The sequence below is a fragment of the Populus trichocarpa genome, chromosome 18, assembly GCF_000002775.5.
Source record: "Populus trichocarpa isolate Nisqually-1 chromosome 18, P.trichocarpa_v4.1, whole genome shotgun sequence".
In the NCBI taxonomy this organism is placed as follows: domain Eukaryota; kingdom Viridiplantae; phylum Streptophyta; class Magnoliopsida; order Malpighiales; family Salicaceae; genus Populus; species Populus trichocarpa.
In genome coordinates this window covers 7,732,225-7,804,313 of record NC_037302.2, presented here as the reverse complement: position 1 = coordinate 7,804,313, position 72,089 = coordinate 7,732,225, and the positions used below count along the sequence as shown (strand labels likewise).

The window sequence follows — 72,089 nt, the reverse complement described above, 5'->3', positions numbered from 1 at the left end:
TCCAAATTATAAATAATTGAATCTCATCGATTACATTTGCAGAGCCAAGTTCAAACGTGGATTGGAATTCTTGAGGAAATTCTAAGTTTATTTTGAATTGAAATTTAAGATGATTGGTTGATTAAAATTGAAGTTGTAGAAGGAGCTAGTACCTGGACAATCTCTATACATGAAGAAATGTATTTATTAACTCTTTTTTAAGTGTAGGGGGGGGGGGGATTATATTAATTATCAATATATACTTGAAATTAATTAAGAGTTCATTACGTGCTATTAAATAAAATAGATCATACTTTGAAGAGTATCACATAAATTTAAATAAGCTGATCAGATTTTAAATGGTGATAAACTGAAAGAATTAATGATAAAATGTGTGTTCTGGGACTTGTGTAAGTGTTTAGCTCTTCTTTGACTGACACTGGCTGTTTTTCTTTTTGGTCACTCTTAATACAGGATTATTGTTGTGCTCAACTTGGAAACTATAATACCAGACTGTGAAATAATTGGAAATCCAAAAATGGTCTCTGATGCTCCTGCTCAGAAGGCATTGCCTAATACCGACTCAATGCAGTCATCAATGGTTGATTATAACAATCCGAGTTCTCAAAGTCATGGAAGTAATATGCACAGCATCAGGCCTGCTTTGAGCAGCCAAAATCATGGTGGAAATATGCAAAGTTTCCGGCCCACTTCAAGTACTCAAAATCAGGGCAGTAAAATGAGGAGTTTCCAGCCTGCTTTGGGTGCCCAAAATTATGGTAATGATGTGCAGAGTTTTCGACCGACAGTTCAACCTCCATACCAACCCCCTCCAAGTTACAGAAATCATGGTGCAGTTATGAAGAATGAGGCACCAGCACGGATAATTCCTATTAATGCTTTGAATCCTTACCAGGGACGCTGGGCTATCAAAGCCAGAATAACTGCTAAAGGGGATCTTCGCCGCTATAATAATGCTCGGGGGGATGGGAAGGTCTTTTCCTTTGATCTTCTTGATTCTGATGGAGGTGAAATACGAGTGACCTGCTTCAATGCTGTTGTTGACCGCTTCTACGATGTTGTTGAAGTTGGTAAGGTTTATCTGATTTCAAAGGGTAGCTTAAAACCTGCTCAGAAGAATTTCAACCACCTGAAGAATGACTGGGAGATATTTTTGGAGGCAACTTCAACTGTGGATCCTTGCCCTGAAGAAGATGGTTCTATACCACAACAGCAATTCTCCTTCAAACCCATTAGTGAAATTGAGATTGCTGAGAACAATTCCATATTTGATGTAATTGGTGTTGTGATATCCGTTAACCCTTCAGTTCCTATATTGAGAAAGAATGGTATGGAAACTCAAAGAAGAATTCTGAATCTGAAGGATGGTTCTGGTTGGACAGTTGAGCTAACCCTTTGGGGAGATTTCTGCAACAAGGAAGGTCAAAAGCTGCAAGAGATGGTTGATTCTGGGTTTTTTCCCATTTTAGCTGTCAAAGCTGGGAAGGTTAGTGACTTCAATGGAAAATCTCTGGGAACAATTTCTTCTACTCAGCTCTTGATAAATCCAGATATTCCCGAGGCTCATGCTGCGAAAGACTGGTTTGATCGAGGGGGCCGTGATGTTGCTTCCATGTCTATTTCCAAAGACATTGCGCAAGGAGGACCCAAAAACGAGGTTCGCAAAACTGTGTCCCAGGTCAAGCTTGAAGGTCTTGGAAGATCAGATAAGCCTGATTGGGCCACTGTGAGGGCAAGCGTAAGTTTTATCAAAACAGATACATTCTGTTACACAGCCTGCCCTTTGATGATTGGAGATAGACAGTGTAACAAGAAAGTGACAAGATCCGGAAACTCAAGATGGCAGTGCGATAGATGCAATCAAGAATTTGACGACTGTGATTATAGGTATCTTCTTCAAGTTCAGATTCAGGACCACACAGGATTGACTTGGGCAACAGCATTCCAGGAGTCTGGGGAGGAGATATTGGGTTACCCAGCAAAGGAATTGTACTTGTTGAAGTATGAATCCAATGATGATACCAGATTTGCAGACATAATCAGGAGCCGACTCTTTTACCAGTATATTTTCAAGCTCAAGATCAAAGAGGAAATGTATGGGGATGAACGAAGGGTGAAGATAACAATTTTTAAGGCTGACAAGGTAAGCTATTCTTCAGAGAGCAGATACATGCTTGATTTGATTTCAAAAGTTCGTACATATTGAATAATCTGAACCTAAAGCATCTGATTTTAGATCCTGTAGCTTAAGCTCTTCAGAGTTGATTTAGGCTTTATACCACTTGCTTATAGGAGATTCATTGTTAGTGATTTTATCAATACTGTCAACCAATACACGTTTATAGGCACCTTTCAGATTAAGCCATGTAGCCTGTATTCAACATACTTTGAATTCAGCTTGAGATTTATTTTTTTATCTTTTCTCTACCCACTCTCTCTCAATATCCTGCATCTGGCGCTGATTTATCTGGGGAGCGTTGGCCTCTGCCAAGGAATGGTTGATATGATTCCAAAGTTTTTGAAGCTTGTTAACATATTTTAAATGTGCAGTTGACACTTAATTTTGTCATGCAATTTTGTGCCTTTTATCCTTCTAGTGCTCAATGCATACTGCGGTAAAGGCTGTGATCTCTCTTCTGAAAAATGAGAGCTGATGAGCCATAAAAATGGAACTCTTTTATTTCTGTTAAATTGCCAAGTGAAAAAGATTTGTGTCCCTTGGTTGTGTTGCACCAAGACAGGAAAATTAATTTTTAGAATTCACTAGTTTTGGACCAAGTTACGTCTAAGGGCGAGTCACAGAAAACACACAAAAGACGCACATCTTCATTGAAACACAGATTTATGACATAAAGTTTGTAAAAAGAAGTCCAAGCAATCTCAGGATTATACATCTCTTAACTCCGCCTGACCGGGTCGAAATTGGAGACTCCTACCACTGCACCGGCAATGGCAGCAAGCACAACTCCACCAGCCACAATGCTGAGCAAGAAGTTATTGAGAGACGGAGAAACCCCAGGCCCAGCAGCTTCGGCTACCTCTGGGATCACCATGGAAACCGTGAGTGCACCTGCTGTCAATCCAGTGACTACCTTCTCCTTCAATGAAGCCTTGACTTGAAACCTACCATTGCATCTTGATGCCGCCGCAATAGCCTTAGATGGCCTCACTGGGAGTGGCTTGAAGAAAGCCTCGGAGGTTGGGGCCGCCTTTCGGCTCGCATGAGTTAATGGCATGGCCATTGAAACAGCTGAAGTTGAAGCCATTTCTTTCTTTAATCTTCGCGTCTGCTCTCTCTACTCAACAAGAAGCTTTCTTTTGGTGAATTCACCTTTTAAGACTGGGGGATGATGTTATTGTTATGGGGGCTTGTCTCACAAGGCGGAGGGAAGAGGTCCAATGAGAGGAGGAAATTTGAGATATCAGGTGGACTTGTCATCTTGATTCTCTTTCCTATGTGGCAGCTTCTCAGTTAGGAACCGGTGGATAAGGTTATCTGATTGGGCCGCCCAATCACCATCAAGTTTGAAATTTGGAAGGGCAATTATTTTAGGGACTGTTTGGTGAACGGTTAAATCATTATTTTGTTATTTTTTAAAATTTATTTTTACTTTAAATTAGTTTATTTTTATTTTTTTAAATCGTTTTAATAAGATGGTATTGAAAATAAATTTTTAAAAATAAAAAATATTATTTTAATATGTTTTTAATTAAAAAAAACATATAAAAAAACAGATATAAACATCTTCTAAATAAATATCAACTAGGTATTTAATAACTCTTTAAAAATCATGATTTTAAGAACTCAGTACACTTACAAAATCCGTTTGAAATTTGATATTTTTTTCAAAATTATAATTTTATATGCAAACAATGATTTTGAAACTGCAACCCCAAACAAAACTAAGTAAGGCATCGTGTGGATATCACTTATCAAGCAGCTATTGGATGGGCTTCTTCAGGTTTGTTTCTACTGTTTTCCAGTGGAAACACCTTTTTACGTCTTCGCATTAGGGCTTGAAATACCGATAGTAAGGTTTAAGACTTTTAAGGAGAGCCCATGGCAGTTTAATTATTTGTGCACTATGTTACTTCTAGTGCTACGATGGCAGCTTTTACCAAAATTTTTTACACAAAACAAATATATGTTTGCAATGGTAATCGAACTCGGTTTAATTGATTAAATTTTAAAAAATATATTAGATTAATATGAATTAATCTATTAAATTCATGGTTTAAATTATAAATTTTATTGGATTCAATAATATATTTTTAAAATATATATATAAAAAAATATGAAATCAACCAAACTTTAAATATAAAATTGAAAAAGAAAACTCAATTAAAAATTCAACAAAACCTACTGTTTAAAACTATAATTGAAAAAAAAAGGGATAGGTCTAACGCGGCTCGACGGTTCCATGTAATTCCTTTGGCAAAGGCCTTAACTAGTAACTATAGTTCTGAGTAACTCCTTGTCTCATTGATCCGAAGGCGGAAGTCCCACGTGTACTAAGCGCTCTCTCTCTCCGATCTTATTCCATCCCTATCAATCTCTCATTGAGAGTCCAACAGTCAGTCAAACTTATCAATCTAGTGCCTTTGCTTTCTTCCTATTGTTAGCCATCCTTCTCGAACCTAGATGGGCCAACATGCCTAGGCTTTTAAAAAAGCCTAGGCATGTAGGCTCGACGTGGGCCTAGGATTATAATGTTTTTTTTTCAATAATATTTTTTTTATTTGATTATATGATAAAAGAATTATGAAGATTAATTCAAAATCAATTCAAAATCGAAGGATGAAAGTGAATAAAATTAGAAAAAAAAAGTAAATATCTAAAGAGGTCAGGCTAGGTGTGCGGGCCTAAGTAGTCGGCGCGCTTAGGCTATATATTTTTTTGTTTTGTAAATGGGCAGAAGTTTTTTTTTCTCCCCTTATTTTTCTTTTTAAAAGTAATAGATAACAAGATGCTAGTTGTGACAGATGACACATTTTCTGTTAGGTGACAACCCAAATTACGACCATCACTATAATGGTAAAAAAATCAAGGAGAGGACTTTTTGGACTAAAAACCCATTTTTGAATTCATTTTCATCGAAAATCACCTCTAAAATACCATAAAAACCTTCATAAATCACAAGTTAACATTAGAACACTCTAGAACACTAAAAAAAAAAACAAAATCAATTGAGAAATATAAAAACAAAACCTGATATTCTTTTTCAGGTATGTCTATAAGAAAAATTTACCATTATTGAACTTCTCTTGTCAAATAAAATCTATTGAGATGTTAATGTGATGTTTTTTTTTTGTGTTTGTTTGGGTGAAAAAGGCTAGGACTTGGATTTTTTAGTCCAAAATATTAGGAACTAGTTTTCCAGCGACTTTGACAACTAACAAAAGATACGTCATTCACATAGTTTTTAACTTGTCGCAGTACTTAGCTAGTTATATAACACCTTGTTTGTTATCAAATCTTATGCTAAATTGAATTCAATTTATAATTACATTTGAATTAAATAACCTGGTTTAATTATTATGTTTGATATAAAATACTAAATCATGGAATTGAATTCAATTATAATGTTTGGAATACCTATAGAAATAGATTGAATTAACAAACTTCACTATTTTAGCTTTAATTTAGAAATTATTTTTGTTACATAATTGTTTTCGTTACAAGGACCCATATTTTTTTTTAAAAAATGATATAAAATATAAGCATTTTAAAGAAGATATAAATAGAACTATCTTATATTAATTTTTTATTAAATATTTGTTGAAAAAGATTTAAAAATATATATATTTGTTAAAAACTCTTTAAGAGATTTATGTAGCAAATAAAAGGGTCCCTTTGATTTATTTTTGAATTTTTTTATAAATTAGATTTCATTTGAAATTTAAATCATACTTTTACGAGAGTCTTTATACAAAAAAAAAATAAAAATCATTAAACTATCTAAATTGAATTGAATGATTAGAAATAGACTGTAATAGACAAGGACAGAAAATTAGAAATCTCTTTCTCGATTATTCGTTTTAGGACCTTACAACATTCTTATACCTTACTACAAGCCCTTTGTTCGAGTCGCCGCCACCACCTCCTATCGACAAAAGTCTAACTTGCCAAAGTTATGGCCTTGCAGTTGGTGGCACAGCTGCTACAGCGCTAGCTGTTTACAATCTTATAATCAATCATCAAGTGGTGCACACCACGTAGACGCAGCTCAGGGCAGAGACCAAATGTGTTTAGGCTTAATTTTGGGTTGCCGGTGGTGTCTTGAAAAAAAATTCAATGTTTAATTTAGTAAAATAAAATTTTATTTTATTTATTTAAAACAATTAATAGGGGTTAAATTTAAACCCAAGCAAATATTTAGCTTTTTTTTTCTTGTCAAATCAGAGACAAAATTTTCAGTTTTTTTTTTTAATTTGATAATTTCACATATTGTTGATGTAAGATTAGACTTGATGATTTTTTATTTGTTTAGCTTGATTTTGGGTTCTCATGGTGCCAAATTTTTTTTTCAAGATTTGGTTAATGCTCGATTTGCCAAAATAAAATACAATTTTATTGATTTAAAATATTTGAATCTTTAGATACTACTAAAATTGAAATTGAAACAAATATTTAGTTTTTTTTTTTTGTCAAACCAGAGATTGAAGTGGAGAAGTGGCTAGTGTGTGTATTACATGGGCCATCATGTTAAGAAAGCCACCGTATCGTGGTGGCGTGTATGGCTTCTTCCAGGATTCAACGATGGCCTTCTTTGGTGGTATTAGAATTTTCTTGACAAGGGTTTTCTTATGAGGTGGCGTGTGATGATGTTCATACTCCGGTTCGGCTCTAACCATCAATTATTCTTTTCTTTCTTCTCTCATCTTTTCTCTCTTATCTCCTCGGTATTCATGACTGACCTTTTTCAAAATAGTAAAGTGACTTATCAATTTTTTTTTACGTCAAGTTGAGTATCTATTATTTCGATTGCTATTTTTAACAACAATTATAATTTGATTTTATAAAATTGACACTCGGTAAACCAAGAAATTTTGTTTGGAGTCAAAGAAAAAAAAGATAAATATGCAACATAAAAGAAAGACACAATTAACTATTGATTGTAATGGTTACCCAGAAGTTTTTGTGGATAATATATATATATATATATATATATATATATATATATATATATATATCTTTCTTTTAACTTCATGTTAATTCTTGTCATGCATTGACATCTTTGCACTTCCATGGCACCAATCTTCATACATAAAATCTCTGGAAACACATGCATTTACAGTATGAATTAATCAGAAGAACTTTTTGTTTATTAAAATCTACAACTGTCACCAAACCAAAAGTAAACAACTCCTGGCAGAGTGTTTATACATTTTACAACATTACACGGCCCCAAGGCATTCTTGCTTTTAACATGTTAAGAAAGCCACCGTATTGTGGTGGCGCGTATGACTTCTTCCAAGATTCAATGATGACCTTCCTTAGTGGTGTTGAAATTGTCTTGATAGGGGGCTTCCTTATAAGGTGGCATGTGATGACTTCCACACTCCGGTGTGGCTCCGACGACTCATTATTCTTTTCTTTCTTCTCTCATCTTCTCTCTCTCCTCTCCTTAGTTTTGGTGAATGACCCTCTCCAAAATAGCAAAGTGGCATGTCAATTTGTTTTGGCATCAAGTTCGGTCTCTATTATTTCGATAGCTATTTTTAACAACAATTATAATTTGGTTTTGTAAAATTGATCCTACATTGATATCTTTGCACTTCCATGGCACCGATCTTCATGCACAAAATCTATGGCATTTACAATATGAATTCATCAGAAGAACTTTTTGTTTATTAAAATCTATAACTGTCACCAAACCAAAAGTAAACAACTTCTGGCAGAGTGTTCATACATATTACAACATTACACGGCCCCAAGGCACTCTCACTTTTAATATGTTAAGAAAGCCACCATATTGTGGTGGCGAATATGGCTTCTTCCAAGATTCAATGATGACCTTCCTTAGTGGTGTTGAAATTGTCTTGATAGGGGGCTTCCTTATGAGGTGGCGTGTGATGACTTCCACACTCTAGTGCGGCTCCGACGACCCATTATTCTTTTCTTTCTTTTCCCATCTTCTCTCTCTCCTCTCCTCAGTTTTGGTGAATGACCCTCTCCAAAATAGCAAAGTGGCATGTCAATTGTTTTTGACATCAAGTTTGGTCTCTATTATTTCAATAGCTATTTTTAACAACAATTATAATTTAGTTTTGTAAAATTGACTTTCAGTAAACCAAGAAACATTGTTTGAAATCATGAACTAACGAGACAATGAGAGGTTGAAGAAATATTAGGAAAAAAAAGATGAATATGCAACATAAGAGAAAGACACGATTAACTATTGATTGCAATGGTTACCTAATGTTTTTGTTTTTGTTTTTTTATCCTTTAATTTATTTTGTCACTTTATTTTTTTTAATTCAATCATTTTACATTGATTTGATTTGGGATTGAGCTTGGTGATTTGTTTCGGTTGGCTTTTGGCTTGAAATGGTGTTCTCGCGGTGTCAATAATAAGTTCTAACATTTAGTTAATGCTTGATTTGGTAAAATAAAATTCAATTTTATTGATTAAAAACAATTGATGCTTTTAGGACTGAATGTGAAACTATAACACATATTCACCCTCTTTTAATCACGCATGGACCATGATTTTATTTTATTTTAGTCCATGAAGTTTTTATGTTTTTTTATCATTGTTTCTTATGGTTTTTATGTTTTTTTAGAAATCATTTTGTTAATATTTCAATCCCTTAATTTGGATGAAAATAGGGAGGGTTGCCAGAGAAACAGGGAAGTAGAGAGGAGTTTAGTTGGTTGTCCACAATCAGGCCATCAATAAAGTTATTTTTTTGTGTCAATGAATTCGATTTAGCAAGAGGAGTTTCATTATAGTGTTTTTAACCCTCCATCTTGGCACTAAAAGGTAGATCGGGCCTCCAAAATGTTTTTTGAATTAGGTTAGTTTTTTTTTAGAATTAAGGATGATTTGAACTTATTATCGGGTTCATTGAGGTGTCTAAGGTTATATATCTTTTCAGTGAGATAAAGGATGAAAAACAGGTTTTCTTTGTCGAATAGGTTGAAACCTGACATTCTAGCCATCTAAGGTGGTTGGTAATTATAATAGAAGGCAATACATTGTCTGCCGCTACTCATGACACGCCATTTATCAAAGAACCAACTCAATCTAATAGATTAAGCTGTTAGGTTATATCTCAAGATATGATTTATATTATTTGCACCAAGCTTTTTTTTTAAGGGTCACACCAAAAGTGCTGGCTCTATTTATAAAGCCTTTGATAGTTTTTCTTTTTAATTTAAAATTCTTTAAAATTAAATGATTTAAAATATATTTATGATATTATTTCATTACATGTTCACTTTTTTTTTATGGGATTATGATATTTTTATAATATCATCAATCACTTTTTCTACACAAATCTTTCATGTTATTTTTTATTTATTTATTGTCTGTCCTTCACGTGCCTTCAAAAAAGAATTAAAAAAAATCCCTCTGACAATACTCATGTGGTGTGTTGTTCTTTTATATTTTTAATATATCTATGTTGAAATTATCAAAATGTTTTTTTATTAGAAAAATTGATGAATGTCTTTTTAACTCTTATTTCAAATTATCTTTGTTTTTTTTTTTATATATATCTATTCTTATTGCTTTTGGTATTTATTGGATTAAGATCCTGATCCAAAAACAATTTTTTTTGTTTGTGATAAATATTTTAACAAGGGAAGGAGGAATTATACCATAAATTTTTTTTCTGATTTAATTTAAATTATTATTTTTCTTAAAAAAACAATTTTATTGCTATATAGTTTAATAAAAAATTTTAAAAGCTTTCCATACCATGAGATAAAATATTTTAATAAATTTATCTTTCTTTCAACCTTATGTAATTTTTGGTTAGCGTTAAAGCTTTTTTAATATCTATAGGCACATATAGTTTCCAAATTAAACATATGCATAATCTTTTCAGCTTGGAATTAAAGTTTTTCTTGACCAATAAAACACATGTCGACAACACTTATCCAGTGAGTATGATTGCTTGGAAAACTAGGTTCCAATAGGCATAAGCTTGTGCTTCTACTGGGTTGTGCTAAGCGCTTGAGCTGGCTGGCAGGATGGCGTATCGGCTCAACTTGTATACACTTCATTTTTATTTTTATTGCTAGTTAACCAGTAAGTTCATAAACATGTATATATATACAAGAGCAGAAGAGGACTTGCGGTCAAAACTTAAAAAGGACTTGCCCACATAACATCAGAATATATCACTTCGCTGACTCTGCATTGATATCTTTGCACTTCCATGGCACCAATCTTCATACACAAAATCTCTGGCATTTACAATATGAATTCATCAGAAGAACTTTTTGTTTATTAAAATCTACAACTGTCACCAAACCAAAAGTAAACAACTCCTGGCAGAGTGTTCATGGATATTACATTACACGGCCCCAAGGCATTCTCGCTTTTTACAATAAAGCTAAAATCATTATTTTACATGAGTAATAGGAAAGAGATCACATTCTTCTCAGATTGTCGACCCTTGCCTGCATGTCACTGTCTATTCCGCTATCACATTCTTCTCAGATTGTCTAGCCTTGCCTGCAAGTCACTGTCTATTCCACCGTCTTCATTCCCTGTCGTTTCCACTTGTGCAACCTTACCTTTTGCAGCAGGGGCAGCAACAGCAGATGATGGTGCATTTACAAGCTGCAAGAACAATTGTTGTATATAGATTAATGATTAATTCAAACCTCAATCACTTAGCCAGCATGCATGCAAAAGTAAAAGTTGAAATGACAATATTACCTCCTGATTGACGTCAATTCCAATCTCATCAAGAACTTGGTTCACTAGGTCTTCAGTTTCTTCCTCTTCCTCATCCCCTTCCAAGGCATCATCAATGGCATCACCCATCACCTCAGTCACCATTTCCATCTTTTCATTCTGCCTCTCAAATTCTTGCATAATTTTCTGTAATGATGGCAAGTTCATCTGCCTATTCATCTGGCCCATCGCTTTCGTTACACCTTTCATCGCCTCTCCCATTGCTTGCGTCGATTTCAGTGTCTGAAATTTATTCAAAACATCCATATCTTAATATCATCAAGCCATATGACCAACTTTGATGCATTTACTTTTTTTATGAAACGAAAGGGTTCAATAAAATTGTAAAATCAACAACACTGAAAACCCTAGACACACATGAGGGAAAGAAAAAGAACACCTCAAAATTTGAACTTCAATCAGAATCAAAATTTACATGTCTCCCCATCTTAAATATTTTGGAATCTCAAAACCAATCAAAATGAACTGAAATGCAATGCAGCATGGAAAAAAATGAATATTTTTGATAGAAAAGTCTTGCCTATATATAAAACTCTGGCAACATTTGATGTCATTTTATAACTAGGATTCTTGGCAATTTATTTTGTTAAAATCCTATCTCCTATTCTGATTAGCCTCTTCAGAGTTTTACCATGCTTATATATAAGCAGATGTAATCTATGACTTCAGGAACTCAGGAAGCCTGTCTGATGAAATGAGATATCAAGTTCTGAATTTTTTTTTCTTCTCCTGTTATTCAAAAGGTACTTCATTCTGGATTAAAAAATGCAGCGGCATAGCCTAGAGGCTTCTGTGTATTCAAGCCATTCTTTGTTCTGTCAGTCTCCTTGTTCTACATGAAAATAGCTATGTGGCAAAGATTCCAAGATTTCTAGCATGCCAGCCAAACAAAAACTCAGTATGTATTATTAACTGTCAGCAATATATTTTCGGCCACGAAACAAGCAGTTATAGTTTTTTTCAACAAAACATGGGCCAATGCTCTTGGTCTTTCGGTTTTGTGATGATCTTGCACACAAAAACCATAGTTCACGTTTTGGTCACGATTGGAAGGGAATTAATTACAGTGAGAAAAGAAAAACTGCTTGGATTTTAAAATCAGTCAAGTCACTTTCCAAAATTCCTCCCTCCCCCGAAAAGAAAAAACATTAAATTATGCATGTTGTTTTGCTACAATACACAGAGCAAGCCGAAGCAAAACACTAAATATTTTCAATATGTATACATATATGATACAGATATTTTTTAAGAAATAAAAAAGTAAAGGGAAAGTCATCAGCATCAGGGAACGCATCAAACATGGACAAGAAGTAGTAACAAGCAAGAGATACCTGAATTCTAAGAGATACACCCTGAAGCTGTGACTTGAGCTTATAGAATTTCTCTATTTGATGCCTAGTCCTAATAAGGTCCTTGGCCATTACTTTCACCGCTCCCTGCAAGCAGTGTCAAAAAATTAAAATTAAAATTAACCACATGAATTTAAAAAAGAAAAAAAAAACCCTGCTTTAAATTCTTAAAAAAACAAATAAATTAAATAGCAGCTGACCCACCATCTGCCCTTGCTTAGCACTTTTCTTGATCTCAGCGATTAGTTTCTTTTCTTGCGTCTGTAGACCTTGTCTCTCCCTCTCTATCTCTCTAATAGATTTGTCCAACATTCTCTTATTTTCCCGCAGAAGTTCTGAATTTCACAATAATCAATAACCAAATTAGCATCCAATAAAATTTCAAATTCATCCCTAATCAACATGAAAAATAAATAAATACCTGCGGGAGTTTTTTTCTTGCCGAAGAGGAAACTCATGTCGATGAATGAATTGGGATCGGAGAAGAGGAGGCCGCCCGGAGCTTAAACTGATAGATCGGATCCGGCAGAGTCTTTGTCTGAAGGGAGATTGATAGATTGCTTTGAAGAGGTTTTCGTCGTCCAAAACTCTTCCCTCCACCCTACTTTTCTTTTACGCGGTTAGAGGAGTTGTTAATAATCAGAGAATCATCGGATTTTACACGTGTCTCCTTGTCATGGTAGGCCCCATTCATGCTTTTAGACTTTTGTAATCTACCGGTGTATGTCATCTCATGCACTCGTGCTCTTTTGTAAACTGCTATTATTTGTTTATTTTTATATTCCTATATTAATGTATTAGAATTAGTAAAAAGATTAAAAAAAAACCTTTTTTAAACTTAATACCAAGTAATTGATGGATGTATTGAAATAGAGCGGACAAAGAAAATTCTCTCTTTTATATTTTTATTTTAAAAATAAAAAAATCCAATTTAAAATTACAATAAAGAATTTTGTATCTTTATCATTGTCTTTTTGTACATGTTTGTTTTTTTTTATTTTTTTTTGTTTCGAAAGAGAAATTAAATACTACCATAAATGCTTCTAAATATTTTAGAAATGAAGATAAAAAATCCTTGATTAAGTTTGATATATTCAATTTTTAAAAATAAATATATTAAAACCATAAAAAAATAAAAATATTAATTTAATATTTTTTAAAATAAAAAATATTTTAAAAATTATTTGACGATTGAAGTCTATTACCGAGCAAAAGCTTAAGAAGGTGTTTGTTTACGCGGTAACTTTAGCTTTTAAAGCCAACCGCGTAAACATTATGTTTAATAACAAAGAAAAGCACTTGACTGTGTTGTGTGGGATCCATGTATTTTGGGTTGAAACCACCGGTTCCGCACAGTAGTTGAGAGTTGTTTTTCTCGCGACTGCCAGGTGAATAATTCACCGGGGCATCGTTCACTTTAAGAAGTGAACAGTGCCCATGTGAATTAAATTCATATGGGCACTGTTAACGTGAACAATGCCATGATTCTAACTACATGGCACTGTTCACGTGAACAATGTCTCCGCGTCTGACCCTGTAAAAAAAATTATTTTTTTTAAAATTATATTTTACTCGAAAAACTAGTGTTTAATATTATTTAATAACACTACATAAATTAGAAGAACATCGCATGATGACATAACATTTGTGGAATTTGATCGCAATTCCAATTTTGTTTCTGATGGTATTTTACTTGATTTTGTTGCACGCTCAAAAAACCATGGAAACTATAGTCTTTATCAGATGAATTTCATACGTGATGAAATTGTAGATAAGTTAATGGAATAATAAAAAATATTTGATATAAAATATTATTTATTTAATGATGTAATAATGATAGTTAAATCTACAATATTTAAATTAAAAACCATCAATATTAATATATATCTTTTTTAATTATTTTATAACCTCAATTTGAAAAGCATGTTTAACCAAACACATTAAACTATTTTTTATTCAACCTTAATTTTAACCATAGTTTTAATCAAACATATATCAATACCAAACCAACATCAACTAAAAGTACTTTTTATAAAATAACTTTTTCAAATCACTATCACAAAAACTACTTTTTATAAGTCTCTACCCATCTTGTGTGTGCTCACTTTCTTCTCTATCATCTCTCTTTCTTTTGGGTCCATAGTTTTTTTTCTTTCATAAAATTTTTGGGTCTCTTCGAGATGCGATAATTTCAGCTATATTTGGCAAACTCTTGTCTAGAATATTGAGTTTAAAATTCTTCTGATTTCGTTTTATAGCTATTTAATTATAAATTGAGAAAAGAATCATTATATTATTTTATAGATTCATTATATGAATTAGATTGAGGCTTAATCAATTAGATAATAATAATAATAAAAAAAGCTTTGCCTAGTCTAATAGAATTCCGATGGAGGCCTTGCAAAGATGAAGGTGGAGGTCAACCAATATTCTCTTACCGATGTAAGTCAAACAACAACAACAACAATAATTTTTTTTTAATTTTTCTTCATTAAAGGCAACTTGGGGGATTAATATTCTTCTTCTTCTTCTTCTTTTAATCCAAATGAGTATCGTGATACAGGTTGGTCCATAGAATCATCCTTTCTATAATGCTATTATTTGTTTTATGAATGCCAATAGATTGGTGGACTTCATTAATTACAACTTTAATTTAATACAATGATTGTGTCCTCACACACTTCAATTTGTATGTTACCTATATAAACTTGTTTCTTTTAAGCAGGTGAAAAAAATTATGCATGAAAAAGGGTGTAGATTTTATGATAGCCAAAACCAATAAATTCATGTCAAACAATCAGAGAGAAACTTGAATTGAATGCGAAGTTCAACAATAAACTAGTTTGAAAGGAACAACTTGCAATAATAATAAAAAAGCAATAATTAAAGCTATAAATAAAGCAATTAATAAAACTTACTTTAATTCTCCTAAAATAGCATCGTCACCAACCTCTAAAAAAGTCATCCCAAAGAATTCCTTGAAGTGATTCTAAAACTCATAAATGGAATAGTCTTAGGTCCAAACTAAAAGGTTTCCTTTGACTCAAGTAAAAGCTTAGTTTTGTATGTTAAAGAGATCGATCACCTATTAAGTTTTTAGAAAAACTTAGATGTAAAAAAAGAGAATAATTCAGTCGACTTATATTCAACAATACCTTTTATGTACTAGATGGAAAAAGTTCAAGTTTAGTGCAAATCCAAATAGATTGATTGTGGAATTAATATATGATATAATACAAATAATAAAGATGATGGTTTGTCCAAATCATTAATTAATAGAAACATATTGCAACCTTATTATTATTTCGATGATAATCCAAAGCTAGGACCACTACTGTATGGAGGTAAAAGATATTTAAAATGTCGAACTGAGTAGTTATTCCTCAATGAAAGAAACTTATTGTAAAAGAAAATCAAGGTTTTTGATAATGATAGCCATAAACAATATATGAATTTGTTATAACCCAATTTTGACCCACTTATTTTTAATTTAATTTTAAGGAGGGTAAATCTCAAAATTTAAAAGATCAGGGGATTAAATGCAAAAGTTCAAAACTTCAGGGGCTAAATTGAGAAACAGGCCACCCACAGATCCGACGTCGTTTTGGTCACTCGTATTCTTCATCTTCGTACTCTGGAAACAGAGGAGACTACCGGCGAAGAAAATGCAGAGCACCACCAGACACACTGCGATGCACACGACTTCCACCACCAGCTTCTCAGTTCGTTTCTGATAACACTTTGCAAACACTAATTAGTAACCAAATAAATAAAAAATGCAGAAAACTTAAATGCATAAGGCATTTGGTTACGAAGGAAAAACCTTTTGAAGAATTCTTCAAAAGATAAAAAAAACCCTCCGGGGCAGCTAAACCTAGGATAGATAATTTTTTTCACTAGTTTGAATGATTACGAGAGAAGTATCTCTAAACAAAATCCTTTGTGTCTATACTACCTTACTTGATGAGATAGTGAATCATGTTATGTCTCTTACCATAGTAGCTTGCCAACACATCTGATGATCTTCACACTATTGTCATCCTAACTGGAACCTCCAATTGCTAACAATTCACATAGAAACTCCCCCTAGGAGTATATTGGCTCTCCAACTTTTAAGGGATCAATTCTCCTCAAGAATTTCCTACACACTCCTCATGTGTCAAGAGTATGTGCTGCGAAACTCTGTGAAAACTCTTTAGCTGGTTGACATATTTGTTTCAATGCAATTAATGCTTTTACGTTCAAAAACTTTCCTCTGAAGCACACGACACACACCTTTTTCCAGACTTAACCTTCCTTATATACATGTCTTATGTGATAATGATAAGAATAATCTTCAAGTTTCCTAGTCTATCATGTTGGTAACAAACTGCTAACATGTTTTACAAAAGTATTGATAAAATTATCTTTGGATAACTTTTTCTACTCTGTCTGAACTTATTTCTTAAATAATCTAAACAAATAAGATAATTATAGAGAATATAATGCTAACTAATCTTGATAAACTTCTATCTTAGTCATATTATCGTTTTACCAACCGTAAAAAGATCTTCACTAATTTAAGCCAACAAAATAACATTTACAATTTCCTCTATTAGCCTGATTTGTGACAAAACATAAAAAAAATAGATTAGTAAGCATTAAGTTCAGATCAAACAGAAATTCCTACAAACACAATCAGTTAGCATGCAAACAATTATTGGTGTTCTTAATTATTCAAATAATAATGCATATGCGTGAAGTTCAGATTAAAAGTATGGCATGCAGCCACATCATAAAAGTTCTTATGCTTATCCCAAATATTACAAACCATTAAAACCAATTTAAAATCAAATCAGGATTTAAAAACAGTAGGAATAGAATAATTAAAGGAGCAATAAATATCAGCAGCACTATAATCCATGCATCTCCCTTTGATTTGGCACTAATCAAGGTTTTTATCATCGTCATCTCCCACAACCATATGATGAATTTGCTCAATATGCAACCCCAATTGAACAAGCCTGTCATTAACCTGTACCACATCCCGTTGGATATTAGAGAGCAACTTGTCAACTTCTCAAGTTTTTTTATCCCACCTTCTTGTTAAACTATCAAACTTGTTGGTTAACAACTATTATTGCTCCATGATAAGTGGAAGTAATGGGTTGGTTGAGGATGACTCTGGTTAAGATGAGGTGGAATCATCAGTAAAAAGTTTTGAAGTCCACTTGACTTTAAAAGATTCTTCGGTCTTTTCTTGATAACTACAACTTCAGATTTCACAACAGTTATAATTGAAATTTTGCCAAAATTTTTCACTATGGTTCAACATCTCTCAAGGGAACCTTAGCCAGAACAACTACTCTAGTGATCAGACCCCCAAAAGGGAAACTTGATTCCTTCTCAGAGAGAGCTTTTTGAATCACATATATAAAATATGTAGCAAGATCAATGGGTATATCAATCACAATGGCATACATGAATTATGCCTTTTCAATAGTCAGTTCTGTGTGTCTAGCAATTAGCTATAAGTTGGTCATGATAATGTTTGCTAACAGTTTATAAGGTGCAGCCAATGACTTTATAGGTAACCTCTATGACTTCATAGTCCATTTAGGTCCATTAGGTCTTATAAACAGATTACTCATTTGGGTTTTGGATAGTGCCCCAATTCCTTTGAAAGGAAAATCCGAATTAGTGATCTTAGGCATGCCATACAAGTCTCTAATGATAAAGGGGGGGACAGGGTAAGGGTTTGACCCCTCACTTTGGAAGTGATTGACTTTTCATCTAAGTCAAACGGGTCATATTTAGCATAAAATTCCCTCACAATTTTCACATAAGGAGCAGGTGCCCCTTGAGTCAACTTTTCCCCCTTTTTTTTTTGTAAAAATCTCTTCAATGAAAGCAAAGACAATATCAGATAAATTACTTATAGATACCTCACATTCTCCAAACACATTCTTCCTTGAGAAGTTGGTTCTGTATGCCTTTTCTGTTTCCGGTAAGGTGAAACACTCTATCTTGGCAGAATATGGTTTAAGTTTTAATGAATTACCCATGCCTTTGCCTTTCTCATCAGTCTTTTGAATCTTGGAAAGCTGAACAGGGGTTTTCTCAAGAGATGAGGTCTCCTGCTCTTGTTCATTCAAGGAGCTTGAAGAAAGTGGTGCAAGTTTCTTTTGTGCTTTCATCTTATACCGACCTTGTATAAATTAACACAACATTCATCAATAATGTTTTCAAGAAATTTCAAGATTCATGCTTTTCAACCTCACACAAGATCTAACAACATGTTCTTTTATTGGATTAAGACATAATCTTCTTACCATTTCTCTTGAACGATGTAAAATGCAAAATTGAAGAGAAGATTTTGAATGAGTATTAAAGAGATTATTAGGGATATCAAAAGAGAAAAGAGACGAAAGGTTTTGCCTTGGAAATGGATAAAACAAGGACTTTAATTCAAGATGACATAAAAAGAGAACTGATTTGACTGAAGCTTGTGGTGAAAAAGGATATAATAATGCAATATTTGACAAAGGCTCTGTCATATCAAATCATTTTTTTTATTGATAAGTTTAACTGGCTTCTCCCCATTAAAACACATCATTTGGTTGTTTAAAGATCTTCTTTGAAACCCAAAAAACCTTCCTTGAACCACTGATCATTTTTTTTTTTAAAAAATAGCCACATCATTCAAAGATATAAACCTTAATAAGGTAAGCCAATTTTTACCCTAAAAACACTCACAATTGACAATTTTGAAAAGAGATACTTACATCAATGGTCAATCTTCATTCATGAAAGCATATCCCTTTGTTTGACCAAATAGAGACGTGAGTGTGTGAGTGAGATAAGCATACCATTCTGATTTTTTTTTTAAAAAAACTTTCTTTAACCATCTTCATACATTGATAAAATATGCTTAGGAGGGTGTCACCAATATATCTAGAAAGTCAAACTTTATGTTAGGGCCTAAATACATGAACATTTATTATTCCCAACATAAATTTTGATTAACTCAACAACTCTATTATGAAATTTTTTGTTTATTTCCGTAATGAAGTGAGCAATGACTTTTTTTTCAAGGAGTTGAAGAGAGAGAAAAATAATCTATTATGATATTGCTCATCTATTTCCACAATGATGTAAGCAATCAACTTTTTCTTAAGGATTTGAAGAGAAACATAAAAAGATCTATTATGAGATTGCTCGTCTATTTCCACAATAATGTGAGCAATCGACTTTATCTTCATGGATCTGTATCATGCATCAACTCTTGACCATCTTGGCAAAGAAGAATGGATTGAATTACCAAAACCAAGAGATTAACCGATTATCCAACACATAAGCATTGCTCTCAAGCTGCTTGAATTTTTTGGGATATCATTACAGTTTAAAAGCTTTTCTGCCATACCCAAAATTAAATGATATTTTCAATCCTTTTCTATAATGGATTATAAGAATGCTATGATTAGAATTGAAGTCATCAAATCAAATTTACTTTTATGTTGGGAATCATATCATATATTGATGATATTCTCTTATCAAAATGACCAATTCATCAAATTGACAATGACTTGTTGATTTGAGAGAAATCTTCATATATATATATATATATAAATGCTTGTACAACATTACAACCTCTCATTAGTTGGTCAAGGGAATTGTTTCCTTTTAAATTGTGTTTTCTCCTTCTCCTTTTTTTAAAATGGCGTTTAATATAACGATAATTTTAAAGGTCAATGGTAGTGGCCAATGGTGTTTCATATCGATATCATCCATGGAATATATATAGTCGAGTCTATTGCTAACTTTTTATTTTCTTCTTTGGTGAAAAAGTTTCTTTGGATTTTTGCTAGCTACAATGTCCGAACCTGCCATGTTTAGACTTGAGAGATTTCTTGGGTATGTCCCTACTTGTCTGAAGTACATATATAATTACTTACCTGTATAATTCCTCTGATGAGAAAAGATGAGAAGTTGAGTGAGATACTAATACAGAGCAATTGTCCTGTGTAGTGCAATAAAATTTCTATGACGAAGAAAAAAAGAAAAAAGAAAAAAGAAAAATGGAAAACCCTGATAAGTTGCAATCATTTTCTATGGCTTTAATTTTACATGTAAGGTTGAGGCCATGTGCTAAGGCAGTGAAAAAGCAAGAACATCACTTCTCATGGGGAGAAGAAAAATTTCCATCTGCTTTTTTTTCCTTTTCTCACTTTGTTAATTCACCTTTGTGTTTTGCTTTAACGGTTCACCGTGTGAATGGAGTGTTGAATATTCATTAATATTCCTTCTCTGCAATTCAATTCAGACAACAATCCCTTCTCCTTGAGGAGTACTGCTCCTTTCAAACATTGCTTTCATTAAAAACAAACCACCTTTTCTCCTTTTTTGATTAGATGGAGGGCTAAAAGCCTTGGAAAGAAGAAGAAGAAAATTCAAATAACCTTTGACTAAAAAGAAAATGAATATGATTAGAAAGAAAATAAATAGATTATTGATTAGATAAGTCCCCAAAACATTAATTACATTGATGATTTAGATTTGCATTTTGATAACAACATGAATATTACAGAATGAAGCCATTGGCAATGGACTGATTAGTTTTGAAATTAGTGGTTTCATACACTGGGAGCTCCTCTCTGTACCTTCCAATCCCAATCAGATGATCCAGCTCAAAGAGATCAGAGCTTGAACAACTCTCATCATCATCACTGTTGCTATCACCATCACCTTCAACATAGCTGTGAAAGCCCCTGAAATCAAATTCACTAACACTCTTCTTTTGATGACAACTCCTTCTCCAATAACCTGCTGCTGCTCCTCTAGCAACCTCTAATTCCCTGACAGAAGTACTCTTGACAGCTTTTTGGGGCACTGGCATCAATCCTGGATCATCTTCATAAATACATTTATGCCCACAAGGTCTAGAATCCTCGTCAACAATGACACTGACTGGATAGAATCGAACTGACCTTTTTGTGCCATTGCTTGGTTTCCCTCTTGGAGGGGGTGTTTTGCTTAAACAAGACCTTGAAAAGGAAGTAACCGATGAGCAAGCAGACTTTGATTTACGCTCGAAACTTACATCTTCCATGGCCCCAATAGAGCACATTTTCACCTTCTTTGCAGCACTTGCTGAATTGAAAATAGAATTTAGGAAGCTTGCAATGCGACCACCTGGTGAAATTGGCTGTTTTACCTTCTTTAATTCACCATAGATTTTTAATGCTCTTAACTTTGTCTTACTAAAGCCTCCGCCTTCACACCTTGGCTTCAGTTGTGGCGTATCTGAAAGTGGTTTGGTTCTTTGTTGGGCAAAACTCGAATTTTCTTTGACACTGGACTCATTTTCGGAGGACGAGAACACATCTCCTCCTCCCCCTCCTCCGCCCCCTCCTCCTGCAGAGCTAGAGTCTGAAGAGCTTGAGGTCGCGTTATAATGCTTAGAGCCACGAGAGCTTCGCTTCTCCATCCAGCTTTCAATCATGACAGCTCGACGAAGAGTAGGAGATGCTTGTTTCTCCCCTTCAAGAAATGATGCATCACGCCTGGTTGTTGAAACAGAGTTGCAACCCTGTTTCTTGATCATGGTTGTTTCTCTAGAGTATCGCCCCAACACATGTTCTTCGCCGTTGGAATCATCAATCGAACGGTAAATAGAATCAAGAAGAGTCGAAGAGAAAGATGGGGTCCTTCTTCTCTGAGGGAATGTGGTTTCCCTTGAAGATCTCTCCTTCTTGTACATGTTTTGAGCACAAGAAATGTAGAGGGCAAACAGACCTACTTATAAGAAAAAACTTCCAGTGAATCAAGGCCCAGAGGAGGATTTGACAGGAAGAGGGTGAGGGCAAGCTAGCTGGGGTAGCTAGAGATCCTACGGACAGTGAAGTATAGTTTAAGGGGGTTTGGGAGCTTTAGTGTCTGCTAAGGGAATGTCAAAAGCTGCAAGACACATTAATATATAGAATTGCAAGTAGTCATGTGAAGTAGAAAGAAAGACTAAGCAAATTAAATAAAATAGTACGAGTACCAGTATTATTTATCCTGTGGTGTTTGTGTGTGTAAATGTAGTGTGTTTGTGTACGGCTTGTTTTGAATAATAATAAGCTTGAGACGAGAAACACGAGTACTGAGGCAGAAAGCAAAGAAGAGGGAGGGAAAGGAAGGCAGGCAGGCAAGCAGAAGAATGGAAAAGCGGCCTCTGTGCTGTGCGTGGCTGTGGAAAGATTTTAAAAGGAGATGCCGCGCGTGCGGGTAAATTGTAGAAGAAACTGTAAGTTGGATGCGATGGACAGGTTGGCGGGCAGGTGATGATTGCTTGGCGCTTTTCATTACCTTATTTACTGTGTTGTCAAATGTCAAGAGGAACATTTCTACTGGTGGCTGACGTAAGACAGGAATTTTCAATTTATTTTTATTTTTATTTTTTTTAATATTCTGTCTTTGAGGGATGAATTGCGAGGGACCGTTGGGATCGACTGAAAATTGATGAAGAGCTCATAAAAAAAAACCCAGCCTATCTGTTAATAATTTCAATAATAAAAAAAAAATGATAATTGATTCATCTAAAAGAAAACACGTGGCATGACCAAGAAGCATTATGATTGATATTTAGTACTGCTACTGCAACTGACCATGATGGTTCCATGATGTCCAATACTATTCAAAGCTTAACTAACTTGGAAGACTTTATGAGTGTTCGATTCAAATTATTTTTTTTATGACGTTTTTAATGTCTAGTTCTTGTAATAGTTAAAAATATTTACTTTCTTCTATAAGATAAATTCTAAAAGACGTCTAGCATATTTTTTTCCAGTAGCAGAATCACTATAACTAATTTCATTTAGTTCACAATCATAGAACTCAACAGTTACACCTACTTGTTCAACACTATACTTTGATTCTGCTTTTCAAAAAAGAACATCGGCTCTAACAATTCCGTCTCCATCTACCAAAACAATCGGAAATGTTTCAAAAAAAATAGGCATACGACGTACAAAAAGCTTACGCCAATCCATAAGTGATTAAAGACCTTTAGACTAACATATCATATAGTGCTATTCTTAGTTTTGAGCTTCTATTATTAACTAATATCACCATTGTTGAGCTTGACATGAAAATTCCAAAATTAAAGGAAAATATGAAACATGGAGTCTTCACCTAGTTCTTTAAAGAGATTAAGAATTCTAAAATATATATTGGTTCTATAGATCTAAGTAAGGGGTTGGTTATGTATAAGAGAAGATAAAAATTATCCTTACCACATCCTTTCCAATAAAATATCACCTTAGCTATGTATTTCTTGTAAATTTATTTATATGCATGCCTTTAACTTTCCTAATTATTTTAAGAGCTTATTTCATAAGTTATTTGTTAATCATTGTTGTTCATCTAGTTGGCATTGCGCCCCGAATTAATGTCTCACAACTTGATGATTTTTTTTAATTTTTAATATTTTTTTAATGTAATTTATTTTTTATGTATTTAATATATTTATTGACCTTTTTTTATTATGTTCTTATCTTTTTTTAAAAAAAACAAACCTAGAAATTTGAATAGAATACTACGCTCATCCAACTTTGGTCTTTACTCGGAGGAGACTTGTGGACTTGTTATTGACCTCATTTTAGGTTTAAAACATCTTACTAGGCCTACCTTACTCCCTAAAACTAGGAGACACGTTAACCTAAACATGAAAAATCCAAATTTAGGCTTGATCAAAACTTGACGCTAACTTGACAAAAATTCATCGACTCGTTGTTAAACTCGTTTTAAGGTAAAGAAAATATGTGCCTTAGACCTACACCGTCCCTTAAAACCCAATAAAAAATATGATGCTAACTTAATAAAAACACATTGATATTAATTTTTTATCCTTCTTTCAAAATAAATATTTATACACACACGCATAATGACAAAGACATAATTTAACAAAATGAAAATAATGTTAATATGAAGCAAATAAAAATAAAATAAATCAAAATACATTGGTGAGTAATAATCATCATGGATAGTAACATGTGCATTATTTTATGTTTTGAAGAGTAAACCATACATAGACCTACTGTAAAAAAAAAATGAGGAGGAAGAAGGATTTGGCTTATGTAAACCCGTGACTAAAAATTAGTAAACCAATGCTAAATAGTGTAACCTTTGATATAAAAATAATAAATTTAGAAGGAAATGGTTATTATTAGGGTCAAAAGTCCTCATTAGCTTAAAAATATCAAATGAAATATAGTAATAAATTGATAATGTAATTGACAAACAATTACACATGGGTTAATTAGTGGTGGCATTTTGGTAAATAAATAAAAATCCCCCTCCTTTATCAAGCTAAGTCTAGCGGTCATGGAAGAGGGAAAAATGCAAAATTTCTTCTCTCTTTTCTTTATTTTCTCATATTTTCTAAAATGTTTTGCAAGGAAGAGTGATTTCAAGTGATTTTACTATAAGAAACCACTTAATTAGAAACTTTAGAGAGGTTGGGAGGTTGCGTTTTAGTGAGAGAAAGATTAAAATTTTGGAAGGGAAGGTGATGATACATGGAAATTGTTATAAGAACTCATTCAATTGAGTCAATTTAACAAAGGTAGAGAACTCTCATTTAATCAAATTTGTTCTTTATTGTTTTTAGGGGAGGGGAAGAAATCCATAATTTTAAGATTCTATAGTATATGAAGAAATTGGGGGATAAGGGTTGTTTGATTTAAGTTTATTTAAATTAGTTTGGAATGGAAGATAATATGATAATTTCTAAGAAAAAAATTCAAAGAAAACAATAGACAATTGGCTACCTTGTGGCCAACCATGGCAGGTAATTTGGGGGAGATGGAAACTTTGCTTTAAATTTTATGATATTGGATGTTAAATTTCATGTGAAGGTCTAAGAAAATGTCATTGCGGTAAAGTTTTGGTTGGATGCATGATTTACATGTTATAGTGTATCTTTTGAAAAGTATAGGAATATAATTTTGAAACCTGGATATGAGAATGTTAATTGAACGAAATAGAAATAAGGGTTTAATTGTGTTCGTAATAAAGGATTTAGATGTAGTGGGATAAAACAAAAACAAAAATAAAAACATTGGTTCCTTGTTTTTCAAATGGTCGACCTAAGATTAAAAAAGAATCAGGAGAATTAAATTTGATTAATTTTGTGTAATATGGGGTGTTAATTGAGCAAATATGAGTTTAAATTAATTGTAAAAAAAATTAGTTTGAATCATGAAAAATAAATCCATGGATGGCTTGTAGTAATGGCTAGGCATAGATCTCCTCCTTATAATAGATTTCATCTCATATCAAGTATTAACTTGCCTCTCATAATTCCTTTGAGGTTTGTCATTAACTGATCCTGCCACACAATGATATAGTCAGTAAAAGCAATCATAACAAGCTTGAATTTTTTGAGCTCCAAAGAATTGTGACACTAAAAAATCCACTCCATCTTTTTCTCTTACTCTAAATAAACTTTTACATCATTCTTCCCTTGAAAAGTCAGTATTTTCAGCTAACTATACACAAATCTCCACCAAACTCAACATTATAATCACAATACCTATAATTTTTCCTCTAGCCAAAATTATCATCATATTTATTTGCTCTATATTGAAGATTATATTGTTGTCCAAAATATTCTCAATGGCACACGGACATATCATCAAAATCAACATCACCTATATCCATATTGTTAGCAACAAACTCATCCACAATAATGTTAACTCGCCTAACAGCTCTCTTAACATTAAGTTCTCTTTGTTAAGGCCTATTTTAAACCCTACCATGATCATTAGCACGTTGCCTCTCCAACCTATCTTCAAATTCATTGGTCATCTGATTCATCCGCTGATTCATAATTCACAACCGAGTTACAATTTCATTTTCCCCTCTCTGTGGTGCCATGTTATTGCTTGACTCAGACATCTTCAAATTTGAAAAAAAATTGGTTACTTGACAAGATATATATATATATATATATATTCCTTACCCACTCCCTCACTTGTTTACTCTCCTCTTGTGTTTCACTCAAGGATCCATGGCGATTTACAAGATACTTTACGACAAGAGGACAACACACTAGAATTAATTAATGATATGGGAAACTAAAATTAACATAAAAATCATTTCTAAGCTGTAGAAATAATCTGATCGAAACTAGAAACAAGTAGGAAAACCCAAAACTACCTAAATTTGTTGAACCGAACTGATTAAACCATTTTTTACCCGAACTGATTTGAATATATATATATATATATATATATATATCCCAATACAACATTAAAATTTTTTAAGACATTAAGTATTTTTTTATCAAGAAACCTTAATTAACGTAAATCATAGTGCTAGACGCGAAGAAAATTGACAATGAAAACAAAGACTCAAATTCTAGGAAGAGCCAAAACAAAACAAAGGAAAATGAAAGGATATAACTTAATTTCAAAGCCTAGCTCTGATATTAACTGATGCAGATCTCTTGATCACGTGGTCAAACAACCCGCAACAAAGTTGAAATACAACCTAGATAGTCCAAAACCAGGTTTGATAGAACCCTGACCTAGAGGTAACCTTATACCTAAAGAACCAAAGTTATTGGAATAAACTTGGAGCTAGAGATAACCATGTACCTAAGAACTTGAAGTATGCAAATGACACCACAAAGCTAGTTAATCTTTGATAAATCAGATATGCGACATTTGTCCCTGCAAAGAAGGGATGTTTTACCACAAACAATTAAAAAGAAGAAACTCACATTTATTATCACCAAGCTGCCAAAATTTGCAGCTCCAAACATTATATAATCTCCTTTAAATAACCTTTTTTGGATTGTAAGCCAATAGGCCAAAACTAGGAATCAACTAATATAAGTCGAATAATGAAATAAACATCTAAACAATGTCTAATGAGCCATAACAAACCCAAATTAAAAATAATTGTTCAACATAAAATAAATAAAATCGAATAGTAAAAACAAAGTACTTATGCTATAATTCCTTCATGTAGCCAAAATCTCTAAGCTCTTCTAAGTAGTGTTTTAGCCGAAACTTTTAGTGTGGGAATTCAACTAGGAAGTTTTGTTTTGATTGCTAGAATATACTTTCTTATATTGCCTCCTTTTTGTCTCCTTGATGTGTTAGTAATACTTATAAAATAAGAAAAAAAACCTAAGAGAAAGATTCCCTTAGATACTGCTACATCAAGTCCATATGGGACTTAGAATCCTTGCAAAGTATGGACACCAATTCTTCTATAAATCCAAGTCACATTAGGAACCCTTGTAGCCCAAGCCCATGTGCAAATTTATGGACTAAATAAGCCTTATTTAATCACCATTTTCTTTCAAAAATTAACCCATTACATGTAACAACCCCTTCAATCTATACAATGATGGATGAACACAACAACCGGCATTTATATATATATATATATATATATATATATATATATATATATATATATATATATATTGTCTGAGGTTCATGTTTGAGTTTTGTAGGCATTAGCTGTCATGGTCATTTGTTGGAGGGTGTTTAGGATATTATATTCGGACATGCCATCTATGTTCCATTCATAGAGGGAAGATGCATTATATTTATGTTGGCTAACGACAGTTGGTTCAGTAGATATGGAAATGTCTGGAGCAATGGTTGTTTTGAGAGCTTGTCAGGTAAGTCTGTTTAGTTGAAGAGGTTGTTCTTGAAGAGTATCTGTATCTGAGGTTGATACGGGGTTATTTTGGAGAGTATTGACCTGATTTGTAGAGGATGAAGGGTTGGATTGTTGAGGTGTATCTGGGACAGTCAAGGTTGTCCGGTCAAGGTTTTGTAAGTGTATTTTAATGGTTTTAAGAAAATCTGTTTGATTTTCCTGAATCTGTGCTTGGCTCGTTTTAGTAACTTGATATGGTTTGAATAATGGGTTTTTTAGCTTAAGGTCGACGAGGTTTTTATCAGTTATAAGGTGGACTAGGGTTTTTTGTATTTTTTTTCCAATCTGGTAAGTTGTTTACCGATGGTATGGAGGTTGGTATTTGTAAAGTTGTTTTGTTGGATGATATGTTTGGTATTTGTGAGGGTATCTTCTCCAGGTAATTTATATGGGGCTACATCAACTGTTTGATCTTTGTGGGTAAGTTGTATGTTGCGTAAAGGTGGATGATCAGACTCAACTGTTGGTCCACTGGTGAGGGTCCATGTAGGAGTTTTTGAACGGGTTGTAATAGAACATGCATGTTTAATGGATGCAAATGGATATGCAATATGTTGTGCTGAAACATAATGGAATTCAAACCAATCAAAGAATAAGATTTGCACGTTATGGGTCTCAATGTAAGCATAAAATTGTTTTTGAATATCATTCCTCTGTTGGAGGAAGTGTTGAAAAAACCAAGATCATTTTTCCATATTATGATCACCATAAAAATCACTTCTGAGAAGAGTTTTGTTTATGACAAAATGCTTTTCTAAAGTCAAAACATTCAGCTCATTTTGGATGTTTTCAGTAACAGCTGAAAAGGTTGGTGAAGTTGGAGGAGATGGTTGCTCAAGGTCTGTATAAACAGGTTTTGGTATATTTGTAGTGTAGTCTGCATTTTGGAAATTAGTAGAAGGAATATCAGATGTAGATTTTCTAGGAGGGTTGGCATGATAAGGGATATTGATAAGAGAAGGGATTTTGAAAATTCTTCCTAGATCTATTGTACTGGAAGAGGAAGAGGCTTCTGAAAATCTGGAACTTGTAGAGTGTCGGTGGAAAGACAATTTAACTTTGCCATCTGTGTACTGGGTAATATTTGTAATTTGGACATTGGATTGAGGTGGTTGAGGTAACTCCGGTGGTGCTGCATCTTCGAGGATCCAATCTTCTGGACATTAAAAAAATATCAGCACTAATACCTATGACCTTATAAAGATTCTTAACAAAAAGAAATCCAAAACCACAGTCACCATTCCAGAATTACATTTTGAGATCAAAACCCTTAAATCCGAATTACAAACCTTAAAACAAGCCCAACAGAAAGACTGCCATATTACAACATCTTCTGTCTAAAATTAAAAGCCAGTCTGACACTGAGTCTGAACCAGAAGATCAAGCCATTGAATCTCTTGCATTGCCCCATACACTTACAAACATTGAGCATATTCCAGATGATTTTCTGAATGTATTAACACAAATATAGATTTCAATATTGTCTACATTAAAGGAGATTCAAATTCCATCCCTGATTTCCTAACCCGAGAATTCCTCCAAAACAGGTCCTGATGCCTCCTAAAGCAAAAGCTAAAGACAAGGGGAAAGCCCCCCAAACCCAGCCTACAAAACCAGAGAGCCCCAAGCCTTCTGCAAAACTCATGTTTTCCGCCATCCTAGCTGCCAAACCTGTCAAATCCTGGTATGAGGCAGTTATTGAAGAAGAAGAACCTACAAAACCACCACAGGTCCAACCCGACACAGTTCAACATTGGGTTGACACCATATCCAAATCACCAGAATTACTCCTGGCATTACAAAAGGTATCCCAACAGGCCTCTAACGACTCCGTATCACCAACAGGTAGTATTTCCAAATCCCTTTCAAAACCCAAAGGAGGTTTTTCTGCTACAAAACCCCTCCTTTCTTTACAACAAACCAGTTTTCCAAAAACCAAATCCAAATATATTTTCAAAACTACTTTCCAAAATATTTTAACTATGGAAGAAGGATTCTATCATGAAAATCCTTCCATTACTGCTTCAAAAATTTTCCCTCCAAATTGGTATTACAAACCCTGGAATTTAGCCAAACCACAATCCTACTATGCCACCATCCTTGAGATTACCAATTCTGTCAAGTTCAAACACTTCAAACTACATTCTGATCACACTGAACCCGCATATTCTACATGCATCATTCACAAAGTTATCCACCCTAAAGATTGGGGACAACCCTTACATCAACCTCTCTCCTTCCCCATGCACTTCCGTATAAATCCTCAGGACTTCAATACTACCTATACATATTGGGATTACCAACAGGCATGGTTCAATGCCTTCCTCCTACAAAATCAAAACCATAGCCATTCTTGGCTTTTCTACTTCGATAATACCATGAATACTACAAACCTCCCCCCCTGGTTCCTCCAATGGTGGGACTACTATGGTTGTCATGTTGACTACCTCAAAGAACATCCTCTGGTTGAAAATTGTTACCTCCATTTCAAAAATAATTTTCAACCAGCCCCTTCTAAACGAAAGTTTTCTTCCCTTCTCATTTTTTGTACAAAATTTTTTGTTCCATGGGTATGTTCATGGTTCTATGATTATAATCTACAAAACAGACATCCAGTACTTGTTCACAAATTCAAAATCAAATGGTGGGATTCCTTTGCAGCTGAGTCCAAAAGTTCTAAATTAGCTGTTACACACACACACACACACACACACACACACACACACACACGTGTGTGTGTATGTGTTGTAAGTTGAATATAATCTTATTCAAATTTTTACTGAAATTTTGATAGATTTTCCTCTATACTAGAAGATCTCAAGTTATCAATATAAACCTATTTCACTTCTATTTTTAAATCTCTATTGTCGATCCAATCATCTTGGATCAATTCCACAATTTAACACCATAAAAATAGACCACATCTACTCTTTCAATCAATCATTCCATACTTCAATCAATAATCACAACATATTCATCACACAGTAACTAAGCAATAATTATAAGGTAAAAGAATCATAATTTAAATCTCATGTATTTGTAAATGTAAAGAAAAAGAAGGAATGATTTAAGAATTTATAAAGTCCTAGTTTAACAAATTTAGTTGATACATACATCCTAATATTAAAATTTACTTACATACGAGAAGAACATACTCAAAATTACAAAAGGATTTGATGTTTTTCTTAACTACAACTTTAATAACTATTCAACAAAACTACAAAAGTGATCTACTGCGCATCGCGAGCTTGTGAAGATCCTATAAACAATATAGTTTATAACAATTAGCAATAGTTATAGTATGTTATAGCAAGATAAATAAATCTTCTACTTAAACTATACATAGACAAACAATTATTAAACCAATCCTTTTCTTTTACGGAATCATTCATATCTCGATCGTCAATTAAATCGATTCTTCTAGTACTATACCGAGTACTAGTTAATCTCATATTCTTGTTCATCAAATCAAATTGATGTCTCTAGTACTACACAGAGTACTAGTCAATCTCATATTCATTATTATCAAATCAAATTGATGTCTCTAGTACTACACCAAGTACTAGTCATTTGCATACTCCTAGTCATCAAATTATATTGATGTCTCTAGTACTACACTGACTACTCGTTAATTTTATATTCCTAGTTATTAGTCAAATTAATGTCTTTAGCACTACACAAAATACTAGTCAACGCATATCCACGGTCATCAAATCAAATTGATGCCTCTAGTATTATCCTAAGTACTAGTAAGATTTATATTCCCTTTCAATATTCATCTCACATCTCACATCTCACACAACCAAATACATCTAATTTTATAAATACTAAAAAGAAATATAATTAATAGCTTTAACATGTTTATAATAGAAGAGTCAGTCTCCTACTTGCTACTCATGAATGTCTTGCCTCTCCACCTTAAGATCTTGCTCTAGCAACCTCTCATGTATCAACATGTATGCACATCATTCCACATTTAGTAATTCAATGTAAGTTCACCCATAAATCAATCACCAATAAAATTTTTTCTTATAATGAAAATTCCACGCTCAAAACCTTTATCATTTAAGTCTTTTTATCAAAGGCAAGTTCTTAAAATTGGCTACTCTAGTCATTTTTACTTAATTCCCAGAACACTAGTTACTGATTTGATTTTATCTAAAGCTATGAAATTTAGTTTTTGGGCTTGGCTTGTTTCTTCTGAAAGCTAAGATACTCAACTACAACTTTGTTGAAGAAAATAAAACTTGTTTTTGCCATTAACATACCTAAACTTCATGTTATCACAATATGTAAAATTGTGTGGTAAGGTTCTAGTTCGACCTTCCCTCAAATTTTAGCCCATATATGGAGTTTTATAATTCCAAATTAAGCAAGTTTTAGTTTCATTAAGCAACTTTTGTGAGAAAATCATGCTAAATTTTATCATTTTCAAGTCCTAAGGAACTTGAGTGATGAATTCGTCTAGTCTCCAATCTAATGTTTCTAACATGCAACCAAGTATTTTCATTCATTTTCCTTACCATTCAAGACAAGTATCTCTCTTCCAAATGTCTTATAACATCATTAAACACAACCCCCTAATCAATCAATTAGTCCTTTTCACTTCCCATTTGAAATAATTAAAACTCTCTCAAAGAAACATATTCATTTTCTTTAACATTTCTTCACCTAACAATTATTCAACACAACACAAAAAAAATTGTAATTCTTACAAAGTTCCAATGTTTGTAATTTAAGGCATAAACAACCTTTTTATTAAAATTCAAATACAAGATTTCCATTTATTTTCAATTCATTCTCCACATCTCAATACATACTATAATAAGTATAAAAATCGGTAACGTTACCGTGAAACGATAATATGTTTGTAAATGATATAAATGATAAAAGGAAAAATAAATATATTTTGGAATAAAGAAATGATCCTGAGGATTTAATGGAATAAATGGTATGATTCATGTAAGGATTGAACAAGAAAATTCAGATTTTTGGCGTAAAATCACCTACTGACTAGTTTTATGATATCAAGCACAAATCTCAATTCAATCATTAATTCGGTTTGAAATTTTATAAGATGTCTCTTGACATATTGTTCTACCTTGGGCTAAAACTTTAGATCAATTAGAGTTCAATAAGGTCTTGCGATATAGGTCGGCAGTCGAGTATTTTGCACAAAAAACACATAGAGGCTTAAATGAGGAGTATCATAAATAAGTCATAAAACTTCATCATCCTCATTAGAAAATCAGCCAGCCATTTTTTGTAGAGAAAAAAACTAGGTTTTTAATTTTCCATCTCAAATTGGTGAGATTTTGCTTTTTTTTAGTGTTCTTGAGTGATTTAAAGTAGTTTTACCAAGAAAACCTAAAGATTTGGTAGATTAAGGAGAAAATATGAGTTAGAAAAATTAGGTTTTAAAGAGAGAAAGTTGGTAACTTGAAGAAGTGTAAAAGAGGAGGCATAAATGGCTTTCAAGTTTGCTCGATTTGATGATTTTTTGGTTTTGAATATATATATGCTGACATTAAAGGGGAGCATGTGCCTTGAATTGACTAAAGTTAGTTGAATCTAATACAAACTGTTAAGATAGATTCCCTTCCAACAGATCCCTGAAGAAAAAGTCAATTGCTCGCATCATTGTGGAAATAGACAAGCAATCTCATAATGGATTGTTTTTTTTCTCTTCAAATCCTTGAAGAAAAAGTTGATTGCTCACATCATTATGGAAATAGACTAGCAATCCATAATGAATTATTTTTCCCTCTCTTCAAATCCTTCAAGAAAAAGTTTTTACTCACTTCATTGTCGAAATAGACAAACAATTTCATAATAGAGTTAATGAGTTAATCAAAATTATTGTTGAGAATAATAAATGTTCATGTATCTAGGTCCTAGCATAAAGTTTGACTTTCAATGTATGTTGTTGACACCCTATTAAACATATTTTATCAATGTATGAAGATGATTATATAAAGTTGTTTAAAACAATCAGAATGGTATGCTTATCTCACTCATGCACTCACACACTCACATCTCAATTTGGTCAAATAAAGGAATATGCTTTCATGAATGATGATTAACCATTGAGGTAAGTATCTCTTTTCAAAATTGTCAATTATGAGTGTTTTTAGGCTAAAAATCGGCTTACCTTATTAAGGTCTATATCTTTAAATGGCATGGTTATTTTTTAAAAAAACAAATGATCAATGGTTGAAGGAAGGTTTTTTGGGTTTCAAAGAAGATCTTTAAACAACCAAAGAACATGTTTTGATGGGGAGAAGCCAGATGAACTTATCAATAAAAAGGAATGAAAAGTGATTTGATATGACATAGCCTTTGTCAAATATTGCATTATTATATCTATTTCACTACAAGCTTCAGTCAAATCTATTCTCTTTTTCTGTCATCTTGACTTAAAGTAATTTATTTTTTTTGCCCATTTTTAAGGCAAAACCATTCATCTTTTTTCTCTCTTGATATCCCTAATAATCTCTTCAATATTGCATTCTACATCGTTAAAAAATGGTAAGAAGATTATATGTTGATCTAACAAGAGAACATGTTGTTGGATCTTGTTGTGAGCTTAAAAAGCACGAATCTTGAAATTTCTAGAAAACATTATGGATGAATGTTGTGTTAATTTATACATGGTCGGTATAAGATGAAAGCACAAAAGAAACCTGCACCCCACCTTCTTTAAGCTCCTTGGATGAACAAGAGTAAGAGACCTCATCTCCTAATAAAACCCTTATTCAGCCTTCCAAGACTCAAGAGACTAATGAGAAAGGCAAAGGCATGGCCAGTTCATCAAAACCTGAACCATATTCTATCAAGATGGAGCATTTCACCTCATTAGAGGTAGAAAAAGACATGCAAGACCAACTTCTCAGGGAAGAATGTGTTGGGAGAACGTGAGGTATCTATAAGTGATTTATTTGATACTACCTTTACTTTCATTGAAGAGATTTTTAGAAAAATAAAATGGGAGACTGAAGGGGTTGTTTGACTTGTGAGGGAATTGACGTGAGGTACCTACTTCTTATGTGGAAATTGTGAGGGAATTTTATGCTAACTGTGACCCGTTTGATTTGGATGAAAAGTCAATCACTTCCAAAGTCAAACCCTTACCATGTCCCTCTTTGTCAATAGAGACTTGTATGGCATGCCTAAGGTCAGTAATTTGGGTTTTCCTTTCAAATGAATTGGGACACCATCCAAAACCCAAATGAGTGATTTGTTTCTAGGACCTAAGAGACCTTAGTGGACTGTCAATCCATAGAGGTTACCTATGAAGTCATTGGTGGCACCATATAGACTGTTAGCAAAAATTATCTTGGCCAACTTATGGTCAATTACTAGATGCACAAAATTGATTATTGAAAAGGCACAATTCATGTATGCCATTACGATTGATGTACCCATTGATCTTGCTACATATTTTATAAATGTGATTCAAAAAGCTCTATCTAACAAGAAATCAAGTTTTCCTTTTGGGGGTTTGATCACTAAAATAGTTATTTTAGCTAAGGTTTCCTTAAAAAATGTTAAACCTATGGTGAAAATGTCTGGCAAGATTTTTATTGTAACAGTTGTGAAATCTGAAGTTGTGGTTAATAAGAAAAGACATCTCAACTAGAGTCACCCTTAACTAGGCCGTTACATTCACTTATCATGGAGCAATTATAGTTTTTAACTAACAAGTTTGATAGTTTATTCGAAGGTGGGATCAAAAAGCTGGAGAAGTTGACAAATTGCTCTCTGATATCCAACAGGATGCAGTACAAGAGAATGACAAGCTTGTACAATTAGGGTTGAATGTTGAGCAAATTCATCATATGGTTGTAGGAGATGATGATGATGATCAAAACCTTGATTAGTGCCAAATTAAGGGGGAGATGCATGGATTATGGTGATGCTGACATTTGCTACTCCTTTTATTATTCTATTCTTGTTGTTTGTAAATCCTGAATTGATTTTAATGGTCTATAATATTTGGGATAAACATATGAACTTCCATGTTATGGCTGTATGCAATACTTTTAATCTGAACTTTATAAATATGCAATATTATCTAAATAACTGTTTGAAATTTTTACATGAAAGAACTTTTTAAACATGTTATGAATTGTTAAGAACACTGACAATTGTTCTCATGCTAACTGATGGTGTTTGCAAGAATTTTTGTTTGATATGAACTTAATGCTTGTTAATCCATTTTTGTATGTTTTGTCATAAATCAGGCCAAAATGGAAGACTGTAAATGCTATTTTGTTGACTGAGGTTAATGAAGATCTTATAGAGTTGGTAAGAAGATACTTTGGCTAAGATAGAAGTTTATCAAGATTAGTTAGCATTATCTTCTTGGTAATTATCTGATTAGCTTAGATTATTTAAGAGATAAGTTTAGATGAACTAGAAAAAGTTATTCGAAGATAACTTTATCATTATTTTTTGTTAAACATGTTAGCAGTCTATTACCAATATGAAAAACTAGGAAACTTGAAGATTATCCTTAGCCTTATAACATAAGACATGTATATAAAGAAGGTTAAGTCTGAAGAAAGGTGTTCATCGTGTGCTTCAAAGAAAAGTTTCAGGACATAAAAGCATCAATTACATTGAAGCAAGTGTGTCAACAAGCTAAGGAGTTTACACAGAGTTTTGCAGCACATACTTTTGACATATAAGGAGTGTGTAAGAAATTCTCAATGAGAATTGGTCCCTAAAGAGTTGGAGAACCTACAGACTTCTAGGGAGAGTTCTTGTGTGAACTGTTAGCAACTAAAGGTTTCAGTTAGGATGACAACAGTTTGAATATCGTCAGATATACTGGCAAGCTATTGTAGTATGAGATATAACATGGTTTATCGTCTCATCAAGTAAGGTAGTATAGACATAAAGGGTTGTGTTCAGAGATACTCCTCTTGTAATCATTCAAACTAGTGAAAAAATTATTTATCTTGAGTTTGGCTGCCCCGGGGGTTTTATTTTTATCTCTTGAAGAGTTCTTCAAAAAAATTTCCCTTCATAACCAAATACATTGTGCATTTAAGTTTTTTGCATTCTTTATTTATTTGATTACTTATCAGTGTATGCAAAGTGTCAAATTATCTGTTAACAAGTGATAAACAGGAAAAAGGACTTTTATAAAGCATATATAAAGACTGATTTGGTAGATTGGATAGGTTGTGTTAGAAGTTGTTTAACAACAAAAAGGATAATGACTATGTAAGGGCTATTGAGTTAGTCATAGAGAATATAACTCTGGAACTAAGGATTAGAAAAGAAATGGAAATCAGGGTTGTACTAATATCATAAATGCAGAACGATTAAAGACTATTTGACAATAACAAAGAGGTTTAGTTTAGTACGGTTCTAAACAACACAAAAATATTGTAGTTTCAAACTATTGTAGAAAATATAGATTGAATGACAACCAAAATAAAGTTCTTGAAATGAGATCTAAGTAAGAATGGTTGGACCTTGTTAGGGCAAGGGAGGTTGTAAGAGGTTAGCAGGTTATAGCAACTACATGTGTATAACGTTTTGCATCTTATATTGCATTAAAGGTTTCATAAACATTGTAACTGCAAATTCTTTAAATGTGTTATTGCATATGGAATGTTGATAGTGTAAGGATAAAGAAAGAATAAAGTTAAATGAGTCTTGAAGAATAATTGGCATCAATGATAATGGTTAGAGTTATGGACTTTCATGAAAGACGATCAAGATTGACTCGATCTCAAGGATAATGATCAAGTTGTTTAACAATTAAATGTAAGAATCAGATGGTATGGCTCGTAAAAAGATATTGAAAAATCTTTTGATAAAACATTGGATGTCTTTTATTATTGTGTTGACGATTGAATGCAATACAATGTTAATTGTTTGATTTCAAGTACTTTTTATAATTGCCCAAAATAGTAGAATAGATCTAAGTAATGATTATGTAATTACTATGGCTTAAGAAGTTTTTTTGTAGTCTTTGTGTAATTGAACTTAAACTTATAACATGTATTTTAAATATCTTAATTTCTATTGTTTATGTTAATCTTAACTTATGCATTTAGTTATAAGATAAACATGTATTTAAATTGTTATGTATGATATTTGTATGCGTTCTAAATTGATATTTATTTGTTTGTTAAGAGAATTAATTATGATTGATTGTTATTAAGATGATTGTGGGGTTATCATGATATTGTTTGATGAAATGATACAGGATGATTGAAATAAAGGATTAAATTTAATTGTAATGTGATAATGCAGATGTTGATATCTTTGGATGTTCTGAATATAGAAGAGAATCTACTAGAATTTCAGTAGAAATTATAATTGAGTACTAGTTATTCTTAAAGGACTAACATCATGTTAAATGAAATATATTTATATAAAAAGAAAATCACTATGTTTTCCTGAGTTAAAGGCTCCACGTATCTTCAAAATATTAAAAATTTATATGGTGTTATATTATGTGTTTAATGCTTAGTTAATATTTTAAATTGTAATTTCTCTTTTATTCAAATATGCAATAGCAACGGCTTTCATCAAATTTCTTTTTAAATCTAGTATGGCCAAGCCATTTAAAAAAAATCATTTTTACATACTAAAATAAACAACTTTTTTTTGTTCTTCACAAAAAAGAAAAAGGCAAAAATATTTTTGTATATCTTACCATTTTCATAAAAACAAAAGAAAAATATAAAAATTATTTTGCATCTATTTTTGGTCTATATAACAAGTTATAAATCGTATTAAAACTTAGCCCAAATTAAAAGATCCATTGACCCTACGTGCCCAAAACTCTAAAAAATCCAACTTTTATTTTCGAACATTAAAGAAAATGTTTTGCTATTCACTTTTTATTATTTGGGTTTATGGACACATAACGAGCTAATAATTGGAAATCAAAATGAATAGCTTTTCACCATAATTTCTTCAAAACAAAAAAATGATGAAGTGTTTGGTTAAAGGTAAAATTGAATTTCTTGAAATATTCACCAATTTTGGGTATTTTCAATCCAATATTTCATAACACTAGAGTTAGAAATATCTAAGATATCATAGGATAGGTGAACTTCTTTGAGGAACATTCCATGAGTTTTTACTAGGATTTGAGTTAGGTTCCATGGATCCAATATAGACCCATTGATATATTTATAGACATAACTTGAGTTGTGATTTGAAATGACAACTTTAGAGTTGTTAACTCACCAAATAATCAGGAGTGACAAAAATCAACCAAACTTTTAAAACAAATAGGTGTTGGACTTTTGACTAGGGTTTACCTCATCACAGTAAACCTGCATTCATTAAATAAATAGATCATCAATAGCATAACACAATAGACTCTTAGTAATTTAGAACAAAATTAACAATGCATCCTACTTCAGTTATGATATTTTAGGGGTGACAATATCTTTTTTTTAGTGTAACTAGTCCTTTACTACAGATATCTGAAGACAAATTATAATTTTCTAATGACTATAATACTAGGTAACGATTTTTTTTAACTAGTTTAGACTTTTTCCCTAAAAAGACATTAAAACTTTTTTTTTTTCCAGCTAGTTATCGTGATGTCAGGTAGTGACATGAAGAATGAGATGGTATGTTTGTCGTTGTTTTCTTTGGGAAAAAAAATGAGAGCTATGAGGAGAAAACACATTTTTTAATTGATAATTAGAAAGTGTTTGAGAGTGTATTTACGGTTGTTTCTCAAATCTCAAAGTGATTTTAGTTCAGAAATGCATCAAAATAATATATATTTTTTTTTATTTTGTGAAAAATATATTTTTGATATTAATACATTAAAATTATCCAAAAACACTAAAAAAAATAAATTTAAAACAAAAAAATAAATTTAAAATTTCATGAAAAGCAACTTATACTAGAGCTCGAAACGGACACTAATGTGTCAACCACCCACATTACTTTCAAATACACAACCATTGCTCTTCATCCAAACCCATAATCAAAAGAAAGTGTTAAAAATATTAATTTAAGTCCAGGATCCCCTCCCCTACAACATGCTAGTGTTGTTAGGAAGCTAGTAAACTCACAATTTGGAGAGAAGGACAGAGTACGTGGCACCCAAAATCAAGAGGTAGCAGCAGCACCTGTTCGGATATCTATGGAAGGGATTCTACTGGTATGGCGGGCAGAGAGAGAGGGAGGGAGGGAGAGAGAGCCCCACCATTCTAAAGAACAAGCAGCCACTGTGTTTGCTCAATCACATGTATTGTTGATGTATCCTGGCTCGGTTCTCTTCCCACCACACTTTGGCATGCGTCTCCCCGAATCTTTCTCGGCTGCAATGCATATATGCACACAACAAGAATACTCAGTAAATACGATAAGTTAAAAGGGATAAAAAGAAGTGGTAGAAGCTCAAGTTCTTGGACGAGTGATTCGAATGCTAAATGTACGCTGTTGTCTGCAACGAAAACAATTGGTGGAAGCATCATGATTGACTGCAGCCAGTTTTTCTAATCGTTATCAATTACAGTCATGATTGGAAATAAGTTAGAACTCAATCATAGCCTGCCCAAACCAGTTGCATAGAGTCAACTCAAATATACTCCAAGGACTTTTCCTAGTGGGAAAGGCGACGTTTGCTTAGTCTCTAAAACAGCTAGCCTTGTTGTTGAAGGGAGAAATGATGCCAGCTAACGAGAAAATTTATCAGCGGATATTCATATCATTTTATGGCATTGTGGCCCTGACTGATGCCCAAATCAGATCATTTTAACTTTTGAAGTCTAGGCAGAAATGTGCTCACAATGGCCACCATCTATGCAAGGATAAAATTATCAACCAACTCTGGTGTAGTTGATAGTTCCTATCGCACAATACACACTCACATTTTACTATTGGTATTTTGCTCCTTTTTTAGACTTTGGTCCTTGTAGTTCACATGGTTTACAATTCAACAACTAAACTTTATTTTTATTCAATTTCATCCTTTAAAATTATATTTCCATTCTTAGCTGATCATGCATTGTTAAATGTTCCCATAGACTAAATTAACGAAATAATAATTTGGCTTTTTGTTAAAAAACAAATTGGGAGACAAAAGTTGAGATCTTGACCTAGTTCTCTAACTGCTCTAGATGGAAGAATTAAAATTAACACAGAAAAAGAAACAGAGCTCTTTTTCCATAAAAAACACGTAAAATTTCTATTTAATTACACGCTCACATTTTACCATTGGCATTTTCACCACCTTTTACACTTTGGATCCTGTAGTTTGCACAGTTTACAATTTAACCACTAAACTCATTTCTTTTAAATTTAATCCTTTAAAGTTATGTTTTCATGCTTTTATATATTGAATTTTTTTTTTATCTATTTTCTATCACTCACCTTATGTATTCTTAAATGTTAATGAACAATTTTAAGAAAAACTTTCGGCTTTTTATTTAAAAAAATTAAGAGATGAAAGATCAAAATAGACACAAAGGAAGAAACAAAGTCCTTTTCCACAAAAAGCGTACAAAACTTCCATTTGATCCTTCCAGTTTAAGTCTTTTCATATTTCATTCATGTTTTTTTAGGTTATTATGTTTTGGTCTTAAATTTTATTTTTTTTATGTTTTAATTCTTAAAAGTTTAAAGAAGAGAGAGAGCAACCAAAAAAGTTAGGAGGAGAAAAAATTTTGGAACGACTAAATTCCAACTACCAATAACTTCAATTTTAATGTTAATGAATGTAGGTTTTAATAAAGTAGTTTAATGGTAGTGATTTCTACCTTTAATGATGTCAAATAAAGTAGATTGGAGTTTATAAAATTTAGTCAAATATGTTTTGTTGTTGGAAATAGGGTTTTTGAGGTATATAGGAGTATAATTGTTTTAAGTGAAAAAATGGTTGAAATTTCTTTTTTTTAGATATCTTATCTTGGATCCTGATTTCCAATCATCGATGACAAATTCGGTGATAAAAAAATAAACTAGATAGACAGTGTGTACACATATAAATAATTATAATAATAAATAGTTTGTCTTTTTAAAAAAAAAAAAAAAACATCACTTTGGCTTCTTTTTCAAAGGCTAGGAGTATGAACCTAGCCTTTCACCTTTTTTATTTAATTATAAATTTTTAGAATAATTTTTTAAAATAAGATTATTACAAATAAATTCAGAAAAACATCCAATTATACATGATTTTAAAAACAATACTCATAAATATTTAATGAGAATAATTTTTTATACTATTGAAACACAATTATCAAGCCATGATTTTTTTAATTGAAATTTGTATTTTATAAGATGCTAAGTTTTTATTTAAAAAATTATTATTCTAATAAAAAAAAAGATATGATTTTGTTATGTAGAAAACATGAACAAGAAAGGAGGTTTTTGGCTAAAGAAATATTTTTTTTCTTATTAATTTAAATCATTTGAAAAAATCATGCTATATATAAAACATATATGTTTTTGGTAAAACAAAGAAGAAATGCATTGATAATAAAATCAAATTTTGATTAAAAATATTTTTATAATTTAAATTATTTAAATTCTTTAAAATATGTATTCTGATTACTGTATAATCAAATAAAAATAGGTTTAAAAAATCATCTTATAATAGTGCGTGGGTATATTGCTAGTACAAAATTATTCAAAAAAGTACCTCACCTGTCAAAATATGTTGAAACTAGGGAAGCATGAGAAGCTTAAAGACCATATCCATGTATGTATGATGATGTATAAGTTTGAGATTGTGATTGTGATTCAAGCCAGACTGGAATAAAGATTAGTTAAGATTTTATTTTTTTGTTTATTTTTTGAATCATTTTAATGTTTTTATATTAAAAATAATTTTTTAAAAATAAAAATATATATTATTTTTATATATTTTATAAGTAAAAAACACTTTAATAAAATAACCACTACCCTACTATAAACACGCGTAATTTGCAAGAATACCTATGTAACCTCTAGTTCATTAATCAGTTATTGCAACCAAAATGAATCGTATTTGCCAGGTTAACAAAAAGGGTGTGGAAACCACTGTTTACCTAACTGTCAGTGTTTTGATTCTTCTTTTTTTGTTCTTTTTTATTATTATTATTATTGAATTCTTGTGTAAGCTAAAGCCACTGGGCTGTGAATAATGTCATGGAAATGCTGACAGCCGACTATACTTGCTCGCATAGTCTGCTCCTTTTCCAAAATGGACACTGGTTAATCTTTTCAGGTGTTAGGCTTTCTGAGCAACTATAAACTCATCCAAGGAATAGGCACAGAATCTTACCTGAATCTGACTCGTCTGATCTCTCTTTTACCACCTGGCAAGGCTCTTATAGTGATGTAAACACCTTGTTCATCCTGTTCAACCCATTCAGTTTCCATATCACTGGCATTGCTGATGGAGAGCTCTCCTGAGCAATCAGCCTCCCTCGATGAGCTACTTCTTATAGATGCATCCATTGAAGATGTTTCCGTCTTAGCTCCACTGATGCTAGAGAGTTTTGGGGTGGAGGTGAGACCAGTAGAGTCACAGTAATGACGAGCCTGAATTGGGTGATGGTCAAGTGAATCAGAGGATGAGTAGCCCATTCCCGTCCCTGTTGGACGATACAAATTACGAGGTAACCGCTCTCTATTCAGTGGTGGTGTTACAGGGATGTCTTCTGCAGATTCCATCTTTGAGCTCTGCAACAGGGTTTAGAAAATGGCATGGTTAGAAATCATTGGAGCTCATACCTCACTTCCCGACATACATGGTAATATATTGTGAAAAGAGGTCATTCAATGCAAAAAGTGGTGTCGTCCTGCTGTATGTTTATTTCGTGGAATTGCATGATGCTGCATCCATTTCATACAAATTTTTGATTTGGGAACCTAAATGATAATGTTCCAACTGGCCATCTGAAAACACTGTGCTCTAAACGACCATGCATGCCCTTAGCTGTCAGATAACGAAGGAACTCACCTCATCCTCGGATCTTGGGGGTGGCGGGAGTGGAAAAGCTTGGCAGTTAAACCTCTGAACATTGTAAAGCTCCATGATCCTGTCGTAGTTCTCTGCCCACCATCTTTGAGCTTGCCACTTGTTAAACATGTCTCGACTATATAATCAAATAAATCATGCTAAATTCAGAATCTTTATTTTAAAAAACAATCATGTAAATATTGAGTGTTGGCATCAAAGGATTTGGCACATGCCATGCATTTGGTGAAGCCCAAATCAAAGATTTAATGTGAAAACTTCCATTGGACATGAGGGAAAATGATACTGTAACAAAATGTGATATTATGTGCCAGGATCAAATTTTCCTACGGCTTCAATAGAGTCCTCTAACACTCTGCAAATAGAATGATCAATAAAGTCTACATCATGCATGCGAGCTAGAACTCGTTCACATGCCTACTGCTTCAAGCATGGAAACTACCATCAACCATGATCTTATATATCAATTTGGTGGTATTATTATCTAGGACACAAAATTGGACACCACGTCCTTTTTGACACAAGAATTCACCACTTATTTTAAGAGCACTAAAAAGATTATAAAATCTAGAGATGTTAAAAAAAAAAAAAAAACAACTCATCTATAATATTTTTATTATATGACCTGACTTGATCCGTTAAAATAAAATAATATAATTATTATAGATGATAATAAATTAAAAAATCTAAATAAATATCATGAGTCGATTAAAGGCAGGTTGGAATTTTTAAAATCGTTCAACCTGACCCAACTCTTATAATCCAATATAAATAACTGGCTTTTCTCTCTTTTTTTTATTCTTTCTAGACTTTACACTCGTAGGCACCTTGCATTCTCTTAATCTTTGCCTTCAATTATCTTCTTCAAACTTTATATACTTAATTACTTATCAATTTTTTATCTCTTACCCGTATAACCGATGTTTCTGGCAAACAATAAACATGAAGTTTCTTTTGAAGTTTTGATCTGATGAAGTAACAATGTATTTTACAATTCTAATTTTTTTGTTTAATAACCAAGAGATTATGAAAAAAACAAATGAAAATTTCAAAAATCCCTATTAAACTTTTATTTTCTTAGTCAAATCATAAACTCAAAAGTATTTTATAGTTTCTTTCTACAAATCTATTTTTGTATCATATAACACTCTAATTATTTGATAAAATAATTAACTGTAATTTTTGTTTTATTTTGTTTCTATATTGAAATTGTAATAATTTTTATGTTGTCATTAATATATATATTTTAGATGTCTTATTTAGTTCCAATAGTTACATGCCAGTATTTTTTTATAATTGTTGAAGAATAAAAAAATTAGTTACATGCCAGTATTTTTTTATAATTATTAAAGAATAAAAAAATTAATATGTTTAACTGGTGAATATATATAATTTCTAAAACAAAAATTTAGTTTATATATTTAACCTTCTCGGTAAAAAAATTTAAATTAATCAAATCAATCCTAAAAGAAAAAGAAAAGGGCAGAGCCTTCTTCCGACAATGCTCAGTGAAAAAGGTTCAGACACAATCAAATCAGCCCCCACCACCACTAAGCAGAGGTGTTCCTCCCCTGGGCTGTTGCTGGATTGCTTCTCACGAGGCGTGAATTTTACTGTTGGGTTGTAGGTCCTGCACTTAAGTAGAGGTGTTTAAGGTAGAGTTTGGATGGATGCTCCTTTTTTGCCTGAACTCGTGTTGCTTAAATAGTCAAGACAAAATCATTTTGACTTTTGTTTCCTTTCGTTTAATACTGATTGCCTTTCTGGTTGATTTGTTCAATATTCTTCCATGTAAAGTAAAAGTTCAACATTCAGCACTCTGTATCAACTTCTTCTAGGCTCTTGAAACCAATGCCATCCAAACAGCACCCAGCTTCTTCCACCCATAAAAATAAAAACAAAAAAAGGGCAAGTAACCTACGAGCTTCTCACCAATTAATTAATTACGTGTCTAATCCACTAGCAGTCATCTCTATCACGATACCCAAACAGACACGACTCTCACCCTAGGATCAAAACATCACATTGAAGAGAATCACCACCGTCCAATAAAAAACAAGCGAGATATACGCACCTGAAGCGTATCCGCTTGAGATCATTCCCTCCCCTTGGAAGCGAAACTAGGGTGATGAGTACACCGGGCTCCACTTGGGCCACCCATTCTTTAGGCTCCTTTTCTTCCACGAAAGCTATCGGCGGGTCGACCCGACGCCCGCTGCTATTTACCGAATTCGGGGTCCCTTCACCGCTGGAGCTCGATATACCTTTCAGCCTCGCCTCCATCTCTTTTCCCCACGTACGCGGTGTAATCGAGCTCGAGCTTCCCGTCCTCTGCAGCGGCCACCTGAATCTCTCCGACTCTGCGTCTGATGCAGTCCAGTTGCTCCTGAGTCGACTCTGAGTTGTTGTTGTTGTTGTTGGCACCGTGCATGGGTTGCAGTGGCGGTATGCACCTGATGCCTTTAATGCCATATCCTTTAACTATAGAAATTAAATAAAGCATAATTATAGTTAGTGTTGGGTTTCGGAATTCCTATTTTATTTTTCATTCTCGTGTGTGGATGACAGGAGATACCTGAGAAGTGAGGGATTTGATGGCTTGGTGTTGTTTGGCAGCGGAGGGATGATTGGTGGTGGTGGCTGAGCCGGCATGGGGTTGACTCAGCGAGTCATCACCAGGTTGTTTAGAACGAGCTATACAGGTCAGCATTTTTATGCTGGAGGCGGAGTCTGTGTCACAAACAGATGCAACAGTTTAAAGGCATTGTTGAAAATTCGGAAATCAATTAGCTTCGGCGTTTTGGACCTAAAGAAGTGGAATTATTTGGGAAAAAAAAAGGAGAAGAAAAGGCTGTCAATATAAATTAGAAATAAAAAGAGAAACTCAAGAGGGAGAGAAAACAAATGCTCATGCCCGTACAGTCAGAAATTAACAGGGAAATCGGAGAATTAGTTTGCTTCAGTAGGTTTGTGGAAGCAAGCGCGAACAACGAGAAGGCCCTCGAGTCCAGTGCTCATGCAGCGTTTCGTTTAGTTGCGAGCTTTAAAAAACAAGATCAGAGATTCTCTGCCAACAACAACAATAACAATAAACTATTAAATAGAATGAGATTAAAAATGGCGTAAAATCTTTGGCAAATAAAAAATTGAAATCACCTTGATCGCGTATGAGGAGGACAGCATTCTTAAAACTATGGCAGGGGGGATCTCCAGTAAAAAGAGTTGAAGGAGAGCGTGAGAGAGAGAGGGAGAGAGGGAGAGAGGCCATTTTCTAGATGCTATTTTTTGGAAGTGACACTAAAAATGCTATAATGGAAAGTGTTCATTTCGGGTAATGCTTGTTTGTTGATTTTTTTATTTTTTTTTATTTAATAACCTAGATTAGATGCTGCGGCTCAGCCTACCAATTTTCCTGTGCATTCAGGCCGCTGTTTTCTGTCTGTCGGTCTTGAATTCGTGAGATGCTTTTGTTTTTTGGTCGTGGGAGATATTTATTTGGACTAGGCTGCTCCTTCATTTATCTTAAAAGCCCACTTAATTCTAGCCTTGAATATCATCACCGTCTTCTCCTTTTCTTTGGATTGAAAATTGATTTTTATTTCTTTTTCTTCTTTGGATTGAATTTCTGATCCATTGCTAATATTTTTTTCTTTTTTTTCCTCTTTTCTCCTAAAAATATGTGCATATTACTCTACATTTTCATATCAGTCTTTCAAGTTATTTTTCTTTATTTCATCTCTCATTTTTTTACTTCATTTCTTAAATTTTGTTTTGTTTTCAATTGCATCCTCATTTAAATTTTTTTTTCTCTATCAAATTTGATCCTCATTCTTTTTATTATTATTTTTTTGTATGTAAGATAGTTTTTTAATTATTTTTTATTAATTCCTCCCCTTCATTTTTTTTCTCCTTTCATATATGATTCTTATTCCTTTTTTTTTTCTTTGGTTAGTTTTTTAATTAGAAATTTTCTTTTTCAATTTCATCATTTAGCATTAAATTAGTTGATAATTGAAATTTTTAATTTAACCACGGTTTTCAATTTCACGGGTTACGGATTTGGAATATTAACTTAGGTTTAGAATGTTCATCCAAATCAATTAATGTGGTTTGAAATAATAAATTTACCTTTTTTCCTACAATGGCTTTTATACTTGCCCTCCTTAATTATTGTGGATTATCTATTTTTTAATTGATTGAGGTTATTGTTGTCTTTTTAATTGTGTTTTGCAAATTTAAGTTACTATAATGCCCATAAATACAAAACAACACTTACCTTGGGTTCAAGGTTTTTTTAAAAAAAACAAATTCACTTTTAAAGCTTGATTTCAGGGGCTTAATCATCATCTTAGGGGTAATTTGATCTTTTACTTAATGTTGATAATAATTAAAAAATATTGTTTTATTTTTTTCCCGATTTCATCCATCGATATTGAATTGGTTAAGAAATAGACTTCGTGATGGTTTTCTTTCTTGGATTGTTTAGGGTTATCACAGTCTCGAACAGATATCTATTTTAGGATTGATGCTCGACATTGCGAGCATTTTATTTTTATCATATAGTTAAGTAAATTTTTTAAAAAAAAATTATTAAACCTAGCTAAGTTCATGAGGCAAGTCACATGTAACCAAGGTCATTCAATATGTCATTGTCTCAAAACTTTTTTAAAAAATCTTTTTAGTTTTTTTCTTTAAGTTGATTCATGTTTTTGCTGGTCATCTGGGTTTCCTTTAAACCCATTAAATCAACCAAATTTAGTAGTGAATGATTAGGATTCCACCTTCCTCGCTCAATGTTTTTTTTCTCAATTTACTCGTATTCAAATGATTTTTTTAACAAATAAAATATAGATATGATTGCTTGAAGATTAACTTATTTGAATATCTTGCTTTCCCTAAGGCACCTAATTTTCTTCATGCTAATTTCACTCTTATGTTTGTTTTCCTAATCACCAAATGTTTTTCATGTTAATTCCACTCTTATGTTTGCTTTCATCTATCCTCAACCATTAAACAAAAAATAAAAAATGCTTCACCATTAGAGATCACATCTAGATGGATAGTTTGGAATAGTGGTAGTGATAGTTTTTCAACGTGTTTTTCGCTTACAAATTTATCAAAATTGTTTTTTTAAAAAAAAATTTATTTTTAACATCATCACATCAAAACAATCCAAAAACATAAAAAAAAAATTTGAAGCAAAACAAAATTCAAAATTTTAGTTTTTTTTTATTGCTCAAGTTTTTTTTTAGTTTTCAAATTTGTTCTTTTTATGTTTGGTTGAATTGGAATTGGACCTTATGGTTTGCCTCTATTCGCTTCACTTTGGATTTTCTTAGTGTCGGAAAAAAAATTTGTGCTCGATTGATGCTCTATTTGGGAAAAACAAAATCAATTTCATTGATTGGAAACAATAAAATTTTTAAGGGTGAATTTGAAACTTGTCAATTCAAGGACTGATTTGAACAAAAAAAAAGAATAATTGGGAAATTTTGCTAGTGCATTGGAGAGGCCGTCATATTTAAGTAGCGCAGGCATCAAAATTTGACGTCCAATTCCTTTCGTCCTTGGTGTTATCTAACTCACCTTGTTATGGTCAAGCTCTACATGCAACATGTGTCAACAGGGCCTTCTGGTTTTTCTTTGGTGAATCATTATTCTTCTCTTTCTTTCTCTCTCTTCACCTTAATTTTTATACCTAACACTCTTTAAAAGATCAATCTAGGTTGTTAACCTTTTTTGGTGTCGAATTTGATCCTTATTTTTTATTGTTATTTTTATCAACTAATTTCATTGTTTGTTGGAAATTAAACTTCATAAAATATTTTTTATATGCATTCTATAGGGGAATCCTAGTTTAATGACATGGATCGCAAGTTTTTCAGGTTGACTCGAGTTTGGTCTAGTCTTTTTTATTAATCTTTTTTTAAATAATTGTTTTTTATTTTATATTCCAACTATTGGTTGGTTAAGAATCGAGCTTCCTATTTCTTTTACTTGCCTTTTATAAGGTAATATCGGTCTAATGACCTGGGTCGTGAGTTTGGAAGGTTCTTCGATGTTGACTTGAGTCATTGTTTTGCCCCTTTAATGTTTTTTTAATCATATTCTTCAATGTTGGGTTGATTTAAAATTGAGATTTATCATTTTTTATTATCTTTTTATAGGGTTATCCAATTGGTGAGTTAACTCGAGTTATCTTATTTTTTTGTTTTCTTAGATAGTTTTTTTCTTTGCAATTTTGTCTTTCAATAATAGGTTGATTGATAATTAAGCTTCATATTTTATTTTATTTTTCTTCTATGGGGTTATCTTGTTTTGATGACTCGTGTCGTGTGTTTGGAAGGTTTGCCCGGGTTGAATTGAGCTGTTTTTTTATTTAAATTGATTTTTTGTTCATTTTCATCATTCAGTATTTGATTGATTGATAATTAAGCTTTATAATTCCTTTCTATTTGATTTTCATTAGGTTATCTCATTCTTATGATCTATTTCACAGTTTCATCTGGTTTACTTAGGTTGACTCAAACCAATTTTTTCATCTTTTTTTTAGATTTTTTTTCTCATTTTGTTCTTCAACATTAGGTTGTATGAGAATTAATCTTCATGATTTTTTTTATTTTTTTTCTATAGGTTTATCGCAGTCGCATAACCTGAGTCACAAATTCTGTAAGTTAATCAAGGTTGATCCGGGTCAATCCAGTTTGTTGTTGTCTCAAAAATTTTTTAAAAAAAATAGATATTGTCCATTATGTTATTGCAGTATTTAAAAAGGTTTCATCTAATATACATTAGAATTCATAATTAAAAAAATTACTTGAAAACACATTTACAAAACTTTTTTTATATTTAGGAAAAAAAATAATCTTGCCCATAGCAGACTGCAGAACACAGATGTAGTCCTCGTCGTTACCATGCATGTTACCATTAAGCTTGAGCAATAGTGGTGTTTCCATCACGACAAGAATTTGACAAGGGTTATTTTGGGAGCCCATGGAGTAACCCAATAACTCAAGACTCTATTCTAAATAAGTTAAACATATCATTTAGCCTATTGAGATGCTGAGATGCTAGTAGATATCGGCCACATGAGGTCGACATATTATCTATTTCATCAGAACTCTTGAATGTTACGACTAGATAAAAGGAAAGCAGAATTTGTTGATAAAGAACTCTTCAATGAGTAGAGTCAAAATGAGTTTAGAGGGGTGTGAACTCCTTGTTATAGTAAATTTTAGAGATCAGCCTCTCATTTTTCCCCTACAAATATATCAGTAATCAAGTTTTAAAATTGATTTAAATGTATATGTGGAATCTTAACAAGAAAAATAGGGAGTTCTTAATGAAAATGTGTATGTTCTTTTCATAGTTATCCAAACACGGGTATATAAATTCCACACACCAAACTTACTTCAGATTGAAGCAACTTTGCAAGCTTTTTTTTTTCTCATTTTTTTGGACCATCTAGTTCAAGATAGTTGTATTATTGTCACAGGTCATGACCATAGTCCGTGAAAAGGATTGACATACATCTAGCAGGTGGAATAGCCCTTTTTAAGCTCCATTTGACTGCAAAATCTTACACTTTTGTTTATTTTAAGAAACTAGACAAATGGAATTGCATGTTAAAAATAATTTGTTTTTAGTTTTGTTCATCAAGTACCAATGACATTACCTAAACTACGGACGCCAGAATAATTTTTTTCCGTTGGTTTTATTACATGATACTTTTAGATAAGGATAGATAGACCCGACTAAAGTTAATGGTTGAAATTCTGTAAATAGTAGATCAATGTCGATCACAGTCTACAATAATGAGTTCTATATCTGAAGTCTTTAATCCATAAAAATCTAATCTAAGACTTAGATATGCACCGAATTCAAAGGTTTTGTTGTTACTCAATTTTGGACCCCACGTGCTGAAGACAGTGTATACCTCTTTTGAACAGAGTGTAGGAGTTTAGCTCATATTCACCAAAAGATTGACAAAGGCACATAAAGAAATATTTTGAAACCTTGTTTGAGTTGTTTTCTGCTCTTTTTATCCTTCCCCTTTACTACCAAAATCATCAGGTTTTCTTAGTTTGATCAGGAGTCTTCATAATGCTAAATTCGTTATTTTTTATCTGGTCTTTAAGGTTGAATAAATCCCTCAGAATTTGCACTAAAAAAATAGTTCTGCTGCTGTCGCAATTTTTTTTGGTTCCAACTTAGGCTCTGATTCTGACTCAGTTTCGTACGATATCTGACCATCCTAGGTATATCCTGTCACTCATTACATATTGAAAAATTGACATACACCTTTATTAGGTCCTAGGGATCATTGTTTTTAGAGCAGATTCTCATTTAGATTTGGATGCTCAGTATTGTCAGATCAAGAACCTTTTTGACCAACTAGATTACTACCAGTTTCTGTTCTGTAAAAAGATTTTATCTCACTTCGACTCCTTCATCAAAGTTGTAGTCCTAGACGCGTAGATGAATTTGAGCTTTTGAATCACTTGATTTCAATATTAGAGGCTCAAGATGTTCCCATTTGAATATCTAACGTGAAGGCAGAGAATTCTGCCGCGAGAAGGATATTGACCCGAGTCTGCACTAAAGAAACTCTATTTTTGGCCTAGTTTTTGTGATTTTCGTTCTTAGTTCATACTCTCAGTCATATCAGGATTCTCGACATTCGTCAGTTTTTGAGTTAGACCCGGAGATTCCTTTTGACCAACTAGATTACTGCCAGTTTCTGTTCTGTAAAAAGATTTTATCTCACTTCGACTTCTTCATTAAAGTTTTAGTCCTAGATGTGTAGATGAATTTGGGCTTTTGAATCACTTGATTTCGATATCAGAAGCTCAAGATATTCCCATTTGAATATCTAACGTGAGGACAGAAAATTCTACCGCAGGAAGGATATAGCCCAAGTTCGCGGGGCTGATTCGAAGGATTTTTTTTGGACCAAGGACTGAATCAAAAATTGTTAAAATGAGGGATTGAATTGAAGAAGGATATTGAAAGCTGGAGAGGGGGCTGGATCATCATAAATGACAGGATTTTTTCCACACCGAATAAGGAAAATGAGACTTTGCAGCTGCACCCTCCATCTGATTTCTTTCCTTTTTTTTCGCTGCAAATTCCTGTTGTTTTTCCTTTATCATCATGCCTGAATTTTGGAGCTGCAACCACGTTTTTTCTTGCCTCATTTGAAAGGGAGCAGCTGGCCCTATGGAAGGAAAGAAAATAGCCACACCCTCCTCTAAAACTGGAAAGAAATCAGACGTAAAGCACCAGCACAAAATCAGAATATTGCAGCTTCCTTTTGCGTTTTTTTTACTGCAAATCAGTAGGGATTTACGTCCTAGAATTAATACATTAAATCTTTCCTAAATAGAGATATTCTAGACTATATATAAACCCCTCTAATGACCTAGCAAGGGGCGGCAAAAAGAGAGCAGAAAAATAGCAAAAAAAGGGAGCAGAAAAAAAGAGAGAACGGGAGAGAGGATAGGAAAAGAAAGACAAGAAAAATGCAAGAGAGAGGCAGTAGAAAAAAAAAGCAGAAAAACAGAGAGAGTTTCTTTCTTGCATTCTTGAGTTACTGTGAGGAAAGAGGAGGAAAAAAGACAAGACGGAGAGGGAGCTTTGCTGCTAAGCCTTGACAGCAACGTTCATTTGGTTTATATTTAGCTGCTGCAGTAAAGCATTTCAGTAAGACCGGCATTGCTTTGAAAAAGGAGAGGCGTGAGTCGGGTTTTGCTCTAAACTTTGTCAGCAACGTTCGTTTGGTTTTGATTTCAGCTGCTGCAATAAGACATTTCAGTGAGACCTGCAGGTACTTGTTTTTTATGTTTAAAAATTGTTTTGTCTTCTGGTTTTGCACCTTCGTTTTCTATCTTAGCTACAAATTTGCATGCTTGCCCACTGTCCCTCCCGTGTCTTTGAGTTAAGATTTTTTATATATGTTAGAGCTGCGTTTGTTTTGCTCTCTTATTGAGAGGAATTTTAAACTTTAAGGGTCTTTATTATTCCTTCATTTCTTTGTCCGAGTGCTCTCTGTTAGAATGTTGCATAGGAATAGTTGGCTTTTAGGCGCAGTTTGGGTTTTTAACACAGACAGAAAAAGAAGTCAGGGGTTTTGCTATAGGATTGGGTTCAAAGGGTTGTTTTTTTACGTGATATGGACTCTTTTGTTTTTTTTTTTTTCTGTCGAAAATAATAGGTCATGCTATGTTTAGGCTCTGAGTGATTTGATGGATCAAATTCTATTTGATGAGTTTTGGCTTTAGAGCGCTTTTCTTTTTTTATTTTTCTCCTGCTTTATTTTAACTGAAATGTTTAAGGCTTATGATTTTTTTTGAAATATATGTGATGACTTGTTGTCTTTATTTGTGATTACCGTGATGCTTATGTTTCGATCAAATAAAAAATATTTTCTTGCGTGTTGCATACGGCCAATACCCTAACATGTTTTGAACGCTCTTTTTTTTATATACAAAAACATTGGAAGTTTCGAAAATGTGTTTTCGCATGGATTTCTTAAACACCAAAAATTGTTTTTCTTGCATTTCTGGATTTTACAACATGTTTGTAAAACTCCAAAGGGTATTGGCCAATATTCCAAAAAATATAAAAATCTTATTTTGGGGGGAATTCATCTATTATTCACCGCTAATGTTTGGATAAAGAAATCCTTAAAGGACGAATATCCAAAATATTATTGGGAGTAATAAATCCGCACACATCCTTCAAAGAAGCCTTGATTATAATCGAGGACATTTCAAATTTTTTTTCCACGATTTACGAGCTGTGAGAGTTAAAACACTAAGACAAAAAAATAGGTTTTTAAAGCACCCTAGATTTCTAAATTTTTGCCCCTTCTCCTTGCGATTTACGAGTCGCAAACCCTTGAAAAACTAAGGGGAAAATGAGCTTTTAAAGCACATGGAACTTCCTTGGGTTTCTATCCTAATAAATTTAGTTTGAATCAAAACCTAGAAAACTGATGGGATTAGAAAACATCAACACCATAACAATTATAAGACAAACCAAATACTAAGCAGCTTACCTTAGGTATGGCGTACTAGGGGTGCTAATACCTTCCCTTTACGCAACCAGTCCCTTGCCTTAGAATCTCTGAAAGACCAGTCAGGTTTCCTAGTGACCATAATACTAGGTGGCGACTCCTTTACACAAAAAGACCCCGAAATCAATCGATGGTCGCCGCGACGCCGTGCTCCGCCGCGAGGGTGCGACAGGTTTATTTATAAACTTTTGGATCATGAAACTAATGTAATAGTTAAATGTATGATGACTCCTAGTATTGAATGAAAAACATAAAAATGTTAGTAGTTATAGGTTCAAGTGAACTTAGAAGGAGTCAAAAAAAGAAAAACACTTGGATACATTTTTTTTTTCTACTTGTACTCTTGTCTTCTTAGTGGAATGAGATAGAATAACACTCCCATGATATTAATTATAGAAGATGATCCAAAGGCTTTTGGTAAAGCAATGCCTTATAGATATGTAGCTTTTATAAAAGAAATTATAAATGATGAAATAGGATTAATGTAATACAAAACTTGGATACTAGTCAAATTGCCATCGGGTTTAAATTTATATGGTCTAAGTAGGTATTTAGAAGAAAATATAATACTAAAGGTCCTTCCAAACTTTCAATACAAAATTAGTTACCAAAGATTTTACTCAAAAACAATGTGTTAATTATTTCATCACTTGAGCTCCTATGGCAATAATAACATCCATAACAAATCTTGTTTTCCTTAGCATTAATTTATAAATTGTACATTCATTACTTGAATGTTAAAATAGCACTCTTAAATGAAGATTTAAATAAACAAGTATATATGGAGAAACTTAAGGTTTTAATACTTTGAAGAAATAAAAATAAAAGTTGCAAGTTAATAAAATCTTTATTTGGATTCGAGTAACCTCCAGAATAATAACTTCAAAAGTTTGACAAAGGAATGTTATCACATGTTTTTCATCATAATCGAGAAAATAAGTGCATTTATTTTAAGTTCACAAAGGACTTTGATGTGATTATTTATCTACATGTAAATGTTGTGTTAATTTTTAGTGTTTTTCATAACTTCTTTTTCACCCTATTTTTTTTAAAAGAACAAATTTCTTAAAAAACCAAAAATCTAAAAACATATTAAAAAATATATATTTTCTTGAAAATTCTACAATTTCATAAAATATTTTTTATTTTTGTGATTTTTTAAAGATTTTTAACATTTTCACATAATTGTTTTATTTTGAGGTAGGCAGCAACCAAGCATAAAAAAAGCAAAGGTGAAAAAAAAATAGAGAAGAAAAAAAAATGAGAAAGAAAAGGAGAGAATAAAAAAACAAAAATAAAAGAGAAAAATAAATAAGGTATAAAAAACTCTTAACCAAACACCCATAGTCACAAAACCACCTCATTATCCCTAAAACTTCAAAACAAAAACAAAAAAAAGACAACGACACCATTTTTTTTCAACCGTAACCACCAACAACCTCCTTTTTTTCTTTGTTTATCAATTCTTTCTATCTTTATATATATATATATATATATATATATATATATATATATATATATATATATATATATATAGAGAGAGAGAGAGAGAGAGAGAGAGAGAGAGAGTTTTGAGTTAAAAAAGAGGGTATTTTGAGCCATGAGTTAATTGAGGAGAAAGAAGAAAAAGGAAAGGAAAAAAAAGAGAAAGGAGTGAAAAACTCAAAAAAAAAAAAGAAAACAATATTTTTTATGGTTAGAAATAGGGTTATTTTGAAATAGAAAGTTGGAGAGGGGGGGAAAGGAACAAAAAAAAAAACAAATCAAAACCAAATACAAAGAAAACAAATTGAACAAACCAAAGAAAAACCACCAGAAAACCACACCACCGCCGACACATCATCGTCTCTATCACCACAGTAGCTCCTCCATTGTCTAGAACCAACCCCAAAGTGAACCAAATCAAATCCTTATTCCTTATCTGTATTTTTTCTTTTTATAATAGGTTTTGCATGTAATATTTCTAATCACAATGGAAAATAATGTTCATTACACAATTCGTGTATAGTTATTATTTATCCATGCATTTTTATTGACCCCACAAGCCCATTAGCTTCATTTTATAAAACTGCATCCTAGCTTTTTTATACATGCATATGCATGTAAAAATTTATTTTTGGTAGTAAGTTACTATTCACTTATGCATTATTCTATTTATTTTATTTTTATTTGATTATGTTAGCATTAGTAGCTTTTTTAAAATTGTACTTTTGACTTTTATGTATTTATGCGTGTGTAAATATTTATTTGTAAAAAAGAACAAAAACAACGTCGACGAGTTTTGTCATGTTAGCATCATGGTTTTGATTAATCTTGGGTTCTAATAGTTAGGTCAATATATCTTCTAGTTTTTAGGGACTAGCATGGACTTAGCTCTTGTTTGGGAACGTGATGCAAATTGCGTTTCATGAAATTTTAAAAAAATTTATATTTTCAGATCGTTTTGATGTGCTGATGTCAAAAATAATTTTTTTAAAAAAAAATTATTTTGATGCATTTTTAAATGAAAAGCACTTTGAAAAGCAACCGTCGCTATCACACTTCTAAACACACACTTAACACCTTTTTTAAAAAAAAAACTTAAAATGAATTCGATAATAAGTTGATGCGTTGTCATCAAGTTAATAGCATGTTCTGAAAACTTGAATTTTTAATGGTTATGTCGATGTGTCTCCTAGTTTTAGGAATCAATGTAGGTCTAGTGTGAGTTTTTAAAATAAGAAACGACGTCAATAATAAGTTCATGACTCTCCTCTCAGTAGGGACTAGTGTTGGACAAGTAAGGTATTCTTTTAAATTTTTTGTTAAAAAAAATAAATACCAATGATAAAAATATCAATAAATATATATAAATTAAAGAAAAATCATTGAGTTACAAGACTCTTGATTCAGGGTCTGACGCTAACTAGACAGAGATATCCACCAATAATAAATGATATACGAATAAGCTTAGAAAATAATTTAGAGAGTTAATAGCATGTGTAAAATAAATTTAGAAGAAAATATATATTAAAGGTAACCTTTTCTTGGAGAGGATGCGATGAGAGTGATTTTTATCTTCCTTTAAGCATAACCAACCACTTACTCAAATCTTTAGATCTAGTGAATATTTGACAATTCTTAGTCTCCTTAACAACATATTTTTGAAACTATCTGAATTAAACTCAATTAAGAAGTTTTAATGAAATCTCATGTTTAGAACCCTCTTGAGTGTTAATATTTGAATTCCAAATGGAATTTAATCTCTAAAATTACTATAAAAAATAATCAAATGTCAACCCCTCTTATTTACAATTCCAAAAAACAAAAATCTAATATTAAAACTAACCTTTTTAAAATACTCATCTAACCCTATTTTTTTTACATCTTGGAAAATATAAGATGTAGGTAATAAGAATAATATAAAAAAAAATGAATTAAACTTTATCTCTTGCATGTGAATTCAATTTATTTATTAATTGAATTCAAATTATACATTATAATTAAATTTAATTATATTAAAGAATTGTTTCTAAACAACCTATAAAGAACTAGGTAAAGACTTCGCTTTCAATATTATTTTTAATTTTTAATGGTTTTATATTCATTTCAGTGCACAAATATATGGAGTTTTGTAATTATTTGTTTGTGCAATTGGCAGGATGACAAATGCTTAATTTAAAAGATACCTTCAATTGCACTGGATCACGTTCAAACCCAAAAGACCCAATTAAAATTGACTTGATCACTCAAATAAATGAAGATGGGCTTCTCGGCTTGAAATTTTGCCACCTTGCCTTATTGGATTCCTAATAGTTGAAACAAAAAATAAGATGTAATGAATTAATTTCTCGAATTAATTCTAAATTCACATCATAAACTTGACTTCAAAATAAATCATAAATAATTTTTGGAAAATAATTGGATAAATAATATTTTGTGAGAATTGAGCCTACAAATAGAACAAGCAATGTAATTTTTTCTAGGTGATTTTTATCTTTATTTTTAAATATAATCCATTCATTTAAACATTTGAAAATCCTTAGTCTCCTTCAAATATCAAGAATGACTTTTTTTTAATTATTTTTTTATTCAAAGATATCTTATGTCCCGATACTTTGAAGAGAATATTTGAAACAAAAAAATCTTGCTTGATTTCTCAAGATGAAAGATCTAAATAAATTATATAGTGTCAAAGTTAAGAAATCTAATAATAATTTTGTATTTAATCAATCACATTATATTAAGAAAAAAAACTTAATAAACTTAAATATCTCATAATCTATTTGATTCTAGTGTAGAATTATTTTATATTTGTGATAAAAATACACAACTAGAATATACTAGTGTGGTTGAAAGTCTTATGCATGTTAAGTATTGAATAAGATTTAATTATGTGCAAACTATTCATTTATGCAAGCCTAAAATGGATCATTGGAAAGTTATTTCAAGAATATTTAGTTATCTTTAAAAAATGATTGAGTTAGACTTGTTTTATTCTGATTTTTCAACTATTTTAGAAGAATATTTTGAGAAAATATTTAATAAGTTTAAGCATCTCAATATAAAAGAGGCTAACAATACATTTGATTTAAGTGTGAAATTATCTTATAATTATGATAAAATAGCACATAGTTAGAATATATTAATGCATTTGAAAGTATAAATGGATTGAATATAACTTTTTTCTATGCAAACTATCAATTTATATGTATAATACAGATCGTTAGAAAGCTATTTCAAGAATCTTTGGTTATCTTAAAAGGATAATTGATTTAGACTTGTTTTATTTTGATTTTTTAATTATTTTAGAAGGGAATAATGAGAAAATACTTAATAAGTTTAAACATCTTAATATAAAAAGAGACTGACAATCTATTTAATTCTAGTTTGATATTATCTTATAATTGTGATAAAATAGCACACAATCTATTTTATTTTATGCAAACTATCAAATACATTAAAAATAACTGGAAAAATAAAAAACAAAAGAGTGAAAGGAAAAATAAAAAAAAAATAAGTCTATATTTTAGTTTTTTTTTTTAAACAAATTTTAAAGGTGGCTTTTACCTGATGTAGTATTTAAAATGTAATCTTTCGAAAAGTGAAAGGAAAAATGCCACCACACCCATACTTGAAGGTTTAAAGTAATTTTCCCTTAAAAAGTTTTGCTAATAATTATCACTGCTTAGTATAATTATCATTATTTACTAATCAAATAACAATCATAAATTTAATATTACTATAACCATTATCATATTAACATCAAATCAACTATTCTCATACTGTCACAACCACAACTTCCATGCCACCCCTTTGATGCCATCGTTTCTTAATTATTAGTTTTTACAATTTAACTAATAATATATTTCTTAAATTAAATAAAGTTTATATACAAAATTTTCCTTAAATAAAAAAGGGTATCAAACACCCCCTTTGTTGTTTCTTTGTATTCTTCTCTCCTTCCTTTCTCTCTGATTTCTTAATTCCAATATACTATAACTCTATAAACTGTTTTCTTCACAGTTTTGCTACTTTTATCCACTGCATGGTCATTCCAAATCATTAAAAAGCATAAGAACTTGCATTCAATCATTAATTCTACTCTTGGAATTGTGGGCTGCATCATAAACTACTGGTCTAGTTACTCTTATTGATAGAGGTCCATCTATCGACATGCAGCCTAACATTATCGGAGAACCTTGAAGTAGTGATCAAGAGCAGGTTAAGATTAGGCGTACCAAGCAATGCAAATAATAATTAGTATTGAGGAAACTTCAAAAGACCTAGAATGTCAAAGTACAAACTGCTAGGAAACACACGAGTCCAGCATATGAACTCCAAGAATTTATTTCAATTTTCAGAGATTTCTTTCATACAATCAGAACCGGTCAGAATTCACTAGCTAAGGAGATGTATCAAATGGTGTACAGTATACCAATGGGCGTTCATATTTTCTAAACATCTGCTGAAGCTTGTAAAACCAACAAAAATCTCAAAGAAAACCATAATGCCTTGAACTGATTTCACTATTCAGTGAGTGGAATTCATCACAAAGAGCTTTTAATTGCTGCAACTTCAAGGAAAAAAGAAAAAAAGGTACCAATACTTCAGAGTTCAAGTCGCTGTCATGAGCCAATTTATAACATCTCAAAATTCTAAATCAGTCACATCCCCTCAGTATCTGGAAGCAGAAATACAAGGAAGCTCGTCAAAAAGTAAATAAAGGAGGTGAGTTTGGGCAGTGAGTTGAACTTGGGCCATCACGGCAGTGGTAAATATCTTTATCGTAACTCAGATTCTAAAGCTGGTTATTCCACATGCCATAACAAGAGAGGTATTATAATAACACTGAAATGTGTAATACAACATAAATGGGTTGTCAAGGAGGATTGCCATGCAAAGGGAGAAATACAATAGTACAATACACATCCTAGTTTGTCATGTAAACCAATGTCTGCAAAAAATGAGAGTGCCTATGGAAGGAAAAAGACATGTCAATTGCATACAAGCTGAGCAGATCATTGAAGTATTAGAACTTGAAAACTTGTAGATTATCTTTTGTTTACAAGAGATTAGTTATAATGGTTATCAAGTGCAACAAAAAGGAAAAGCTAAAGAGAAATGCAGGCTGTCTCCCATGATGCCTAAGAGTCCAAACACTGGGTCATCCGAAAGTCCCTAACATAAGCATCAAATGATGTAGCAGAAGAAGACTAAAAGAGCCCAAATCAGGGGACAAATTCCATCCAATCAAATATGATTTAGATCCCTGTTTTTCCTTCAGCAATTACATTAAAGGGGATTTTTTCAAGACATAATTTCATAAGATTTCAAGAAGAAAAAGAATCACCTTTGTCATCGTGGGATGATTCATGTTCCTTTATCTCTGGAACATGGTTTCCAATAAACTGCTGAATAGTTCTCCAGTAGTGATCACCACCAGCAAGCCAAGTGTCCATATGCATGCCATTAGGAAACTCCACAAAGATGCATTCCCTATTATGAGAAGCTACTTTAGCGTAGAGCATTTGCATATGTGATGGAGGAACCATTTCATCTTGCAATCCAGAAAGAAAAAGAATTGGCTGATTAATCTGCAATTAAGAAGGTCAATCCATGATGAACAGATAGAGGAAATCAAAATGGTAGAAAAGCATCAATGAACTGTAATTTCCATTTCCAGAAAATTAATTTTGAAAATAGCTAGTTCAACTTCAACAAGCTATGTTGTATAGGCAAATCACACAAGATTGGCACATGCACTTTAATTCTTTCACAAACCAAAGAGAAGCAAGGGGCGCATTCAGCCTAAACTCCAAATATACATTCTCGAATAATAGAAGATATAGAAACATGCTATGGGTATCAACAAGAGATTGACATGGTATTCCAATCATTTTAAAATGCACAAGTGCTTTGTATTCATAAATAATCAACAATTGAAAGCATGAGATTCCACCAACATTTGATCTCACCTGGCCAACAATGTCAATGGTACTCCATGGAGAACGTACAAGAAAATTAAGAATTTTAGGCCCTTTTGAACCTGTGCCTCCAATAAACCACTTTAGGAAGGGCAGTAGAACTCCTGCCATGTCTAGAATGGATGTAAAAGTGTTCTCCAAGATCAATGCAGCAACCTGAAATGACAAAGCCAATAAAAGATGATGACCAAAAAAATAATATTACCTAATAGTTTGAAGAACTCCAACAGAGAAAGTGAATAAATTCCGTTCAATCAAAAGTAACCAAGATGAGTGGTAAGTGTGTATGGTTTCTTTAATGTTAATGAAATGAATAGTGTAGATGGAAAAGGAAGACAGTAAATTAACATATTAAGATTATCATATTTCAAACTAGAAGAAATGCAAGGTGAAAGCAAAATACAAAAGAGAAGAATAAACAGCTGTCCTAGCCATTACTCATAATCTGCATCTTAACCAGCAGCTTGACTGTAAATTGAAGAGACATCAACGATATTTCCAAAAAACAAATTGAACATTCTAGTTAAGGTGATATGTCTACCAAAACAAGAGTATATGATAAATCAAAACCAACAAAGTCTCTTCCCGTTATCTGGTGAAAATTTTTCTAGAAACCACAATGGGTACTAGGAACCACAATTTTGGTTCCTTCCTTTCTTTGTTAAGGCTCAGACAATGAAATATATGTCAAAACTTGTATATTAGAATATCTTTAACGCATGTCATTGCATGTATATGCTAAAACTTCCTTGCACGGGCTTTAACTTGAACAAGCTACTAGTCAATTTTAGACATGGCTATAGCCCAATTCTAATGAGGAAGCTCAGAAGACTTCCTAGCCATACAATGAGACATGCTTTTCATGTTTTGTATTTTTCCTATTTATACAGAAACACATTGAATCTAAAACAAAAACTCATGACAAGCGACATAATAGTTTTTGCTGAATTTTCCTTCTCTCTTCCATTCTCTTGATTTTATATGGTATCAAAGCTTTTGCTCAATAGCATGCATGACTTCCTTGGATGATCTCTCTTGCCTTTCACTCAAGCCTCCTTGAACTATGACAAGGGACATAATATAGTGATGAATTGACAGCAATTTGTAAACCACACACTCTCACATATTTTAACTTGTATATGTTCAAAGATCTAGATTAAAGTTCAAGGGCTTAGTAACCACTCTAACAGCTCGATTCAAAATTGTTACTTTCTTAAAATTGCATAGTTTACTCTTGACCTATGAATTCTTACACATTGATGACTTTTCTATGCTCTCCATTGGATCCATTCCTGTTGATGACATGACTACCCCTTACACCAGCATTGTTAGACAGTCCACTTCTGTTGATAGAGGTAACAACTTTAACCTCGGTTCCTTGTGTGGTTGAAATGGTCTTTTCAACAAAGAGGCATGGTAGAAATTAGTGAGGTCGCCAAAATAGAAAGAAAAAAAATTGTTGGGGAATGAATTAAGTTGGAATCAACCATGGCATGCCATCCATACCTAGTGCCAAATATACAATAACTATTATCATATTGCCCTATCATGTTCTTTCCGCTTTTCAAGTATTGGTTCTCTCCTAAGAGGAAACTCTTCGGAATCTTCAATTTTAGGCCTATACCTTCGACCAACACTGCTTTAACTAGTCACTCTTCAAATCATGATCAATCATGACATCTTGATACCCGGGCAACAAATCATGTCATGTCTCACTCATGTGGAACCCTACCACTTGCTTCAAACAACTTGCAGTAAGTGAAACCCTTCACTTGGCTTCGAACAACTTGTAGTAAGTGAAAGTAAGAAACTTAATATCTTGCACCTTGGCTATACTTCAATTCACATACCTCAACATTCCCAAAAATTTCCTATTTTACACATTCTTGATCCCGACAATTTGTTTTAGATAATGATGTTTTTTTTTTTAATTTCATAGTCACTTTATCTTGTCCAGATCGAGTTTTCATAGTCATCCTCTTGTCCAGCGCAATTAAAGATGGTTTATATTAGCTTTAGTACTAACCCTTTCTCTAGTTCTCAAGAGTTCTCTATCGCAAGAACTACCCACAGGTTTGGTATCAACGTCTTGGTCATCCATACTCTCGCATCTTGCATTAATAAGGCTCCTCAGATTTCTTCCTAAGCCAATTATCATTTTAATTGAATCACTTGTCTCTTACGCAAATTCTTCAGCGTCAATCTCCTTTTTCAAAACTTTTCAAACTACAACTTGACTGCATTTTTAAAGGTTTTTGGTTGTTTACGCTTCTTGTTTATAAATTCATACAATAAAACATAAACTTGATTTTTGCTCTATCCCATCTATCTTCCTTGGTTATAGTTTGGATCACATTAAATATTGTTGCATGGATATTTCTACTCTCCGTGTCTAAGGCATCCATCATTGTATGTTCCATGTATCTTCCTTTCCTTATGCCAAGTCCATTTCACTAGTTTCCTCTTTGTCATCACAGTCCTTGCCTTTTTGTCCTCTTGTTGTTAGTTCTCAATGGATTAGCATTCTCGTGCATATCATATTACCTCATTTTTCTATCTCGTCCTCTATGTCACCTCTTTCCACTTCATCTCCTAGTTATGGGACTCCTCGTGCTACTCCATTTTCGATCCCTTTTTCAATCTCACCTTCTAGTTATCATTCTCCAACTTCAACAGTCTCGTGTTATCTTGTACCATCCATCTACCTCTAGACTCTATCCATTATTGTTGGTCCCAACATTGTCACAGACAACAACTCCCCCAGTTCATCTTCTCCTATTAATCTCCCACTAAATAATACTTTATTTGTACTTTCCTTGTTACCCTTCGTTAACGTCAGCCCAAACACTTTCTTGTCTCGCATCTTTCCTTGACCAACGTTGTTTCACCCTTTTTTATCCAAACCTACTTGTTACACAGCAGCCAAATAATATCGAGAGCGAGATTCAGCAACGACTGCAAAAATTGATGCATTGGTCCACGCAATCACACCTAGTCTTCGATTCCTTTTGATCCCTCTAATAATGTTACTGGTTGCAAGTGAGCGTACAAGATTAAACAGAAAGTTGATGGATCCATTGAATTCTATAAAGCTTGTCTGGTAGCCAAAGGATATTATCAATAGGAAGGCAGTAACTTTGATGAGAACTTCAATCTTGTTGTCAAGCCAGCCACAATTTAGACAATTTTGGCTATTGATATTTCCCAAGGTTAGTATATTCATCATTTGGATGTTCATAATGCCTTAATGGTTTTACTGACACTAATGTTTACATGCAGCAGCCTTCATGTTTTGTTAATCCTCACCTTCCTTCTCATGTATGCAAACTTCACAAATCTCTCTATGGACTTGAACAACCACCATGTGCATGATTCCATCAGGTACACCAAGTCTTGTGGAGTCTTGGCTTTCATAAGTGTCAAACTAACACATCACTTTTTATATACCGATTCTCAACTATTTGCATCTATATTATGGTTTATGTTGATGATATTCTTGTCACAAGTAATGATCTTTTTTATGTAACTTAGTTGCTTGTTCATCTCACTGTAGAATTCTCTATTCAAGATTTGGACCATATGAGTTACTTTCTCGGTATTGAGGTACAATATACTTCTCATTGGCTATCCTTCTCCTAGTCTCGCTATGCCTTAGACATTGCGCACAAGGCTAGCATGACCCAATGTTAGTTAGTTTCCACACCGATTGTTGTTGGTTCTTGTCTTTCTACCACCTCTAACAATGGTTTTGCTTGCTCTGACCCTACTTTATATTGTCAGGTGATTAGAGCTCTTCAGTATCTTACTTTTACATGGCCACATATTTCTTTTGCTACTAAAAAGGTTTGTTAGTTCATGCCCAATCTGAGGACCATTAGTTTGCGGTTAAACATATGTTATGTTCATGGTACGTCTCATTTTGACTTATCTTTTACCACCTCTTATGATCAACTACATGGCTTTAGTAACTTTGTTTGAGCTGGTAATGTTAATTATCAAAAGTCTACGAGTGCTTATGCTATTTATCTCGTCATAACCTTCTCTCTTGGAAGTCTAGTAAGCAAAAAAAGGTTGCTCAATCTTCTATGAAGGTTGAATATAAGGCTATTTCTAATGTTATTGTTGAGTTACGATGGCTCTCCTTTTTTTTTGTCTAAACTTGGTTGTTTGTCCCCTTTTCCTCCTATCTTAGAGTGTGACAATCATGGAGCAACTTATCTCATAGCTAATCCGGTTTTTCATTCACGCATGAAACGTGTTGAAATTGATTTTCAATTTGTTTGTGATATGGTTGCGAAAAAGGAATTACAAGTTCAGTTTATTGACATTGGTGATTAGATAGCGAATGTTCTCACCAAAGCATTAAGCTCTACCCATTGTCTTTTTTCAATCTAAGTTGGTTGTGGGCGATAAGAGCCAATACTAATAAGGAGGCCCAATAGACCTCCTAACCATACAAGAAGATATATTTTTACTTTTTTGTACTTGCCTAATTCTATTTGAGCCATTGTATTGTAGAAACACGTTAAATCTAATACAAAAACTCATGACAAAGGACAATATTTTCTGTTGAATTCTCCTTTTCTCTCTCGTTTTTTTCCACTCCCTTCATTTTATAAGGGCTAACAATACTTAGTTACCTCAACTTCTCAAAAATATATCCAAACCTCCAATTATGCAGTTATAACATGGAGGATGGATACTATTGGTGTTATCTCTAATCCCTTTTTTTAAATATACACAATTGTACAACATGTAAAACAAAAAAGTTTGCGTGTACTTGATTCCCTTCCCTTTATTGCCAGTAATTATAGATACACATGGCATGTATGACAAATATGTCTATTCGATATTTCTTGGCTATCAATCTCGATTAATTGCTTAATTTCTCCCCTTATTGACAGGATAGTAAGAAGTTGAGTAAAAAGTTGAAGTAAAGGGTTGAGTATCAAAAGTGCTTTAGAATGAGCAAACCTACGAGGTTGGTTTTATGTGAATAAAAGAATATCCATTTAAGAACCATATGCATGGCAATGCCAATTTAAAACCTACAATGAGGCTCCAACTATACCACTTTGTACTCTACCCATATAAAAGTACAGCTACTAGTAATTGAGGATCACAGATTTTGCGCTTACTAAAATAAATCTAAAAAGGAAAGACCCCACTAGTATTGTTCAGTACAACTCCTAGCTATTCTCTTTTGAGGCTCATTGATTCATTATAAGTCACATTAAAGGCTCCACAATTAACTTCACAAATTCTAATGGTTTCAAATAACAAACACCCTTCTTTCTCCTTCACTCACACAAACACACAGAGCATCCACCGCAAGATGACTAACAAAAGACTATACCATCAAAATTTGTGTAAACTTAAAAGCACAATGCAAGTGACCTGGAAGACTCATCAACAAAATACAAGAAGTTGCATGACAGGTGTAGAAAAAACATGTTTAATTATGAAAAAACCATAAACAAGATTTTGAACTCCAGAAATACAATGCATATAGTACTAACAGAACTATCTAGAGCAGTACCTTATCGGGGTTGTTTTTGGTGAGCAGAGCCCCAACTGCACCCCCAAGTGACCGCCCAAACACGACTATTCTAGATGTGTCAATGTCAGTCCTCTGTGAAAGATGATCCAGAGCAGCCTGCCCAAAGAAAAAACATGCAAACTAAGGACATGGCTATAGGCTACACGATAAGCATTGGGAGATAAAGTGAAAGAGTTGAGAACCACACCTGAGCATCTTTTGCAATTCCATGCTGCGAAGGATATCCATCACTTGCTCCATAACTGTTTAGATAAAGGAAATGATGAAGCATTTGTTTCCACTCAGAAAAGCAGCAAGAATACAGCAATTACCATTGAGATATAAACAAAATGAAATATGGAATGACGCAAAAACTCAAGCACTTGATCAGGAAATGCATACCCTCGATATGAAAGCATGAACACGTTGCACTGCAACCTCTGAATCATTATGCGGACCATTTCAAGACGATGAGCAATGTCTGAAGGTTAATAGTTAAGGCCTATAGTCTATAGTTTCAGCCAGCCAATAAGCAAAATAAAAAAAACTGAAGGAACCCAGTACAAGAGACAACAACAAACATAATGCAGGGCTTATAATGATAAGGATACTTCCAGCATTCTCTTGGAAAAACAGGACAGTTGGACCTGCAAAACCATCAACACTAACATCTGAGTTTTGGAAACTCAAAATTAAATTATCAACAGATCTACATCAAACTTACACTCGACCTATTTCCAGTTTATATAAAGAATTAATTAATCCTTTCACTAATTGAGCTCTAACAGATTCAAGGTCAACAAAAAGGTCAAAATTAAATTCGAATTTCATTTCCCTTTATGTAAACCCTAGCTGAGTTAAACGAAAAGAATAACGGAGTCGTGACCTCTGCATTCAGGGAGGAGCTTAATGAACCAAGCGTGAAGGCGGACGCCATCGGAGGATCGGAGCCAAACGTCCTCGTAAAGGAGACGGAGTCGAGCAGGAGTGATCGAGTAGGATTTAGTGAGACCGGGTAAGACCGGGACGTAGACGAGCTTCTCTTGAAAGGCTACAAGCAAAGCCATCCCTGCTACTACTATGCCTCCGACTCCGTACAGAAACGCGCTCACGTACGACACCATTGTCCACTATTGCTCTTGTCGTTTTGATTTGACAGTCTCTTTTTCTGTGTGGAGGAGTGAGGGAGATGCGTGCTGCTTAGTTTTATGATTTGATTTGAAATTAAAAATAAATAAATAAATAAAATTGTTGGGGTCGAGTCGGCGAGTCGAATCAATCAATCCATCTCTTTTGGTATTTGGGGAAGAAAGATATGAATTGGACAGTCTGGGTGTGGGGTCCTCCGTAATGGAGAGAACCCAACTGTTTCAACTTTCATCCTTTCATCTCAGCTCACACATGTTTTTTTTTGTTTTAATTAAACTTCTATACTAGCTTCATGGCCGTTAATTATAACAGTTTATTTATTTTTGTATTTTAAAAATATTTTTCAAAATATTTTAAAAATATTTTTTTTTCTTGTTTTAAATTATTTTTTTATATTATTTTGATATTAAAAATAAATTAAAAAATATTATTTAATATATTTTAAAATAAAAATCACTTTAAAAAATAACTATTACAACAGAATCTTAATATAAAGCACTCTCTTACTAAAAATAAAATAAATAAATAAATATAAAGAATTGTTATTTATGGGTGTGAGAATTATATTATAAATCATTTTAAATAGCATAGTAACAAAAGGAACACTTACGAGTTAAGAGTGTACTTTTTTTTTTCTTTGAAGTGATGAATTTATGAAATAAGATATCTATTTGTATTATTGTTTTTCAATATATGTTTTGTTGGGTATAGTTGGAAGGAGTTTATTTTTATAATTGAGTAGTAACAATTTAAGTTAATAATAATAATAATAATAATAATAATAATTTATTAGATTTTATTAGATAATGTTTAATTAAGATCTATAGAAATGGATATTTAAAATGTGTGCCTAAATTCTTTGTAATCAGGATTCACTGTAGCTTTCATAATACTATGCAGCTCTCATAATTTTTACCCCCTCCGCAATATTAGTTTTTCCATGTGGCAGCGCTTAAAACCTTATAAAAAGATAGAGGGGGCTATTTGGAACTGCCGAAAGCCTTTTTTTTATTTTGAAAAAAAAATTGTTTAAAATAAATTTTATATTTTTATTTAGTTTTAATATGTTGATGTCAAAATAATTTTTAAAAAATAAAAAAATATTATTTTAATATATTTTCAAGTAAAAAACACTTTAAAAAATAAATATTACTATATTTTTAAATACATCTAAAGTTAAAACAAAAGTTTATTCTTATGTTTTGTTATGTTATTATAACATGATAGCTATCTATCATAATATAATAATTATCAAGCATTTTCATTTCATGTATTTTTAATGTTGATGCTTTAATTTTTTGTTCTATTCTCAAAGATACGCTACTAATTACATAAACTTATTATATAGGATGCTTGATTAATTTTATCTTCTAATTTAACACATGTAAGAATTTTAATATTTAAAAAATACGAGGGATTTTTGGCGAATTCATGGTGTGTGTATCAACATAATTACTATCACATTGTTATTACATAATTCTATTCACATACTATAATAAATTCTCAAACAACTTAAAGGGACTTTGAAAAGGAATAAATCCCTTGAAGTTATTTTTTATTCAGATTTTATTAAGAAAAAATATCTAAAGGATTTTATTTTTTTACACTTGTAGGAATATATAACTTAACTGAAACTTATAACATGTCTTCTCCTTTGATTTTGATTGATAATTTGGTTTGTGCTTCACAACGGGTTAATATTAAATTTTTTTTCATATGTCAAAAAAATATTAAGAATATAAAAAATATTTTAAACTTTTTGGGTCTGGCGATCATGCTCGCCAGACCTAAAAGACTTGGGTCTGGTACTTAGATCAGGCAAGGTTGTCAGACCCAAATTTACTTGAACAACAACAACAACAAAATAATAATAATAATCATATTAATAATAATAATAACAACAACAACCATGTCACACCCAAGGTGTTTAGGTCTGCTAAACATATCTGACCCAAGTTTACTTAGGCCTGGCAAACATGTCTGATTTGACAAACAACAAAGAAACATGATAATTGTGCACTTTAGTTGTTAAGAAAGAGAAGAAAGAAAAAAGACAAACAACCAAAGAAATGTCTCGCGAAAAGATAAGATAAGAAATTGAAAATGAAACTACTATTACAATCCATAATAAAAGGTCTCTTAATATATAGTGATTTCCCCCCACACCATTTAGCTTTTATTATAATAAAAATAGTCAGCCATAAATATATTGGGAAATTTTTTTAAAAAAGAAAAAACTCATTAATATCTCTTTATTTAATAAAACTTCTTAAATTCAATTTTTTTTTTAATTCAAGGGAATGCCTGACAATCTTAGACTATATAAAAAGAGATAATGATGCAGCTAGGTTTGTGAAAACATAAGACTTTACATATTTAGATAGGTATCTGCCACAACTGATTACGTGGATGACCTAACAAATACTTTTATAAACCAGTGGAATAGATATAGACTCAAAAGGAGGTTCAGTCGTGCCAAACTAGAGTAGTGGCTAAAATAGGTCATAACAAAAAAATCTGATTATCGGATTGGACTCAAGTCTTTGAAAGAGATTCTTGATATCCGGTTCTATAAAGGACTCAGATTTGTTGATTGTTCACTGTACAGATCTCTTGAAATTATGCTTAAAAGATTTTGTTTGAGCCAATTTTGTTATTTTTCATTAATCTTTCTACATTTATTGTTTTGTTTTGTATATTATGTATTTTTCATTTATACTTTTATATTCTAATTTTGTTTGCTAGTAAAGATAAGTTTTTTGGCCTATTTAAAAGACTTCTAAACCTCTTTGAGAGGCTAAAATTATTAGATTTATTTTAAGAAAATAAAACTATGAATTTAGGGTTCATATAACTCTTTTCACTCATAAAAATTTAACTTTATGTGATTGTTTTTTTGTTATTTTAGCTTTTGTCTA

The 72,089-nt window shown here is 32.4% G+C and overlaps 6 protein-coding genes across 11 annotated transcripts in view; 1 reads left to right on the top strand and 5 right to left on the bottom strand.

The window, feature by feature from the left end:
- LOC18107702 (replication protein A 70 kDa DNA-binding subunit A) overlaps positions 1-2,416 on the top strand; it is a 2,858-nt gene extending 442 nt beyond the window's left edge. Inside the window, exon 2 of the mRNA XM_006371941.3 lies at positions 454-2,416. Coding sequence (XP_006372003.1) covers positions 454-2,206 — 1,753 coding nt within the window. The 3' untranslated portion in view covers positions 2,207-2,416. The remainder of the gene's footprint in view (positions 1-453) is intronic.
- Positions 2,417-2,803: 387 nt separating this feature from the next.
- Positions 2,804-3,436, bottom strand: LOC18107703 (uncharacterized). The gene has a single exon (XM_006371942.3). It carries the CDS (start codon positions 3,264-3,266, stop codon positions 2,898-2,900), a length of 369 nt encoding a protein of 122 aa, XP_006372004.2. The 5' UTR covers positions 3,267-3,436; the 3' UTR covers positions 2,804-2,897.
- A 7,000-nt stretch (positions 3,437-10,436) lies between these two features.
- Positions 10,437-12,913, bottom strand: LOC18107704 (vacuolar protein sorting-associated protein 2 homolog 1). The gene is made up of 5 exons (XM_006371943.3): positions 12,705-12,913; positions 12,488-12,618; positions 12,266-12,370; positions 10,896-11,156; positions 10,437-10,796 (listed from the first exon to the last, which is right to left on the bottom strand). Exons 1-5 carry the CDS (start codon positions 12,739-12,741, stop codon positions 10,659-10,661), a joined length of 672 nt encoding a protein of 223 aa, XP_006372005.1. The 5' UTR covers positions 12,742-12,913; the 3' UTR covers positions 10,437-10,658.
- A 7,832-nt stretch (positions 12,914-20,745) lies between these two features.
- Positions 20,746-22,462, bottom strand: LOC7490520 (protein BIG GRAIN 1-like A). The gene has a single exon (XM_002324677.4). The coding sequence runs from the start codon at positions 22,020-22,022 to the stop codon at positions 20,844-20,846; it is 1,179 nt and encodes a 392-aa protein (XP_002324713.1). The 5' UTR covers positions 22,023-22,462; the 3' UTR covers positions 20,746-20,843.
- A 17,366-nt stretch (positions 22,463-39,828) lies between these two features.
- LOC7490521 (protein Brevis radix-like 4) lies at positions 39,829-47,269 on the bottom strand. Of its 3 annotated transcripts, none has more exons than XM_024590053.2 (7): positions 47,097-47,269; positions 46,861-47,007; positions 46,516-46,746; positions 46,015-46,421; positions 43,923-44,058; positions 43,242-43,642; positions 39,829-40,296 (listed from the first exon to the last, which is right to left on the bottom strand). In XM_024590053.2, the coding sequence occupies exons 3-7, from the start codon at positions 46,648-46,650 to the stop codon at positions 40,218-40,220; spliced, it is 1,158 nt and encodes a 385-aa protein (XP_024445821.1). In that variant the 5' UTR covers positions 46,651-46,746; positions 46,861-47,007; positions 47,097-47,269; the 3' UTR covers positions 39,829-40,217. The 3 variants fall into 3 exon arrangements, with proteins under 3 accessions (XP_024445821.1, XP_002324714.3, XP_024445822.1); XM_002324678.4 differs by having other exon boundaries at positions 46,516-46,670; positions 47,097-47,268; XM_024590054.2 differs by having other exon boundaries at positions 46,516-46,670; positions 46,861-46,981; positions 47,097-47,268.
- Positions 47,270-60,806: 13,537 nt separating this feature from the next.
- Positions 60,807-69,396, bottom strand: LOC7490522 (alpha/beta hydrolase domain-containing protein WAV2). Of its 4 annotated transcripts, none has more exons than XM_024590710.2 (8): positions 68,909-69,396; positions 68,634-68,669; positions 68,425-68,503; positions 68,231-68,285; positions 68,023-68,139; positions 62,475-62,639; positions 61,850-62,093; positions 60,807-61,180 (listed from the first exon to the last, which is right to left on the bottom strand). In XM_024590710.2, the coding sequence occupies exons 1-8, from the start codon at positions 69,144-69,146 to the stop codon at positions 61,164-61,166; spliced, it is 951 nt and encodes a 316-aa protein (XP_024446478.1). In that variant the 5' UTR covers positions 69,147-69,396; the 3' UTR covers positions 60,807-61,163. The 4 variants fall into 4 exon arrangements, with proteins under 4 accessions (XP_024446478.1, XP_024446476.1, XP_024446477.1 ...); XM_024590708.2 differs by having other exon boundaries at positions 60,807-61,072; positions 68,909-69,385; XM_024590709.2 differs by having other exon boundaries at positions 60,807-61,066; positions 68,909-69,385.
- Between the last annotated feature and the right edge of the window lie 2,693 nt (positions 69,397-72,089).

What these genes read in the sequence shown, in the direction of transcription:
- LOC18107703 (XM_006371942.3), bottom strand. Translation starts at nt 3,266, where the DNA reads ATGGCTTCAACTTCAGCTGTTTCAATGGCCATGCCATTAACTCATGCG.
- LOC18107704 (XM_006371943.3), bottom strand. Translation starts at nt 12,741, where the DNA reads ATGAGTTTCCTCTTCGGCAAGAAAAAAACTCCCGCAG. An exon ending in CAAGAAAAAAACTCCCGCAG is followed by an intron (nt 12,619 to 12,704) that starts GTATTTATTTAT and finishes TGTGAAATTCAG; the next exon opens with AACTTCTGCGGGAAAATAAG. An exon ending in GTGCTAAGCAAGGGCAGATG is followed by an intron (nt 12,371 to 12,487) that starts GTGGGTCAGCTG and finishes CACTGCTTGCAG; the next exon opens with GGAGCGGTGAAAGTAATGGC.
- LOC7490520 (XM_002324677.4), bottom strand. Translation starts at nt 22,022, where the DNA reads ATGTACAAGAAGGAGAGATCTTCAAGGGAAACCACATTCCCTCAGAGA.
- LOC7490521 (XM_024590053.2), bottom strand. Translation starts at nt 46,650, where the DNA reads ATGCTGACCTGTATAGCTCGTTCTAAACAACCTGGTGATGACTCGCTG. An exon ending in CTCAAGCGGATACGCTTCAG is followed by an intron (nt 44,059 to 46,014) that starts GTGCGTATATCT and finishes TTGATTATATAG; the next exon opens with TCGAGACATGTTTAACAAGT. An exon ending in CCCCAAGATCCGAGGATGAG is followed by an intron (nt 43,643 to 43,922) that starts GTGAGTTCCTTC and finishes ACCCTGTTGCAG; the next exon opens with AGCTCAAAGATGGAATCTGC.
- LOC7490522 (XM_024590708.2), bottom strand. Translation starts at nt 69,146, where the DNA reads ATGGTGTCGTACGTGAGCGCGTTTCTGTACGGAGTCGGAGGCATAGTA. An exon ending in CCATTGACATTGTTGGCCAG is followed by an intron (nt 62,094 to 62,474) that starts GTGAGATCAAAT and finishes TCTTAATTGCAG; the next exon opens with ATTAATCAGCCAATTCTTTT. An exon ending in ATCATCCCACGATGACAAAG is followed by an intron (nt 61,073 to 61,849) that starts GTGATTCTTTTT and finishes TTTTCCTTGAAG; the next exon opens with TTGCAGCAATTAAAAGCTCT.